Below are 68,716 nucleotides of genomic sequence, written 5' to 3' on the forward strand. Positions count from 1 at the left end.
GTATTGCATTTGCATGGATGTTGTTTTGTCGTTTTGTTCCATTTGCCCTCTTGTTTCCTATTTTCTTAAAAAGAATTATAGCCTAAGGTAAAATATTTTGAAAAACATGAGGGTTTGAGAGAGGTCACTCACTTTAGTCCCAATTGGTGTTTATTTGTATCTTATTCAAGTTGGGACTCAATTGGGAACAGGCAGCGCGAAGGAACCTTGAAGATTTGCTGGAAAAGAGTGACTGGATGCTGCACCGGACTCTGCAGTCCAGCGTCCGGTCAGTTCATAGGAGGTGAACAGAAGCTGAAGGAGTGACCGAACTCTGCGATTGAGCATCTGGTTAGGAAGGGTTCCAGTGTCCGATTGATCTACATGGCGTTAAAGGCAACTAATCGAACTATGGCTACATCCTGTCATGGACCATCGGATGCGTCCAGCTGTGATTCTAGAGGAATTGGACCTCTCTAGAATCGATCGGACGCTGGGTGGTAGCGTTCGGTCGCTACCACTGGCGCGTCCGGTCAGTAGATCTCGTGTGGCTTTAGGACTCTTTATCCATTTCCTTTCTTGTAACGTCGCGAGGACCCTATTTAACCAAGCCATACCATTTTTCTTTGATCTATTCCGCCGCCAATGCCATAGCCGCTGAGCCCCGCAGCCGCCATCTCCAGCAGCCAGCGCACCCGCCGCCACTAGCCAGCGAGCCAGTCTCACTGTGCCAATCGCCGTCTGCTCCTACGCCACCCGTGCGCACGCCACAGGCTGCCAGTGCTCATGCCACCGACTGTTAACGTGTCACCGGCTCCCTATCCAGAGCTGCCGCTGTGCCTACTGCTCTCTGATAAGGCCATGCCCTAGCATCCTCTTCGTTTGATCTAGATCGTTTTCAATGCTTTGACCTAAATTGCAACCAGGGCCATCGATTCATCATGAACCCTAACCCTAGCGGTCCCGGTGTTCCCCCCGTGTGTCACTTCTCTTTTCATCAGATCACTATTTCATCAGGTAGCAAGCCAGTCGATTCAATTTCATACCTACATTGCTTGCTCTCATAGGTTTTCGCATATATTAGATATATCGTATTTACTTGTATATCCATCTATTCCATCGTGCAGCGAGTCGGTGCTGTTGGGGTGACAGGTGTAGTTGTCAGTTAACTTGGAGCCAAGCTCGCGAGTACGGATCGAGGCCAAGCCTCAAAAGTGTCAGTGGATAGTTGATCTTGTCAGCGGTAGTTTTTCTCTCTTGTCAGATCAGATGGCTCGCACCAAGAACGTTGGTGGTGGTCTAGGAGATGACAATTAGAGGCCCCTGCCTCGCTTGCCCATAGGAACCAAAGGCAAGGCGATGAAGCAGGTTACATCAAAGAAGCGCAAGTATCCTGATGTAGAGAGAACGAGAGCAGCAGCAGTCGCTGAGATAGTAGAGCGTGCTGAGAGAGGAGGTACTCACAGTGGTGTTGTCATTGTAGATCAGCAGCTTACACCAGCACAGAGGGCAGTAGTTGAGGAGGCTGAGCGTCTTCATGGTGGTCCACCTAGGACTGTCATGATGGCAGGACGTCGTCTGGCTATTAAGGAGCCTCAGCCTCAGGGGGAGTCCTAGCAAGAGCCACAGTAGCTGCCCCCACCAGTAGGGCTTTAGCTAGCTCAGGAGACTCAGGAGGGACAACAGGCCGAGGTGGCCAAGGAGACCGAGTAGGCACCTCAGCTACAGCTATGCCGCTCTAGTCGTACCTGTGTTCTAGTCTCACCGAGGCCACCGACATAGCGGAGGGGATCGTGTCCACCACCTCATCCATAGGGTCCACCTCCAGTGGTACATCTTGACTTGAGGGCTGCCATGGCCAGCAAGTTTGGCAGCTGAGGTTTGTAGAGTTTGAGGTGTGGTTTCCTCTGAGGAGGGATGAGAGAGTAGCAGAGGGTTTCTATACACCACTCCAGGAAGACTTCTACAATGCATATCTAAATAGTGGGGTAGTCTTCCGGTCTTAGAGAGTCTGTAGTATTAAGGCTATTGTGGCAGCAGCCAGAGAGCATATCCGCCCCTACTTATCATATTTGCCGGGGCTAACAGATCTGATTGGCCGGATAGGATTGTATGTACCATCTTGGGTTCGGCAGTTCTATGCTTTGCTCTATGTTGACCCACATCATAACTTCATACACTTTGCATTCAGAGGCAGAGACTATAGGGTGATGAGTTTTAGGGCCAGGGAGATACTGAGGCTACAGGAGTAGCCTGTTAGGTTACATGAGGTATGTTATGGACAGCAAGAGCCTCCCAGGCATCCTCATGGAGGTTTGGTGCCCCCTACTAATCTTGTGCGACATTGCTTCAAGGAGCCCTTTGGTGAGGGGTCGAGGAGGAACCCCAGTGACCTTACTCCTATAGCTCGAGTGCTAGAGGCTATCATTAGGAGGACACTTCTTCCCAGGTTGGGATACAAAGAGGGTCTGACTCGCCTATAGCTTTGGTTCCTCAATGCCCTGATGCAGCAGACTATATTCGATATTTGGGACCTCCTTCTATCAGAGATGAAGGATACTATAGCTAAGGGCTTCAAGGGTCATAGGCAGCTTCCTTATGCACATTGGATCACATTCCTTATGCTCAAGGCTATGCAAGTTAGGACACCTAAGATGGTTGTAGAGTACAAAGGTGCCACCACAGAGTTTCTAGCTTATAACATGGCATAGAGGATCAGGCATAGCACACCACAGGCATCCACTCAGCCTCATTGTCATCTAGAGGTACCAGAGTCCATAGCTCAGTAGGATGAGATTATCAGAGGCATAGCCGCTACTGAGGAGGAGCAGCTTGAGGCTTAGGAGGAGAGGACCGAGTCTAGTGACAGTTCAGATGATGACTACCGGCCTATACCTCATATGCCTCCATGCAGACATGATGCAGAGGCCGGTAGTTCTAGCTCAGCTCCACCTGCACCGTAGATGGACCCCACTTTGATTGCTATTCTTGAGCGGATGCAGTAGGATCAGGTAGGACAGGCTCAGGAGACTGCTGCCAACTTTGCATAGTTTTAGGCTCGTTAGGATGAGTTCTAGCAATAGCAGTAGATCCTCCAGCAGCAACAGTAGTAGATGCATTAGCAGCAGTTACTCATGCAGCAGTAGCTTATGGGATTTATGCAGCATGTAGTAACAGCACTTGGGGCTCCACAGCCACAGCCTTCACCCCAGCTTGCACAGCCTGCCACCACTTCGATGACTCTAGTAGTATAGCCCAGTGGGCTTTAGAGTCAGGGACAGCCTCCAGCTCCATTTGCCTCTCCCACAGTACAGGTGTCCCAGTGGTTATCCTCACCAGTGGTAGCCCCACAGTACACACCATATCATACGGGCTTCTCAATGAATCAGTCATCCTCACTATTTGTGCCTGATACGTCAGTTTCCAGGAGTCTTGGAGCATCTTTCAGCGAGTTGACAGGCATGCCTACGCCACCACATATGCATACCACTGGTCCTTCTACAGCAGCTCCTATCATCATGACTACTTAGAGGCTCCCTTCTTCTGTCGCATCTTCAGATCCTACGACAGATATACCAGCAGCATCACAGGCCGCACCTACCCTAGCTTAGACCTAGACCGCTTTAGAGACACTTCTAGCCATAGAGGGTCAGTTAGTACAGAGCTCTAGATCTGATGATGATGGCGCCTAGTTTCATCTTGCTCCTTGTACCTCAGCGCCTGGCTCATCCATTGCAGCCCCGCCGACCGACCCTTAGGTTTTGGTGTTTAACGCCAAAGGGGGAGAGGGTTCGAGTATGTAGACTCAGGGGGGAGCGACATTTAGGGGGAGCTAGTTATCTATTATTAGCTTATTATATACATTTGGAGTTTTATTTGTGTGATACACTATTACTATTATGCATTCGTGTGTTTACTTTCATGCATACTATTATATCTATGTGATAGTGATATCTACGTGATTGTGATTTATGACATGTGTGCTCTCTACTTTAAAATTCCTTTATATGTCATATCACTTGTGTAGTGCTCATTTGCTTTGCTTCCACGTTTATACTCTGATGCAAATAAGCTTTATTACTTGTAATCATGCTTATTTCATATCTTTTGAGTACATTGTGTTTGCTTGGGACATATAAACTTGCCTAACTCTTTTGTTCATATTGACAAAAGCTTATATGAACCAAGCACAACAAAAACCTCACTCTTTCACATACTTGAGGTGGTATTGTTATCAATCACCAAAAAGGGGGAGATTGAAAGCATCTAGGCCCCTTGTTGGGTTTTGGTGATTAATGACAATACAAGATTACTATGACTAACGTGTGTTTTGCAGAGGCAATTAAGTTAGGTCATGGTAATGAAGATCAATTGGGCAATCAAGGTTGTCATGCCCCTATGATGGAAATCATTTTGGTTTTCAAAGGATGGATGACAAGGTTAAGGATGACTAGTTCTAAGTGTCGATTGGAGTTGGAGTGACACTTAGAGTAGTTTAGGACTTTGTTTTTCCTTTGGCCATACTATTAAGGGGGGTATGGATGGGTAGCTTGACCTAGATGAGTCTAGTGAATTAGGTGTGGTGCACACTTGTTAAAACTAGCACTAGGTAGCTCCACAATAGCCCTATGATCCAATGGAGCAAACTTCATTCACATATGTTCGAGAGTTGGAAGTGAATGGAGGGTCAAATGTGGACCGGACGCTGGCTCCGGTGCGACCGAACGCTGGCTGTAGGGTCCGGTCAGTACATTTGATCAAGGAATTGCATTTGGTGCGACCGGACGCTGGAGTGGTCAAATGATCGGACGCTGAGAGGCAGCATCCGATCAACTCCAGTAAGGTTCCAGAGAAGGAAATCTGCGATCGGACGTGTCCGGTCAATACTAACCGGACCCTGAGGATCCAGCGTCCGGTCAAGTACAGTAAGCATCTAGTGAGGGTTTAATGTGACCAGACATGTCCAGTCAGTGGTGATCAGACCCTACCAGCGTCCGGTCAACACTTAAACACTGGTGTGCGGGTTGAACTGACCGGAGCGTCCAGTCAACATGACCGGAGCGTCTGGTCACCCCGCAGAGGCACATAATGGTTCGTTTTTTAGGCTGCCTTATAAATAGAAGCTCCACTCGTGTGTGGAGTTACTTTTGCTCATTCCAACAATTGAGAAACATATTTGTGAGTGCCAAAAAGAGCAAGGTCCTAGTGAGGTGATTGAGATTTGTGAATCCAAGAGAGTAGCCTCATTAGTGAATCAAGAGTAGCAAAGTGTGCATCCACTGTTCTCATTAGGCTTCGCATGGTCAAGTGAGAGTTCGTACTTGTTACTCTTGGTGATCGCCATCACCTAGATGGCTTGGTGGTGATTGGGAGCTTGGTGATCACCCAGCGGAGCTTGTGGGTGACCCAAGTCAAGGTGTGAGCAGTTTTGGGTGATTCGCCACGACGGAGTGTCGAAGAATCAACCCGTAGAGAGCACTTAATCCTTGCGTGGATCAAGGGGGAGCTACACCCTTGCATGGGTGCTCCAACGAGGACTAGTGGGGAGTGGCGACTCTCCGATACCTCGGTAAAACATCGCCACGTTCCTCTTTCTCTATTTACTTTGAGCATTTACTTTGAGCAATTCAATACTTGTCTTTACATTCATAGAATTGCCATGCTAGAGTAAGTTTGGAACATAGGTTGCAAGTCCGTTGTGCATCAGATTAATAGAAACACTTTTCTAGGCACAAGGGGTTAATTGGGCTAACCGTAGGATTTAATTATTGCAAGAAAATTTAGAATTAGCCCAATTCACCCCTCTCTTGGGCATCTTGATCCTTTCAAAGGGGTCTAGGTCCCCATCCAAACTTGGACTCCAAACCCCCACTCCGGAGTCCCGGACTCAGTGTGGTGCTTAGACCTCCACCATCTAAGCCTCCAATCGGTTGGTCTACAAAGAGCCAGAACCCACAACAAGAGAGCAATGAGCCTTCCCACTTCCATAAGCAAGTATGTGCTCAGGATAACAAGTTTGTGACCTACCTAGAATCCACAGCAATGGACGGTCATTAACCAACACAGATAGGGAAAATAGTGTAACCAAGCTATGCCTCGTTGGCCGCCAGACACAACCTATTATAATCACCTATTGTGAGAAATGGTAGGTTACTCATGATACCGATAGCCTAAGCATAGCAGCTACTCGACCTATGCTAGTAGGACTCATAGGTAGGTTTATCTATGCATATAGTTTCAATATAAATCCTGCAACGTAAATGCACATCACACATATATATATATATCCAGTGATCATTCAAAATAAGGGTTATGCACTGGGGCTAGCCATCGGTAGGTGGATTGTCAGCTAAGTCAGTCAGTGACGGATCTAGGACCTCCTCCTCATACTCCTTGATCACCTCCTCGTACTCCTACTCTCTGATGGTCACGAAGTCCACCAACTAGTTCTCTACATGCATGCAATTATGGTGCAACACTTAGTATTTTGCCAACAACCACTCTTAAAATAAGAATACGCATGCTAAGCTACTAAGCTAGCTCTAATGACTAAGATACTAAGCTAACCATTATCTCAACCAAATAGATTCCAAGCTCACCCTACAAGTGCTTAATTTTTATAAACCAATATCATGTCATTATTCATTTAGCCTTAATGGGTATTTAGCTACCATATTAAATAGTCTATTTTAGGGCTATAAAAATTACAGTGAGAACATAATAATACAATGAAGCGTCTATAAAAATTTCAGGGTTTTTGCTATTACCAATCTACCACAAAAATTTCTACAATAATTAAATTAAAAATATTGAGCACTCTTAAATGATTTAATAGCTCCTGGTATCAACAAGCACATATATGAACTAAATACACTAATAGATAGAGCACAATTTTAGGGACCTAACAATTTTTTTTCACAATTTTTGGATATCTACATTATTTTATATTAATTATCAAAGTTCAGCTCAAAATTAAAATGAAAAGCTATTTCTATTTTTCCATGAAAAAGATAAACCCATTTCTGCCCAACGCGGCCCACGCGCGGAGGCGGCCCATGGTGGGGACCCCCCGCACGCTGGCATTCTTGCAAATATGCCCTCGCATTATCAGACAATATCACGAACACTACATGTACTATTTCTATAGATAGCGACTTTGCAACGAAGCCCTCGTATCTTTTCACCTTCGCACCGGAGAGGTCCTCAAGATGTCGCACGCTCACCGGCGTGGCGGGTGGTGGCACTAGGCGGTACACCGGCCACCCGAGACCCTTGCAGACCTAGCTAGGGGACCGATGCTCACCTATGGGCCGACGCACGATGATGGGCGGTGGTTGCACGAATGGGGGTGAAGCAGAGCGGGCTCTCCCCGACGGCGGTGACCTACAGCGATGGCAACTACATTCTAGTGAGCCATAGAATACAACAGATAATAGAGGTGATGGGTAAGCATCAGTGATGCACCACGATCCTACCCGTGGCTGAGTCCTAGCTAGAGACACCCCGAGCAAGTCTAGCCACATGCGTGCGAAGGCAGGTGGGGGCACGGCATGCGCGGCCGTAGTGCCATTAAGGTGAGGCGAAGGCATGGGGCAGCCGGGACAGCCCATGTGCATGCTAGGACAAGGCGAGTGGTACTGCAGCACAGTATTGTAGTGGTGTCAGTAGCAGCAACATGAGGCAGGGCAGCAGTGTGGACGTGACGATGAGTTGATGGCGCCGGCAGTGGCTCCATTACGACACGAGCAGGGCAGGCGGTAGCGGCAGCAGCTCCACATGGCGGGGCCAGTGGCAGCCGAACCATAGCCAGGCCAGAGGCGACCATGGCCGACCATGCGTGGTAGCATGCACATGTGCGACCAACGTGCGATGCCAAGCACCTGAGCGTGGTGATCATGGCCACATGGCCAACCAGCCCAAAACCGTGTCGTGCACGAATTTTAAAGCAACCATAAAAACATAACGGTTGCTTCTGGACCTAAACCATCTTCACCATGCTCAAGATGGCACATGATACTATCAAATTGAGCTATAACACTACACCACCCTTTAACCCGATCTCTCATAATAAATTGCTAAACATAGCAATGACTAGCTGTTGACAGACTTAGAAATTTCTAAGTTTTTGAGCTGCATTTATTTTCAAGTTCTGTTTCTAAGCTAGTGGAAATATTAGCTAGCAATATCATTTTTCAACCGCAAGTATTTCACTATCGTCTACAAATTTTGTGCTTCAAACTTTATTTAAGTATCACATACATGTTCTGTAGTATTTTTGTTCAATAAAAATTAGTTTCAAACCCTACTTGATATGCATGAACTATCAAATCAACTTTCGTTTAGCATTTTTATTGATCATTTTGAGTTACAGAAATTGATCTACACACTTTATCACATGCATTATCACAAAAACATGATGCTCATGACATGTTTTAGTAGATGATTTACTGTGTAACACCGAGGGTGTTACACTACGTGCTAGCGGATCTAAGCAAACAACCGTGCAACCCTAGCAGAAGCAGCATGAAATAGAGCCGAATCCCTAACCATGCAGTGGGACCATGTCGAAAGGGACTTGCGCCAGCAGCTTGCACATACCCAGAATGTAGTGGTTGATCTTCAACATGAGGTGCATTTTCTAAACAACCAACTGCACCCAATCCTTGATGAGGAAGAAGAAGATCCAGAAATGATGGTCGACGATGATGGTTGGCAGGAAGAAGTGGAGCTAGAGGATGAGAACGATGCTATCTCCAACCTTGATAGCGAGCACACTGAAGATTAGAGTCGCCTAGTGACTAGTTAAAGTGCTAGATGTATCCCTACTATTCATGTAATGGACTTGTAGCTTGAAGTTCGGTATTCGTGATTTAACTTCGGTGTAATATTGGCACTTTGCATGTCGTTTCACTATGGGCTAAACTTTAATTAAATTCTAGTTTTGTTTTACTGGTGAAACATGACATGCATGTTAACACGCTGCGAGCATGATAAGTGATCAAATTATTGATGTCATGATACGAGAATGAATTATTATGCCTCTATTTATTGCATGAATTTAAGATTCTCTCAAGTAATTTTAGTTTGGCATGATTATACAATTCATCTGCAATCTCTTGACATCAACCAATAATCACTTATTGTTGCAACTTTGTAGATGACTCGCACTCGCACTAGGGTAGGCACCAGCCAGGGTGGCAACAATGGTGATTTACCACCACCGCCATCACCATTTGTGAATGAATTCATCGCATAGTTCCTAGGTAATCAGAGAGCCATGGAGGATACACTATGCCTCATTACGTAGAACACCGCTCACGCTCGTCAGCAACATCAAGGGCCTAAGCCAAATCAATACAGCTCCTTCAAGGATTTCCAAGACACTCCTATCTTCAAAGAGGCCGAAGAACCGCTCTAGGAGGATGAATGGCTTAACACAATAGAGCAGAAGTTCTGTCTGTTTTGTGTTACTAAGCTTCTGAAGGCTGAATATGCGTCCCATCAACTGTAGGGACCAATAGGGATATGGTGGACCCATTTCCTATCCTCTCTACCTGCCAACTCATAGGTCATATGGGAGCAGTTCAAGTTAGCCTTTAGGGGACATCACATTCCCCCCGGGGCTAATGCGCATGAAAGCCACCGAGATCATGAGGCTTACTCAAGGCACCAAAACCCTTATCGAGTACATGCATGCCTTCAACAATTTGTCCCAATATGCCCCAGGGTTCATTGATATGGAGGAAAAGAAGATAGAAAGCTTCAAGAGAGGCCTTGGTACCAAGCTAATGAAGACCATGGCCAACTCAAGGTGTACCACATAACATGAGTTCGCTAGTGATGGCTTGACCTAGGAGAACCAGAACAATTTGCATGTAGTAGCGAAGGGCCACAAAAGAGTAGCTGAGGCAGGCACCTTAGGATCTTCCTAGTCTAGAGCACCAGTGGTGACTAGGCCACAGTTTCATCCACCAGCACCTAAGTTTAGGCCTCCTCTGCCAAAAGCTTAGGCTAATCGCCCCTAGAAGACATTCCACAAGGCGTTCACCATTGCCCTACCCAAGGGAAATAGAGGGCAAGGAAGCTTAGTAGGACTAAGGAGTAATCAACCATGCTTCAACTATAACCAGTTGGGTCATTAGGCCAATGAGTGCCCCCATCCCAAGAAGAATGGCAATCAAAACCAGGGTAATCAAAAATAGGCAAATCCAAAGACACATACTAGATACGTGCATTACACAACTATTGAAGAAATCCCTACAGGAGAAGTTGTCACCGCTGGTATGTTTCTTATTAACAAACATACCACCATTGTTTTATTTGATTCTAGAGCTTCTTATTCATTTATGAGCCAAGCATTTGCATCTAAGTATGATCAAAAAATAATTGAGGTAAACAAGGGTGGTTATAGTATAAGTTCAGCTGGGGCTACTATCTCCACAAATCAGATAGTCATAGATGTGCTCATCTCTATACAAGAGAGGGAGTACATAGTGGATCTGATAGTATTGACCGAATTAGCCACAGATGTGATCTTAGGCATCAAATGGATGAGCGATCATGGGGTTCTCATTGACACTAGCACTAGAACAATTATGTTGAGAGAACCAAAGGGAGATAATGCTTTTCTAGTACCACTTCCCTAAAGTTTTGATCTCCAAAACTTGTCTTGTGCTATCCAAGCCACTACCCTTTGTGATATTCTAGTGGTGTGTGAGTTTCCTGATGTATTTGTAGATGAGTTGTTGGGTCTACCGCCTGATAGAGATGTGGAATTTAAGATCAAGTTAGTGCCAGGTACGGCACCTATCTCAAGAAGACCCTATCGGATGCCACCAAATGAGTTAGCTAAACTTAAAATTCAGTTACAAGAACCATTGGACAAAGGTCTCATTCGACCTAGTTCATCTCCATGGGGATGTCCAGCTTTATTTGTAAAGAAGAAGGACAAGTCCTAGAGAATGTGTGTGGATTATAGGCCACTTAATGTTGTGACCATTAAGAACAAGTATCCTTTGCCTTGTATCGATATCTTGTTCGATCAACTGGTAAAGGGAGATAATGCTTTTCTAGTACCACTTCCGCAAAGTTTTAATTTCCAAAACTTATCTTGTGCTATCCAAGCCACTACCCTTTGTGATATTCCAGTGGTTTGTGAGTTTCCTTATGTATTTCTAGATGAGTTGTTGGGTTTACCGCCTGGTAGGGTTGTGGAATTTAAGATCAAGTTAGTGCCAGGTATGGCACCTATCTCAAGAAGACCCTATCAAATGCCACTAAATGAGTTAGCTAAACTTAAAATTCAGTTACAAGAACTATTGGACAAAGGTCTCATTCGACCTAGTTCATCTCCATGGGGATGTCTAGCTTTATTTGTAAAGAAGAAGAACAAGTCCTAGAGAATGTGTGTGGATTATAGGCCGCTTAATGCTGTGACCATTAAGAACAAGTATCCTTTGCCTTGTATCGATATCTTGTTCGATCAACTAGCAAAAGCAAAGGTATTCTCTAAGATTGACTTGAGGTCCGGCTATCATTAGATTAAAATCAGGCCAGAGGATGTACCTAAAACAACTTTCTCCACTAGGTATGGCTTGTATGAGTATTTGGTCATGTCCTTTGGGCTAACAAATGCTCTTGCCTACTTCATGTATTTGATGAATTCAGTATTCATGCCTGAGCTCAACAAGTTCGTGGTTGTGTTTATCGATGATATCTTGATTTATTCGAAGAATGAGGCAGACCATGCAAAGCATCTGAGAGTTGCTTTTCCAGATTGAGGGAACATAAGTTATATGCCAAGTTCAGCAAGTGTGAATTTTGGTTGAGCAAAGTACCTTTTTTGGGTCACATCTTATCTAAAGATGGAATTTCTGTAGACCCATCTAAAGTACAAGAGGTCATGGATTTAAAGGCTCCAACTTTGGTTTATGAAGTTCGGACTTTTCTAGGGCTAGCAGGTTACTATTGTCATTTCATCCCTGATTTTTCCAAGATAGCTAAGCCCATGACTAGACTAGTCCAGAAGGATAAAAAGTTTAGTTGGATGCAAGGGTGTGAAGCCGCCTTTCTCACCCTAAGGACCATGTTAACTACAGCTGCAGTTTTAGCACAACCCAACATTGAAAAGCCTTTCAATGTGTTCTGTGATGCGTCGGGTATAGGTTTAGGGTGTGTGCTCATGCAATAAGGTCAAGTTATTGCCTATGCTTCTCAGCAGCTGAGGAAACAAGTCAACTATCCTACACATGATTTAGAGCTTCACGTAGTTGTCCATGCTCTGAAGATATGGAGACATTACTTGTTGGGAAACGTGTCATATATATACTGACCACAAAAGTCTTAAATATATCTTCACTCAACCTAAGCAGAACATGAGGCAGCGAAGATGGTTAGAGCTGATCAAGGACTATAATTTGGAAGTGCACTACCATCCAAGAAAAGCCAATGTTGTAGCAGATGCACTTAGTAGGAAATCTCATTGCAACACTTTGGAAGCCTTGTTGGAATATGGATTTAGTTTGCTACATCCTATGGTGCTGCAAAATATCACCGTCAGTTGCTCACTTGAGAGCAAAATCATAGAACTACAGAAGACAGATGTAGGTGTATTTCACATTAAGAGAAAGATGAAACAATAGGTAACCAAGTATTTTAGGTTGGATGAAAGAGGTGTGCTATGGTTTGAGGACCGACTTGTGGTACCAAAAGACTGAGAACTTAGAAATCAAATTGTTGACACAGAATTTTTGCCCCATGCCGAGGACACATGCAGCAAGCAGGAAGGGTTCGCTCGATGAAGCAGATCCACCTAGCTTCAGCATAGGGGTGGTCGATCCTGCATGATCCTCTCGAGACCTACTAGTCAATTTGACCCTGCAATTGACAAGGAGAGAAAGTTCATCAATAATTAAGGGTGGAACTTGCCGGTGTTGCCAGACAGTCCCGAATGTGCGGCTATGAGAGCCGATATGAAAGGAGATCGACTAAATAGTCGATTCCAGTATATTCATTAGAATAAATCAATTAGAGCTCATGGGGTTGTGTAAGAAGAATTAGTTATCACTTAGGATAAATATCATTAATCGAACAGATATTAATCAATGGCAATAAGATGTCAACAATGATCGGTTTCTGCTGAGTCAATGATTATAATTAACCGAACCTCTTTTTATATAAAGAAACAATTCAACACCACTTAACCATTTAATAAAGATAAATCTAATGAACATGTTAGATCTCATCTATCATCATGACCAGTGTGGCATGAGGCAGAATCATGCAGGCCGTAGAAACAACAATAGACTCGATGACCCTAACTCATTACTAATATCAGTGAAGCATGAGGCAGAATCATGTAGGCCATAATACAATAATAAGATCATGGGGCTAACATATCTTTCAACCTATCTTTACTTCAATGGTCTTATGATGCGAACTATTCGTGAAAGCGCTCGATATCGGCTAAAACAGCCGATTCAGGCATAACGCATAGTTAAAGTCATGCCTTACCAGGAATAGATCTACTAAATATCAATCCCCACTCCATGGTGCTAACAGTGGGGTGTGAGGCAGAATCACATAGACCATGATAATAGGCCATGGAACGGTTCTCTCTAGCCAATAGATCTACTCAAAACACAACAAGCCTTAACCGCACGTTATGCACGATCAAGATTGATGTAAAACAACTGATAAGACATAACTCATCGTTTAAGGTGTAGATTGGATCAGTTTTAGGTTAGCAAATGATGGGTCAGATAAGATATAAGGCCAATCTAAATCAATCTCAAATTAGCGAAATAATATTGCTGTAATTAGATAAATAATGAAGGCAATAAGCAATATCGGTAACTTAATGAATCTACCAAAGACTGTCATTCTAAGGAAGAGCTGATAACTTGACCTTGATCTAATTCAAGCAGTGGGTGTGAGGCAAAATCACACAGGCCATACTTGAATTAAACAAGAGTCGATAACTAGCTTATACCAGAGCCGTAGTGGGGGTCGATCGGATCGATGCAGCCATACGAACAGAGGTATAAACCATGACGGTACTTATAGACAAGCAGTGGAGGTTGACCAGATCGATGCAGTCGTACTTGCTGAAGAACTCACTGAGATCTACTCTACTCCTACTCCTAAGGGGTGGCCAGAGCTAAAAAAAGTAATTGACTTGTATTTGGATTGATTGATTCATTTACAATAGCCAGGGTTTGGTATTTATACCTGGGCCCTGTGCATGACTCCTATCTAAACATGACTTATTACAATTTTTGACCCTAGAGAAAACATTCCTAATTTAAGATAACTTGGACTCTAATCTTTCCCTTTTTATAGAGTCTGGCATGCTTCGTCCTAGCGCCGAACGTAGCCTTTGTTGTTATCCACTAGCACTATCTATGGAAAGCCGATTCCATTTTCTGCATCTGAATCAGCTAGTCCCGATCTACACGTAATTGATTCCTTGGTGACATGATCTTGGGAGCTTTTGAGTCCCTGCAACATCTTCTAAATTTTGGTGTAAACACATGCCCCCCAATTTTGGGATAAAAGTAATTTTATTCCAAAATTAGCATGTCTATATTCCTGATTGGTCCACAGTCATGGGTAGAGAACCTTGATCTAGGGTCCACTATTTGTCATTACCTGCGTCCACCCATGAGCCTATGCTTCAAAACTTTTCACAAGAGTGTCGCTGCTTTATGAGCACTTGGATTCATCTTCCCAAGCCAGCTATAAAAAGCTCATCTAACCCTGGCAAGAGCAGCTCACAATTCATCCATGTTTTGCATCCATCTACTCCCTTGAGTGCCTCTAGTTCTGTCGGACCCTCCATGGTCCTTTCTCTTGCCATGAAGATCTTGAGCGGTTAGAAGAATTCTTGTGTATAGGGCGATTGTGTCTCCCATCTTAGCACCTAGTCGAGCAAGAGAATCAGCTACTGTGGCTAGAAGAATCCTTATGATATCACCTGGATTTTCTCTCCATGCTCGCAGAGCTGTTCTAGTGTTTGCAAAGGCTAAAATGCATGGACACTTTCCCCTTGTTTGCTCAATCAAATGCCTGCCAGGAAAGCCACAAGTTTCTTTCCAGTGGCTTCGAGAAATCAGCTGGGCATTTGCTAGACAAGCGGCCTTTTCCTTCCCTGTCGCAATTTTATTAACGGACCGATGTGACTTGGTTTATGATGACTTTTCGACCCTATGGGGATTCGAACTCCCTTCAATCCAAAGATGCCTTAGTGGGTTGATTGCTGGTCAATGTAAATCTTTTGATCTATCCCATGGCATTCTATAATTTGGGAGAGCAATAAGTTTGAATCTGTTATCTCTTCGTTATTTGTTCCCTGAATTCTCGGAGCGTCAATCCTTTTCTGTATCTGATTTCAATTTCACACTGCTGGTGAGATCTATCTCTCTACCCTCTAGGTTTATATATACATGCCACGGCTAGGGATTGAAAAACAACTCGCTTCACCTCAAACCTTCCACGTCCTTAGTATAGTTCCTGCTTCTTCATAGGCTTGAGATCATGAAGAATAGCAAGAAGTTTGCTAAGGAGGCCCTCAATGGACCTACATCATCGTGTCAGCGCTTTCATCGGTAGGAGAGTGAAATTTGTGGTGCTCCCACTACCTCAGAGAATATGACTGACTCTGTTCAGACTTTAGGGTCCTCTTCTTCAACAGCTTGTCACCAACTCCCTTGTTATCAAAGGAGGCGGATTGACAACAAAGATCTGCTTGCCTCCATTGATCGGCATGGCTAGAATCTCGTAGAATGTCTCTCCCTTGTAGAATCAGCTCTGGCCATGGTTCGATGTCAATCATCACCTGAGGCCGATGATACAATAGCCAAAGTATTTTTCGGCCCATAGTTTGTAATATGTGATATTAGCAAACAATTCCTCTATCTTGAATGATTTCTTCTTTTGTTTCGTATTCCATGCTACGTGCATCACTTTGTTCATGTTTGCTTTGCTCCTGTGGGCGACACATGTTGCACCGGCTTTTACCCTTTTGGGTTCATTTTTGCACCAGAAGCGATACCCTCCTGGTACCCGCTATTAGAGCTATCAATCGAGCAAATTGGTTGCCGAGTATTAATCCAAACATTAGGGTAATATTCATTCAAATATTCCCTATTTGATTGCTCTACCGAATCCTTCTTCAGTGTTTCTAAAATATAAATATTACCCAGCGCACCACGCTTGATCCAATAAGGTTCTTCTCAATTAGTCAACTATTTTTGCCAGATTTGCTGTCCTCTGACCTGATCAGCAATTTTACTCTCCAAACCAAACCTCCCTCAGAGAATTGCTCATTCCTGACTTCTCAATCATAACATCACAATCCTTGGTTCATAGGCTTCAATGTTTTTCAAGAGCACACAACTGAAGGCAGCACAAATCTTCTAAGTTATCCATCATAAAATTCTTGTAAACTTCAGCATAACGCTCCTCAATCTGGTTTAAACTTCCCAAGGAGAGACTGTACTATGGCTATGCGCGGGTTTATAGGGTGACTCCATCAGCCCTTTTACCCTTAGTCATTAAGGGTAATTTGTTTCCAACCTTCCCGAAAGTCATTCTTTGTTCTGACTGAAGAACTAATTTTGAAAATAGCCGATTCTAGACCCTTGGCTTTAATTTTATCTAGGTCTAAAAAATATGGCCTTTATTAAGAGAGCCTTTTGATCTTCCATCTGGCGTCGTATTCTCTTCAACATTGGTGAAGTGGCATTTCACCTTCTATTAATTGCGGTTGCCTTTTACGCGCCCCAAGGTGTCCGCCTCTTCGCTTCATGTCTTCAAATACAAGCCGAGGGCTTTGGCCTCAAACAAATCTCTATCTACAACTAATCCTTCGCTTCCTTCCATCTACCAAAACCCTACAGTGATTCCCTTCCTCTTTTTTATAGATCCAATCATTTCTCATGGCCGGCGAAGGTAATCGAGGCAAGCGCGAGGCAGAGGAGATCCTGACAGAAGACATGTCGATGAACCAGTGTCTCCAACGCATGAGGTGAGATTGGCAACCTCTATTCATGATGATGATCTGTCCTAACTCACCAATAGGTTCATTGTGAATGACAGCTTTCATCCTTCTCCCAGGACTAACAAACACGCTAATGCTGCATCTTTCGTGCTAGCTTCATCATCGGGTCCTTCCAACTCATACGACGGTGATGATGCTCGGTGCTTCTTTCGAGAATGGAGGGTAGCCGAGGACCACTATTTTGAGGTGATTTGGAACAACTGCCAACTAGAGATTCGTCTAGGAGTCCTCAAGCGGCCCTTAATGTGGCTGAGGAGGAGGCCAACGCTGTTCGATCATGGCTGGCTAAGTCTGACGCTATGGTAGTAGGTAGGATGAGCTCCATGAACGTTTCCATTCTAGTTTCCGTTGCCTTTGTCTTGATATTCTTCTGCAATTGCCAACTCAAACGGTGCAACTAGAATCTCTACAATCAGCAACAAATGTGGTTGCGAACGCCGTCAATGCGACATTGACACTCGTCTCCAACACATCCCAGCCCACGCCCAGGAGATTGCTCTTTATGGTGTTCATCACAGCGCATCGGTGGCGCTAACTGTGGCATAGGTCCAAACCGGGCATGATCTTCATGCCATGGAGGTTGGCTTCTCGATTAGCGATGGCCCTGAGGGACATGAAGATTTGATAGAAGATTTCACCGCAACAGCGGAGGCCATCGTGGACATCACATCCGCTCAGGATGTGGTGAACAAAGTCTTTGATTAGTTTGTATTTAGGGTAATCTGATGAACAAAGACTCATGTTCTTTTATGAATGTGCCTTAGTGCAATGCCCTTGTATATGATTGCTTTTGCTTTTTGTTTTTGCTCTATCGACGATACATATCGTATCGGTATTTATTGTCTTTGAAGATTTTCATTTTTTGAACTAGAGGCGATACCTTTCTGGTACCGGCTATTAGAGCCAAGAACGAATTGGCTATCAAATGTTGATCGGGTGTTAGGATAACGTACCACATAACTTTTTATATCAAAGGTCAAACAATTAACGAACCCAGGTCAAGCATCCTATTAAGTGAAACAGAACTTCTTAAGAAATCCATTAACTCTGAATCACACTCACACTTTGACTCAGCGTTCACATACATCGGCCTAAATCCATCTCCAAGACTCAATACTTATTTTTCCTTTAATCCAATGGTCGATGTGAAGTCATGATTTTTCTACTAAAACAAGCTTTCAGAGCCGATCGCTTGCATCGGCTATTGGCTTTCATTGCTGATCTTAATGAAGCCTCCTTCCCATGACTTGCTAGAAAAACATTCAAAGTCTCCTAGTTCCCAAAAGACTAGATCGGCTGTTGCGATACACATGAACTCATTAGCGTGAGCCAGTTCGATGTCATCCCCATGCCATTGAATCAAACACTGATGCATGGTTGATGGTATGCAACAATTTGTATGAATCCAAGCATGACTGAGGAGCAAACTATTAGACCCTTTCCCATCGATGATGAAGAATGTAGTGAGCAGAGTCTTGCTTCTGATTGTTAGCTCGACGTCTATTGCCCCCGGGTATTAGACGTATTACCTCCAAAATCCTTAAGCATCATGTCAGTCTCCATCAGATCTTCTAGTCCTTTGCCAAGTTTACGAAAAGTAGTGTAAGGCATAAGATTGACAGATGCATCTCCATCCACCAACATCTTGTTCATCAGCTTTCCATCGATAAGACCTTTCATATATAATGCCTTTAAGTGCTGATGTTCGACTGGCTTGTCAAATATTGCTTGTTGTACAACCATCAACTTGGCAACTATCTCCTCATATTCTGATTCATCGAAATCTGAATAAACTTCTTGATCTATCGGAACTCTGAATTCCGATGGTAATAGAAAAGCAATTTGGATATTAGCCGATGGTGGCTTTCTATCGACTATATGTTTGGTATGCCACGCTTGAGTCTTATCGGATGCCTGAGCTTGTTCCATCTCTTTATTCCTTAGGCGTTGCACCCTTCTCTTCTAGCTTCTTGTTAAACCTCCTAGGCACCACTGGCTTTCCTACCATACATATCTTCTTTCAGTGCCTTCTCCTTCATGATCAGCCCAGTCCTGATCAATGTCTCTTTTTCCAAGCCGACCATGAACACTTTTATTTTTTAAGCGCCAATCCATGTTATTATGATAATATGCATCTTGAGCATGGATAGACCGGCGGTTGGTTTGAGACTGCCTATACTTGTGATATTGATTGCTGCATTCTGGACAGTCATGTCTGGCAGGCAATTTCAAACCTTCATTCCAGCAATGTCTGAAGAAAGGACAATTCCAATGTAATTCGGCTTGTTCCCTTTCATAACTTTCTTGCTTCAATTGATGCTGGTATGCTTGATCTTTTAACCACCTCTGATAATCCTTTTCCTTCTACTTATTCAATAGAATCTGAGATGTGACTTGTGGCTTTGCCGTCTCTGCTTTTGACATCCTCCCCTGCTCATATCGGCTCTTCTGCTCGGCCCAATGTCTCCTAATTTCTCTGTACTCGTCAGCTAATATTTGCATCTTAGGATCGACTGTTCTAGCTTCTTTTGATTTGGTTGATGTTAGGACCTTAGTTTTTCCTTTGAATAGTCCAGCATCAACCATGTTTTGATCTCCTGGGAAAGGATTATCATCAACTTTCATTTTCTGAGGCGTATCAAATTTGAGCCTCCCCTGCTAAATAGCTCTCTATATATGCTGCCTGAAGATTCTGCATTCATTAATGGAATGAGAAGTAGCATTATAGAACTTGCAGAACTTCCTATTCTTCAACTGATCAGGGGGCAACATGACATGACCATCGGGCAACTTGATTTGCCCTTTCTCTAGCAAGAAATCGAAGAGTTTATCTGATTTGGTGACATCAAAGTCATAGCTCTCCTCGACACCTCTTCCCCAAGGATTTGGCACATCACTGTCTTCTTGCCCCAATTCCATTCAACTGCAGCAACCTCTTCTTCTTCATCTTCATAGCCGTCATCGACTGAGTATGGATCATAAGCTTCGGCTACTAAGGTACTCTTCTAGAATTGGGTATCTCTGCACATACTCTGAAATTGGCTATTAAGCGCTGCTACTCGTTGAGCCAATTGTCCCAAGTTGTCAAATTCTTGTCCCAGCAGCTTTTCTTTCCACATCGGTAGCATTCCTTGAATAGCCAAAGCAGCTAGTTGATCATCGGCCAAGTTTAAGGAGAAGCACAAGTTTCTGGTCTCTCAAAACCTCTAAAGAAATTCAGTGCCTGATTCATTAGTCTTTTGTCTTACGGTTGTCAGATCGGTAATCTTCTTTTCTCCAGTCCTAGTATAAAAATATGTATGAAACTTCTTCTCCAGGTCAGCCCAATTGGCAATAGAATTGACTGGCAATGATGAAAACCAAGTGAAGGCTGGCCCTGATAAGGACAGAGAGAAGAAACGAACTCGATAGGCATCTTCAACTGACGCTTTGCCCAATTGTGTAAGATACCGACTGACATGTTCTATCATGCTTGTACTGTCTTGGCTAGTGAATTTAGTGAATTCTAGGAGCCTATAATTTATTGGAAGAGTGACCAAATCATACCATTCTGGATATTGACGTTTGTACAAAAAGGTCAGCCCTTTTGGCTTCAGACCGAACTGATTCTTCATCATCTCAGTCACCCTCAGCAATAACTCATCATCTTGCAGATTTGGGTTCCTCTGTACCTGCTGACCCATCTATGAATTGAAATCCCGCGTGCCTTGATATCCTAGATTTAGCATCATATGGAGGGTGTTATAATCTGTGCTATAGTGATACACTTGTGGAATCTCAATCTGCTGAGTCCTATGCTGGCTTGCTGCTTGAAGTCTCTGATTATAGATATAAGGATCTATATCTCTAAGGATCCTTTGAACTGACGGTGCTATTTTTTGAGCCGACGACGGTATGTGGCCTGATGTGCCAAAATTGATCACCTGGTTATGACTTTGCCCTGCCGGCTATTGCACATGCTGTACTGGTGGTCCAGGATGGTACTGTGTTTGATTTGCAGTAGTTCCTTGAATTTGTTTAGATGAACTCTAAACTATCTGGACATCACCACTACCAGCCAGTGCTGCTTCTTAATGGCTGGTACCAACTTGATTGGTCCCCTAGGTCAACGGATCTAGAATGTTGTAATAAGACGGCCCGCCTTGACCAACTGAAAATCCATGAATCGCCTCTTTCAAGGCATTATGGAATATGTCCACGAAAGCTTCATTATGGCTCGACATGGCATCACGAATAGATTTGTCCACAACCTCTTTAAAGAAACGCCTATCTTTAGCTTTATTTGTGTCCGTCTGCCCGTGTAACAGAACTCTTGGTAGTGTAAATTTCTAAACAATTGTATTGTCACATGTTTTGGTGTAGGACAACAAACATTTATTCTAAAACTCTTCTATAGCTTTGCTGATGATACCCTTATCCCCATCAGGAAGATCTTCATAATGTAGCATCAGGATGTCATCGTTGTTATGAACCGTCATGATGATTGTGGGGTGCCACCGAGCGTGCTAGAAACATGTGTCGACACAGAATTTTTGCCCCATGCCGAGGACACACGCAGCAAGCCAAAAGGGTCCGCTCGATGGAGCAGATCCGCCTAGCTTCAGCGTAGGGGTGGTCAATCCTATGTGATCCTCCCGAGACGTGCCAGTCAATTTGACCCTGCAATTTATAAGGAGAGAAAGTTCATCAATAATTAGGGGCGGAACTTGCCGGTGTTTCTAGATAGTCCCGAATGTGCGGCTATGAGAGCCAATATGAAAGGAGATAGACTAAATAGTCGATTCCAGTATATTCATGAGAATAAATCAATTAGAGCTCATGGGGTTGTGTAAGAAGAATTGGTTATCACTCAGGATAAATATCATTAATCGAACAGATATTAATCAATGGCAATAAGATGTCAACAATGATCGGTTTGTGTTGAGCCAATGATTATAATTAACCGAACCCCTTTTTATATAAAGAAATAATTCAACACCACTTAACCATTTAATAAAGATAAATCTAATGAACATGTTAGATCTCATCTATCATCATGATCAGTGGGGCATGAGGCAGAATTATGCAGGCCGTAGAAATAACAATAGACTCGACGACCCTAACTCATTACTAATATCAGTGGGGCATGAGGCAGAATCATGCAGGCCGTAATACAATAATAAGATCATGGGGCTAACATATCTTTCAACCTATCTTTACTTCAACGGTCTCATGATGTGAACTATTCGTGAAAGCGCTCGATATCGGCTAAAATAGCCGATTCAGGCATAATGCACAGTTAAAGTCATGTCTTACCAGGAATAGATCTACTAAATATCGATCCCCACTCCATGGTGCTAACAGTGGGGTGTGAGGCAGAATCACATGGGCCGTGATAATGGACCGTGGAATGGTTCTCTCTAGCCAATAGATCTACTCAAAACGCAACATGCCTTAACCGCACATTATGCATGATCAAGATTGATGTAAAACAGCCGATAAGACATAACTCATCGTTTAAGGTGTAGATTGGATCAGTTTTAGGTTGGCAAACGATGGGTCAAATAAGATATAAGGCCGATCTAAATCAATCTCAATCAGGCAGAATGATATTGCTATAATTAGATAAATAATGAAGGCAATAAGCAATATCGGTAACTTAATAAATCTACCAAAGACTGCCATTCTAAGGTAGAGCCGATAACTTGACCTTGATCTAATTCAAGCAGTGGGGTGTGAGGCAGAATCACATAGGCCATACTTGAATTAAACAAGAGTCAATAACTAGCTTATACCAGAGCCACAGTGGGGGTCGACTGGATCGATACAGCCATACGAACAGAGGTATAAACCATGAAGGTACTTACAGACAAGCAGTGGAGGTCGACCGGATCGATGCAGCTGTACTCGCTAAAGAACTCACCGAGATCTACTCTACTCCTACTCCTAAGGGGTGGTCGGAGCCAAAAAAAGTAATTGACTTGTATTTGGATTGATTGATTCATTTATAATAGCTGGGGTTTGGTATTTATACCCGGGCCATATGCATGACTCCTGTCTAAACATGACTTATTACAATTTTTGACCTTAGAGAAAACATTCCTAATTTAAGATAACTTGGACTCTAATCTTTCCCTTTTTGTAGAGTCCAGCATGCTTCGTCCTGGCGCCAAACATAGCCTTTGTTGTTATCCGCTAGCGCTATCTGTGGAAAGCCAATTCCATTTTCAGCATCTGAATTAGCTGGTCCCGATCTGCACATAATTGATTCCTTGGTGACATGATCTTGGGAGCTTTCGAGTCCCTACAACATCTTCTTCCAAATTTTGGTGTAAACACAAATTTTAGATGAACCTCATTCATCCAAGTTGTCTATTCATCTATGTAGTAGCAAAATGTATCAAGATTTGAAAATCCTTTTTTGGTGGACTAAGATGAAGAAAGATATCACCGCCTATGTTGCTAGGTGTGATAATTGCAGTAGAGTCAAGGCCATTCATTTGAACTCTATTGTATTATTTCAGTCGTTGCCTATTCTAGGTTGGAAATGGAAGGAAATAAGTATGGACTTTATTATAGGCCTTCCACTAACACAACAAGGTCACGAATTCATATGGTCATTGTAGATCGCCTCACCAAGTCTTCACATTTTGTACCGGTTAACACAAGGTATCTAGTTAGGAAGTACGCTGAGTTGTATGTTGCTCAGATCGGAAGACTACATGGAGTACCAAGGACCATAATCTTAGATCGAGGACCATAGTTTATAGCTTGTTTTTTGGAACACTTGCACCAAGCCTTCGGAACCAAACTAATCAGAAGTTCAGCATACCATCCACAAACTTCTAGACAGACTGAGCGAGTGAACCAAAACTTGGAAGATATGTTGAGAACATGTGTTATCTCCTCCAAGGGTTTGTGGGAGAAATTGCTACATTTAGCCAAGTTCTCCTATAACAATAGTTATCAAGAGAGCATCAAGATGGCTCCTTTTGAGGCCTTATACGGTCAGAAATATAGAACTCCCTTGAATTGGATTAAGCCCGGTGAAAGAAGATATTTTGGCATTGATTTTGTCACCGAAGCTGAAGAGTGGGCACGCATTTTCCAACAGCATATGAGAGCAGCTCAGTCTAGACAAAAGAGTTATGCTAATAAAAGAAGAAGACCACTAACTTTTGAAGTGGGAGACTATGTGTACTTAAAAGTGTCACCCATGAAAGGAGTGTAGAGATTTGGAGTAAAAAGGAAGCTTGCGTCTACATATGTAGGGCCATACCAGATTATTAAACGGAAAGGAAATGTTGCCTACAAGTTACAACTTCCTCTAGAGATGAGTGCGATATTCGATGTCTTCCATGTTTCTCAATTGAAAAGATGCCTTCGCATACCTGAGGAAGCCATTGCACCCACCAACATTAAAATCCAATCAGATTTGACATATGAAGAGAAACCAATCCGAGTGCTAGAAGAAATAGAAAGAGTAACATGGAGCAAGGTCATTAAGTTCTACAAGGTGGTGTGGAATAATCACAATGAACAAGATGCCAGGTGGGAACGGGAGGATTATTTACGTGAGGTTTATCCCGCCTTTTATGAGGAATGGTAGGTCTTTCAAATCTTGGGACGAGATTCCTATAAGAGGGAGGAGCTGTAACACTCCAGTGTTAAGCATTACATTTGGCATTTGCATTTCATGAGCACAATCATCATCCAAGCATTCATGAGCATGAGCATATAAAATTTCAATTCATTCTTATACCTTATCACATGAAATGTTGATTTTATATATATGCTTATGCTTGTAATCATGTATGACCAATGTATGAAATGGTTGTGAGGTCAAGAAAACACCTTAGACACATCTAGGATGATAATTTGAACAATGTTTATATTCATGACATAGACCAAATTTGCTTGTAAGTGTTGGTTTCATTTGAAATGTCATTTTCATGATACTAGTTTGATCAAAGTTGAATAGTAGCTAAGAGTGTTTGTATGGCTATGTGACCTAAATAAAAGTTGTAGTTCACATCATGTGTAACAAACTTTATTTAAGGGTCATGAGCTAATTCAGTGTCTAACATGGTCAAATAGAGCTCACAAGTATCAACAAAATGATGTTTGGTGACTTAAGAATTTTTCCAAGTGTTGAAGCTATTTTCAGTTTCAAAGTACCTTACTTTGGAGCAATGTAGTTTGAAAACCAGTTCAAATTAGACCATGATCATTAAAGCAAAGTTGTAGTACTCACATAGCTCTACAATTTCTATTAAAGAAGTTTTTGCTAACTCGAACTAGATTAGGAGATATACAGGCACGAAGTAACACTGTCATTCAACTGAATCAGCACTTAGCTGATTTGAATCGGCCTGCATCATGGCTGACTGCGCCCAGGCCACGCGTGTTGCATGGCGGCAGCACGCTGGCATTGGCTCGGCTGGCCGGGCCAACAGGGGGAGAAAAGGGAGGTGAAGCCACCACGCTCACTCACTCTCGCTCTCTCACCCTCTCTCTGCCTCTCCCTCACCTCCACCGAGCTCACACGCCACCGCCACCGTGCCATTATGTGATTGCTCATGCACACCAGTTGGCCATCACCTCCTCCACCTCACTGGCCCACCATTGCCTTAGTTTGAGCCAAGGTAAAGGCCTATGGGCCGTTGCCTTCGCCGCCATGGCCACGGAGCGCCATCGAGCTTTGAGCTACCGTGGCCAGCCCTATCCACCGCTCCTCCCATCTCTCTCTCTCTCTTGATTCATCTTAGCCGTAGGTCCTAGAAGCTATAGCCATAGCTCGTTGAGCCACTACCATGTCATCGGTGTCGTTACGCAAGCCACACCGCCGTGAGCCGAGAACGCCACCGCCATGCACGTCACCGTGGCCGCGCCTGTCCGGTCGCCGTTCTCTCTCGCAGTTAGGCATTAGGGTTTAGCCTTAGGACGGTGGAGCTCATGGGGAAAATAGATGCACGCTTGCATCACCTTTCCCACCAAAACATCACCGTGCCACCGCCGTGCTCGCGCCGCCATGCCGCCATGCACGCGGCCAAGCTTCACCGCCGCTCCACCCTGACCTAATCCACGCCGTAGAGCGTCGCTAGGGTTTGTAGATGCCGTAGCAGTGCTCATCTAGGCTCACGTCATCGAAGACAATGGGCTCACCGCATGGGCTCACCGTCATCGCTAGGGTTTGCCACACAGATATGCAGTTAAGTATATATCGTTCTTTATTTAACTTGATGTCTCAAATATAGCAGGTAATTATGCATATATATCCTTCCAAACCTTGATGTATCATACATGGAATACTGCAAGAATAAGGGTTTTTTAATTGACCATGAAATTGGTCTTGCGTTTTTCATGGAAATATAAACCTTTGGTCAAAGGGTAGACATTTGGTTGCTTGGTCTTTTGTTTTATCTACAGAAAACTTGGTGATGATGTCTGTTTTGAGTGACTTCATATATAACCTACTACATATGTTTTACTTATTCTTTTGTGTCACATCTTTCTATATCTTTTTTTGGTCTTGGCGGCACTTTGAATCTGCAGCCGGTACTTACAGTCATTTGCTTTGTCTTCTCAGATACATATTTCATCTGGCTGGCACTTCAGGCAAGGCCTGTGGGCTATTGGCAAGCAATTGCCGCTTCTGGTATGTGTTCCCTATGTCAATGATAATGCAACTATTTTGGCTATCTCAGAAATTAAATCATGTTGTGCGTTTTTTAATGGGTATCTTATTGTTTTCAAGCAGACAAGCACTGCATAGAAGAAGAAACTATTTACCGCTAGCTAACAAATGTTGAGTTGTCTGCGTTGTTTGAATGGCGTAACATAGATATCTTATTGTTTTCAAGCAGACAAGCACTGCATAGAAGAAGAAACTATTTACCGCTAGCTAACTTGTTTCGATGGCGTAACATAGATATTTTTAAGTCCATGGCAAAGTTTCGGATTTGTGAGAAAAAAAACATATTATTTTCAATGCTTTAACTTTTACTGTTCTATGGAGTTTGCCGGTAACTTTGAAACCATTGGCATGTGGCAAAGTTTTCTTCAGCTTCAGCGGCCCAAGCTGTCCAAAATCAAGAATTGGGAGCAACTATGCCATATGATATATCTGCAGCAGTAGAGAAGATGGTGCTTAATGTTTGAAGCTCTAATACCAAGGGTAGAGAGGACCTCACTAACTGGTGCATCTTGAGTCCACTGGACATCCAGAAAAAAAGCATCAGCTAATTGAAGCTCTAAGGGCACCTTCTGAAGATAGTGGAGCTTGAAGACCTGAAGCCATCTTGCTGCCTAGGCATGTGCCATGCTCCTGCAGGAGATGTATTTCTCTGTGCATATTTTTTCTGGCTGCTGGTTTGCTGTCGAAGGTGCAGTATTGGAGTAGTTTTGTTTTGGCTGTCAGCTTTCTATTGCTATTGCTAGGTGCAATACTGGAGTGGTTTTGTTTTGGTTGTCGGGGCAGCAGTACTAAAGTAGTTAATTGTGTTTGGTAGTAAAACTGTCGCTAGGCCTTGCAATATATTCTTCGGGCCTTCTGTTTATAACTACACTGCAGGATTGCATAGCTGGCCTCGGTGCAAGCAAGGCTTGCTGATGTTTGTTGCTGGAAATTGTTAAATTGCTTTTTGCATGAATTATAAATATTTTCTCAATCTACGCTTGATACTAAAAGATATTTATTGATCGTTTGATTTGCATTGATAGATGATGCCATAGACAATTAATGCATATCCAAGAAGCATATTAGAATTTCAAAACCTAAACTGATTTCTTCTTTTCAAACTCTTGAATGGTTCAACGACAGAGGTAACATCAATTTCAGAGTAATTCTAAGTTCAGAATGAACAAATTTTATATATGCCTTGACCTAATCCTTTAGCTAGATCTCGTGAAAATCTACAGTAAACAAAAGCATTACTTTGATAATGCAACTTGCAAAGGTTGGACATATGTTATTGGTATTAATTCTTCTACATGGGAGGCTGCCACCTGATTTTTGAAGCTTACTGCTGCTGGCAAAGTGGCAAGTCTGCCCTAATGTTTAAGTGGATTATTTATTCAAATTCATGTTCCTAAGGCAAAAAAAAATCAGAACATAGCTGTCTTGTCAACTTGTATCTTATATTCAATTTAACTACTCTAGGGTACTAAATATACATAATGTAGAAAGGGATCCTTTCATGATTTATGTCTCCTGTTGGCTAGCATTCCTCATTTCTTGTCTAAATAATAGGTCTATAACCATGTAAGATTTGCATCTCTGTTAAGATCGTTCTCATCCTGTAAACAAAACACGTATACTAAGTCAACAAATATATATCTTTCTCTTAAAAGAATAATCGTTGTTCTATGGTCTAATTCTTACTTTTCTTTTAATTTTCTTTAATGTGCGAATTTTTTAATTCCATGGCATAGTTTCAGTTGCGGTTTTCCTTCACCTTTGTAGTGACCTTAATGAAACCGATAGAGGATTTATTATTTTCTTTTAGAAATAATAGAGGATTTAGGTGAGGGAGAGAAGGGCCAACACCAAGACAGGGATGTGTTCTGTACACACAAATGTCTCTCAAAGGCCCACAGAAGCTCCCGTTGTAACGCACGGAAAGGTCTATACAATAGAGTTGGTGAGCTTGCAACGCCGTCCTTTCCGTGACTGTTAATTTCACGAACTTTGCTTTTTGGATTAAATGTCACTTTAATGTTGGTATTTAATTTTATAGTATTGTTATCTTATCGTGCGATCCGTGTGTTTTTAGTATAAAAGTTTAGTTGTTCCGTAACAACATACGGGCACGAACCTAGCTGAACTATAAAATAGACACTAGCAAATATATTAGCCCAATTTAGTTGTGTTGATCATCAAACACCAAAATCTAAAGTAAATGGCCTTATGGTCCATTTTTCTTACGGTTTTTATAGCTGTGCTCCATTCTTCATAAGCTCGATGAGGGCATGTTGCTCTGCTCCCACATATGTGCACGATGTGAGGCAAAGTTCCTATTTGAAGTAGAAATCGGACTAAGAGAACTCAATGCAGTGCAAACTATATAACGAGAGTTGAAGAGATTAAATTGGTCTTTGGATAAATATAAGAATTGAAAAATAGTAGGTACGGGGAGATAGTGGACTATTGAAATCTGAGTGATTATATCGTTGTTATCCACAAGAATGATAGGTGTTTGGATCCCATTCTCTTTCTTTTAGCTGGTTTCTAAAATCCTTAGTTGATCAAACAGCACCGGTTTACGGAGCTATGCTCCATTACTCTTAAGCACGATGGGGGCAAGTTCCTCTGCTCCCACATATATGCACGACTGGGATGAATGGCACGCTTCGTTGCGCCGTGGAGGCTGCATGTGTGACACTATGAAAACTTTTCTTTTATTTCAATTTAAATCACATGTGATGCACTAACACTAGGGATAGTTGCCATGGCCATGCTTTGCTTGCAGAAATGAATCCTTGAAGCTACATGCAGTAAAGACGACATCAAACCTGACGCCCAATGTGTTTCTTCGTGCTGGAGGGGGGTTCTACAGAAGCTTGCATCGATCTGAATAGGCGCCCAGTCCCCCAAATTGGCAGACTGCAAACAGTGCCACAACAATGCCGTCCTCTATTGTTGCTGCCATCGCGACGACCACTATAATGGATCGCTTGCTCTACTTGTCTCCTAACTCATCCATAGAGTTCGAAGGTTGTGCTAGCACGGGTGCATGGCTTCCTTGAAGGACTTCCCAAAACCCATCGCTTCTTCTTCACTAGGGCCTTGTTTAGATGGAAAAAATTTTGCAATATGGTTACTGTAGCGTTTTCGTTGTTACTTGGCAAATAGTGTCCAATCATAGTCTAATTAGGCTTAAAAGATTCGTCTCGTGGATTTCGTCTAAACTGTGTAATTAGTTTTATTTTTTATTTATATTTAATGCTTCATGCATGCGTCCAAAGATTCGATGTGACGGGGAATGTGAAAAATTTTGCAAAATTTTTTACAACCTAAACTGGACCTAGTTTCATCTCAACAGCCCATGGATGTGAAACATGGAAGTTGTTGCCAGGTGGCTTCAAACACGGTGCCCATGGTCTGACTTCGCGCTTCGCACGTCAAGGACGAGGATGGAGGCAGGGGAGCGAAGGAGGCAGACATGTCAGTGGCATGTGAGGACAGAGCGCAGGGGCGATGACACAGAGGTGCCGTTTGAATATTGGAAAATATAAGGGGGTGTTTGAATTCAGCTACTAAAATTTAGAAGGTGTGTTGGGAGGATGTTGCATGGGGTGTTCGGATACTAATAAAAAACAAATTACATAATCCGTCAGTATTCCAAGAGACGAATTTTTTAAGCCTAATTAATCCGTCATTAGCATATGATTACTGTAGCAAACCATTGTCAAATCATGGACTAATTAGGCTCAAAAGATTCATCTTGTAAATTAGTCGCAAACTATGTAATTAGTTTCGTAATTAGTCTATATTTAATACTCCATGCATGTGTCCAAACATTCGATAGGATAGCGACTAAAATTTAGGAGGGGCAAACAAACACCCCTAAGGTGGGATAGAGAAATAAGGAGTGGGACACATCTGATCCCAGGTTTGGATAATGGGAAATGAATAAAGATAGGGAAATCAAGAGTAGCATACTCATTCAACAACCCTTCCTGCTATCCCAACCTATTTCTCATTCCCTATCCCCATCCCAAACGTGGCGTCGGCATAGCGGGTCCGACGCAAAGAGAAGGGATGGAGGGGCGAGCATGAGGTGACTTGTGTGTTGTAATAACAGGGAGGTACTATGGTGGCAGTGGGATCAGGAGGTGAACTCCTTTTGCATCAAGTGGATGTAGCCCAAGCATATGGTAGCAGGCAGGAGGTGTTGGATCCACGCGTGCGGATCTGCCAGTTACGAGCGTGAGTGATGGGTGGTCAAAGGCTCAAAGCAGTGCCATGGGCAGGAGGAAGAAGAAGCATAGGATAGATTGGCATAACTCGCAAGCCCGCGAAAGGTGAACAAAGTAAAATTCTCGTTCACACCAATGAATCGCCGGTAATTCCTGGAATCTGGGCGTCAATCCACCCGAACGTTTCCATTGGTGGGCCGCGACGCCAGCCCAAATAACCTCCTATCACACTCGTCTCCGTAGTTTCTAAAAAAATCGAGCGGAGCTCGGCCGCGCGCAGCTCACGGTCGCGCTCATCTCATGCTCGCCGTGGCTGCCTAGCTCACCGCTCCACCCGCACAACTCGCGGCGACCGGCCGGGGTGGTCTCCGACAGCGCTCATCTCGTGCTCACCGCGGCCGCCTGCGCTCATCTCAGCCAGGGCGGAGGTTGCCCAGCTCGCCACAGCCGTGGCAGAGCTCGCCCGCGTGCAGCTCGCTGCAGCCAGGGCGGAGCCCGCCCGCACATATTTCGCGCTCTGTCTGCCCAGCTTGCCGTGGCTAGGGCAGAACTCGTCCGCACGCGGCTCACGACAGCCAATCTGCCGCGGCCTTCTCCACCAGAGCAGCAAGCTCCACGCCACCGGCGAGCTCTATACCGATGAACTCCATACCCGACGAACCTCTATTCTCCCAAGCAGCAAGGAAATGTTGCGATGAAACCGTATGTTGCAAGCATGTGTTTCAAGTGTTTCATATGTTTTAGAAGTATATTGCAAGTGTTTCACACAGATGTTGTAAAAGTAGATCGGGATGTTGCATATGTTGCAGTGGTTGTATAGGTATATTGCAAGCTTCTGTTCCCACCGTTTCATCTGTTTTTGTAGACGTATATTGTAAGTGTGTTTATTTATATGTTACAGATGTTTTACACATATGTTGCAGGTGTTTTATCTCGATATTGCGTATTTTTTACAATAGTTTTTGAGTGTTTTAGGTGTTTTTACAAGTGTTTCAGATGCATATTTTAAGTGTATTATCTACCTTCAGACGTATGTTGTTGCATTTGGATATTTGAAAAGTAGATCGGGTGTTGCATCTCCCTCCTCACTTTCTGCTGCCTCGCCTCTGTGTATCCTCCTCCCGGCGCCGATTGGGCACCCGCCACCCTGGTGACGTTCGGGGCGGCACGGGCCTCGCGTGGTTTTCGCAAGTAGCATGTTTCAAGTGTTTCATCTATCTTTAGACGTATGTTGTAAATGTTGTATCTCAATGTTTCAAAAGTAGATCGACCGTTGTATCTCCCTCCTCTCGTTTTCTGCTGCCTCGCCTCGGCATCTCCTCCTCCTCCCGGCGTCGGCTAGGCATCTGCCGCCCCTCCCCTTCTTTCCGATACTGGTAGCGTTCGGAGTGATGCGGGCCCGTATGTACGTGCGAAACGGCGCGGGCAATGGTCTACGGGCGCCCCGGGCGTCCGGACGTCCGGCCCCTTGCTATCCCGATGAATCATTTGTATCGCACAACTGCTGATGAAGCAGGCTACATAGAGTCTACGCAAAGTTGGTGTTGGATACACGCGACTCGAAACGGCTGAGCGTAATTTTGACGCAGTCCGCTCACGAAGTCTCGCGGCAACCCGAGGGCTCCAGCGGGTAGAGCCGTGCCTGATCACCGACTCTCCCGCGTGTAAGGATTTGAATATATGTGAGGCAAATCTCCTTCGATGGAGCATGTTTGGCCTTCATTCTCTGAGTTATTTCTTACAAGCTTGAATATATGTGAGGCAAATCTGCTCTGGTTAAGGGCTACCAAAAATGGGAACTTGGCAAATGGCAATACCAACGAACGGACAAAGGGAATCCGGGCAAAGGAGGACAACCGCCATTTCCGTTGTCCATGCATGCTGCATGCAGCCAACCCCGCGTACTTATCTCCTCCTCCCCGTCCGAGCAGCCCCTCAGCTCATCAGCACCCCTCCTCTTCTCACCAGCCTCCTCCGACACGCAGCCCACGTAAATTGCATCGAGACACAGGTAATAAAGCCAACAGCTAGCCATGGCAGGAATCCGCGCCCTGCTCCTCCTCGTTGCGGCGCTCTTAGCCACACTGCCGGCGGCCGTGAACGCGGCCACGCTGGCGGAGATCTGCAAGGGGACCGCGTTCCCCGACATCTGCACCAGCACGGTGGGGCCGGAGGCGGCGAGCAACCCGGTGCTGGACCCGATGGCGGTGCTGCGGATGCAGGTGGACGCGTTCAACCAGCGCACCGAGGCGGCGCGGGCGCACGTCAAGGAGGCGGCCCTGACGGCGTCCCCGAAGGCGCGGACGGTGCTCGACCTGTGCAACAACCTGTACCTGGACGTGGAGGACAACCTGGGAGCCTGCCGCCGGGCCATCGGCTTCAAGGACGCCGTCACCATCCGCGCCACCATGGGCATGGCGGCGCAGGACATGCAGAACTGCGACGAGCAGTTCAGGCAGATCGGCGAGCCCAACCCCATGGAGCAGTTCGACGCGTCGCTCGTCGAGATGTCCGAGAACTGCCGCTCGCTCTCCAACATGATCTGATGATCTCCTTCCTTCTCCACGGACAACGACACGGCCGGCCGTTGGGCCCTCGCATCGCTGCCGCCGCGCGCGCGCGCTTTCGCGCGACATTGATTGATGCGTTAAGTTTGTTTTGCTTTGGCCATCTCACATTATTATTTCCTGTAGAGATGTGTTAATTTGGTCTCGGAAACGGGGAGGCGAATTGAGGTGGAATATTAATATGATTCAAATTGGAATCACAGTTTTGGTTCTAGAAGAGGATCATCTGATCTGATCGTCATGCTGCTGTACTCTCTTTTCCTCGTCCTGAATTGACCATTTAGTATCTATGAAGAGATTTAGCAATTATACTCCATATAGTTTTTTATATCGTATAAATAAAGATACATAAACCTCTACAAACATTGTCCTTTATCGATTCTGATTTCTCGGACGCAATACAATGCTCAATGCAAGTGATCAAGGACAACCGCAAACAGGTAGGATCATAGGATATTGCAAAGCCTAGTCCAATGAATACCTCATAATAACACATTTGCACGTACTATACCATAGCAAAAAAATAGTGTTAGACAACAGTAATAATGACGAATGATTGGTCGGTACAAATTTCCAAAGGATATCGGTCGCTATTTCTATTTGTACCGACTTCTCATCGGTTGGTATACATATTTAGAATTGTCGTCAGAGGATTGGTCAGTAAAAAATCATATTGGAGCATATTTTAATATAACCAATATTGATAGCTATAAATATACGTCACGTTCGTTTGGGCTTGTTTGACTGATAAGTCATGGCTGAAAGTACTGTTGGCTGATTTGGTGTAAGAGAAAAATAATATTCGTTGACTGAAAAAATACGGCTTATAAACCAAAGAAGCACAAACGAACAGGGTGATAGCAGTGGCCTTTGTCGATGGGGAACTCTACGGGCCCCCCATAGACCGTACTATAGGGAAGTGGGCCTTGGTAACCAGGCCCACAGCCCAATCGCCAAGAAGAGCATGGAGCAAAGCAACGTGCAAGACCAAAACTCCAATTCGGACTATACAAGGAAAGGCGCCCGAAGCATAGCTTAGGACTCTGACCTTGTATTCGAGTAGAACACAAACAACTCCTCTCAGCACCTGGACTATAAAGGGCTGGTGAGGATATCCCTTGTAAACGACTGAACACACCAAATACTCAAAGCAATACGACGCAAATAGGCTAACGCCAAACTGGACGTAAGGTTATTACTCGACCAAGTCGAGGGCCCGAACCAGTATAAATCGTGAGTCTCTTTGCGTAACCGCCGAGTTCCACTATTTGCCGAAGCCCGAACAACTGTCCCGGATACCCCTGTGGCAGGCTATCGGTGGTAAAACATCGACAGCTGGCGCGTCAGGTAGGGGCTTTCGACGAATTTTTTCTCGAGAGCTCGGTGGACCTCGACCTCAAGATGGCTTTTCCGGCGGGAACAACCTTTGTCTTCGGATCCTGGTTCTGTGAGGCTGACGGCGACGGCAAGCTACGTACTCATCTCCGAGAAGAAAAAGAACTCGATGACAAAGTTGAATATGAACTCGCCGAGAAGATGACGAAACTTTCAACTTCGGATCCAACTCGGAATGAAGAAGAAAGCGGATACGAAACCGACTCTAAGAAAGAGATACAACCTGATTCCAAGACAATCTTCACAGCGAAAGAGCCAAGCCTAATCGGATTCAGAGACGCAACAACAATCGTGAAGGAATACAACCCGTACGACTCCAAAAAGAACTCAGGAACGTACGGACTATACAACATGGCATCAATCTACCAACACTTTACCCAAGACAAGATGAACTCAGCAAGAAAAATACTCCTGGAGGGAGCACAAGAAGGGATGATCATGACAGTTACCCCACAAGACTGTGTGGTGCATTGGCCAGGTTCTTTCACCTCAAGCAAAGCCCAGACTAGCACGTGCATTGAAGAACTACCTTATCAAGAGGGAAAAGAACTCGGATCCAGCTCAGAAACTACCGATAGCTCAACCAAACGAAGGATGAAATACAGTACAAGAAGAGCTTGGAAGAAGTACACTGTATACATGGTGGAGCAGTTAGAACAACCTTTGGAACCACCACAGATACCAGATATAAAATCTTCAGACAAATCAGAAGGCAACATCTCGCCAGATGAGAAAAGCGACAGCAACGAAAATGATGAGCAAAGACTGGCAAGACTAAAGAAAAACAAATTGAAGGCTGGAAGGAGGAACAGGGCTAAACAAAGGAAGCAAATCTGGAATAAATACAAGGCGGAACTAATGGAATACAACATAAAGAAGGCAGAAAGAGAAGCCGCAAAAAGTACAAAAAGGGAAAGAATTGAAGAATTAACAAAGGAGTTGCACACCCTCACGAATAACGAAAAAACAAAGGAAGATCAGAAGAAAGAAGTCGGGGGATCAGAAAAACAACCCGGCGAAGAAGTTCCACAGGAGCCACAAGGGGAGCAACCACCCAAAAAATCAAGTTTTCAAAGGCTAGGACCAGTAGAGAGTGCTGATGTTAATGGAAGGCAGGAACATTACTCAAAGCAACAAGAAAGAGGCAAACCAGAATTGAGCCAACGCTACCAAGAAATATCAAGAAGATTTGACAAAGAAGATGACTACGGAGAGTCCGAGTTAAAAGAAGACAGGTCTTATTACAGAAGGGCAAGATCGCCAGACTACGGAAGAACGAAACCATATGACAGATTCCCTTGTTTTACAGGAAGACTACAAACATTGAAGCTACCACACAAATTTAAACTAGCAAATCATTCCAAGTATGATGGCAAAGTAGAACCAAGACAATGGCTAAGAGTTTATTCCCAATCTATTGAGTTAGCCGGAGGAGATGACGACATCAAGGCTCTATTTTTCCCAATGGCCCTCGAAGCAATGCCACTACAATGGTTTGACAAATTGAGGCCAAGATCAATCAGATATTGGGAAGACTTGCAAGAAGCTTTCTGCAATAACTTTGTAGGCATTATTACCCATCCAATGACCTCAGCCGAGTTGAAAGGAGTATGGCAAAAGAGAGGAGAAAGTCTAAGGGAATACTATAGAAGATTCGGAGAATTCAGGGCTCAAGTCCACGACATTACCGACAGAGAAGTGATAGAAGCCTTTGCGGAAGGAATCTTAGCAAACTGGCAATACAAAGACTATTTCAATGAGAACCCAAGAATAAATGAAGACTTCAAGAGGGTTGTTGAAAAGCTTATTTCATCAGAAGAAAGAACCTGGCATCGGTTTGCTAGGGATAACCCAGAAAATAGGAGACCTGATTACAGACAGCAAGACAAAAGGCCGAGGAAGGACAACATAGTGGCAACCACAGACAATAAGAGAAGATACAATGACAACAGCAACGGTGGCAATTACAATGGCAACTACAACAATAACAACAACAGTAACAACAGCGGGTACAACAGTAATAGCAACTATCGGAGCAACAACTACCGAGGAAGAGCACCGGAAAACATAGAGAATATGCCATGTCACATACACCTAGGAACCAGACACAAGTTAGTTGAATGCATCACTTTTCAGCGGCAATTCATGAAGAGAGAAAACAGGAATCAAAACAACACGGAGCAAAAGCAAGAAGAATCCAAGAAGGAGGAAAATAAAGCTGAAGGAGATTATCAAGAACCCAAACACCAATTAGCAGTTATATTTTCAGGTGTTCCTAACACACGAAGCAAAAGGCAAGAAAAACTAGCTCATAGAGCCATCATGGCAGCTAAACTAGCCACCCCAAGATATCTAGATCGGTCAGAGTACCCCATCCACTTCATAAGAGAAGACCAATGGACCAGTGCAGTGAACACAGGATGCTACCCGCTGGTACTAGGTTCAACTATCGTAGGAGTGGCAGTTACTAAAGTACTCATCAACGGAGGAGCCAGGCTCAACATAATTTTCGCAGATACTCTCAGAAGGATGAATTTGGATTGTGAAGGACTAATGACACCAACAAGTACACCATTCTATGGAATAGTACCCGGCAGAGCAGCTATGCCACTCGGACAGATAACCCTACCAGTCACCTTTGGCACACCAAACAAATACAGGACGGAATTCATCAAATTCAAAGTTGTAGACTTTGAATCATGCTACCACGCAATACTTGGGAGACCAGCTTTAACAAAATACATGGCAGTGCCACACTATCCATACCTACTACTCAAGATGCCAACAACAAAGGGTGTATTATCATTGAAAGGAGATCTAAAGAAAGCACATGATTGCGACGTACAAGCAGTACAAATATCCAAAAGATTACAAGACAAAGGAAGGAAAGGAGATTGCAATACTAGCCAACGAAATGAACTCGGATGAGATTCAAATACCGGCTAAGAAGCCAAGCAACTTTGCACCACCAAAAGAAGCCACTACCAAGACTATTGGCTTGTAGACTGGTGACCCAAAGAAGACGGCAATCATCAGTGCAAATCTTGATCCCAAATAGGAACTCACGCTCACCAAATTTCTTCGGGACAACAAAGATATCTTCGCTTGGAAGCCGGCCGACATGCCAGGGGTCCCAAGAAAGTTAGCTGAGCACATAATTGATGTGAACAAAGGGTCCAAACCTGTTAAGCAGAAGCTATGAAGATTCGCTCCAGACAGAAAAGCAGCAATCAAAAAAGAGATCACCAAGCTCATGGCGGCGGGATTCATCAGAGAAATACTCAACCCGGATTGGCTTGCCAACCCGGTCCTAGTTGAGAAGAAGAATTCAAAAGAATGGTGCATGTGCATTGACTACACAGACCTCAACAAGCATTGCTCAAAAGATCCATATGTTCCACCAAGGATTGATCAAATCATCGACTCAACAGCTAGATCAGCTCGATTATCCTTTCTGGATTGCTACTCGGGCTATCATCAAATATCCCTTAGAGAAGAAGACCAAAGCAAGACATTGTTTTGATGAGGACATCGCCACGCTGGACACACCGACGCCATGGTCTTCCCCAAGTTCCAATTCGTTCCTAACTCAGCTGCCACGTCGCCCTCGGATTCAGCAGATACGTCGTCACTGTTTCAGTCATAACTTCCTCATACGACATCGAAATGGGCCGTTCTTGGATGCGTTGAAAAGGGGACGACGACGCCGTCGTTTTGGATCTGGTCCCAGCTCCAGAAGGTCCGTGGATCATTCTGTGTGACCACGGCAAGGTGCTGCATCACCTATTTGGGCCAACTTGGCCATGTATCGTGTCAGGCCTTAAGCCCAAGTTGTGGGCGCCCAACCCCTGGCCGTCCCCAACCCTAGGTCGAGTCTTAGACTATAAACACAGCTGCCGCCGTTGCTACACAATTGGATTTTATTTAGAGTTTAGTTTTCCATCAAGGAACTGAATCGTTCATTGTAACTGTAGTGACAAATCCTTTTACAGTGATCCAGGGCCCCTGTTCTTGATCTCCTCCACTGTGTCGATTAGTCCTTTGGAACCGAGTTCTTGAATCCTTTATTGATATTCGCGTCATTCATATTTGCAATTTCAGATTGCGTGTTTTACCTTCTTGCTTGTGCTCTTCGATTCGCTTGCAGGAAAAGCCTTCTTGGCGAGGTCAATCAAGTTGTGCTTGGTTGATAACCAACGGAGCAGTGGTGTAACGGTTGCAGGGTTCGAATCATGTCTGATTTGAAGCCGGATCGCCAATGTCGAGATCTCTACAAATCAAACTTATCGGCTACCTCTTGGAAGATTGGGCCTGTACTCATCAATTGGTATCAGATATTTCAGGTTTACCTCGAGGTATAATCTCGTTTGCCTTAGATTCATATTTGTCCATTACCTAGAGTCCACAAAAAGCCCAAAAATATTTCAATTTCCGCTGTCCTATCGCCCTTTGTGCCTTTGCAATTTCGTTTCAGATTCGTGTTGTTGAGTTTGTGTCCGTGGTCGAGTCTTGTTGCTGGTTTAGGATTGTGTTCGTGGTCGTAGTTCAATCGCCTGTTGCTGTGATTTTGTTTTCCGCCGCTATCCCATCCACCGTTCCCAAACAATAAGTCGAAGCCACCACATTACTCAACTTGCCCCGCTAGCCGCCTTGTGTAACTTCTCACCACCGCGCAAACCCTAGATAGGTTGCCAGCCGCTCTTATTTTGCTTGCATCGCAGCCCTCCTTACATCATCAGGCGAATACCTACTGCTATGATCGGTGTTAGAGTTTAGGGACGCTTTGCCCTAACTGCCGCCGCCGTGTTGTGCCTCCCGGAAAACATACCTTGAGATACCTTCGGTAAAACAGGCATAACTTTTCGCTCGTTTATCAGAAAAATCTAAAAATTTTTCAGCAGCTTCTTGACACCATTTGGACCCGACCCAAACTCGGCTTTGCCCTGTTTGGTTTCATCAAAATTGCCAAAAAAATTTGGGAAAATATAGAAAAAAAATTGTCAAAGTTTTTGCACGCTTTTCAGAGAACGTGCTGAATTTCTGTAGACCACATCCCACCTCAGTTGTAGGTGCCAATTTTTGTGGTTGCATCTTTTGTGATCCTTGTTCAGAGAAAAGTATAAAAAAATAGTGAAAAAAAAGTTTGTTTCCTACTAGTGCCTTTTGGAAAAATCCAGGAAAAAGGAGAAATCCGGGCTATTTGTTTGTTCTGTGAGTTCTTTCGATCGTCCTTTGTTTTCACCTTGTTGCGCTACGTCTCGACACGTCTTAGCCAGCACCTGTGATTTGTACTTTGGATCCAGATTGAACAATCGCTACTCTGCACTCGTTAATTGCTAATCCTTGCTGTCATATTGTGTGTCTACCCATAGCTCCACATATTCTTCTGTCAGCACATGTTCATCTTGCAACTGTTACCCATGCTCAACAACAGATTGCTTCGCCACTTTGGTTTTGCTCTTGTTTGGCGTTGGTAAGAATACAGGCAAGACGGTGGTAAGCCGCTTGTGATTTTGCATTCCACTTTCACCACCACCACCACTTGTTTCTTTTTAGTTGATAGGGATAATACTTTGGTGTTGTCTTTTTCTATCTTCTAACCATGGCAGGAACTCCGACGGACTTCAATGAATGCGTGTCCAAGGGCGAGCTTACAATGTTCATGACTGAACAACGCAATCTTATGACCGAGCTGACGCGCAACATAAACAATCTGGTCACCCGCATTGAACAGCTTGAGCAACGCCCTCCGCCTTATCGTGCTGATGATGAAGATGCGGATGCTTTTGGTGATGAAGATGCGTATGCTGACGGTGGTGCCCGTCGCCGCCTCAACTTCAATCGTCGCGGTATGGCAGATAATAATCATGGTAATAATGATCCTTTTGCTAAAATTAAATTTATTCTACCACCTTTTGCTGGTAATGTTGATCCAGAGGCATATTTAGATTGGGAGCTTGCTGTTCAACAAAAATTTGATTCTCATAATGTTCCTGCTGAGCATAGAGTTAGACTTGCTACTAGTGAGTTTACTAATTTTGCTTTGTTCTGGTGGAGTGGTCTTTGTAATGCCAATAATGCTGCTGCTGTGCCACAAACTTGGAATGTTTTAAAGCAACGTATGACATCTCGTTTTGTTCCTCTTTATTACCAACGTGATTTACGTTTGAAACTACAAACTTTAAAACAAGGTGATAAAGGAGTAGAAGCATACTATCAAGAATTGCTTATTGGTTTAGCACGTTGTGGTATAAATGAAGATGATCATGATGCTAGTGCTAGATTTTTTGGTGATTTAAACCATGATATACAGAACATACTTGATTACAAAGAATGGCGCAATTTTTCCCAATTGTATCATCTTGCTATTAAGGCAGAACGAGAAGTGCAGGGACACAAACAACACCAGCTTTTTAGGTCTAACAATGGGAGGAATTTTTAGCAGCGTTCCGAGCTAGAGACGCCCAAGCTTTCTGTTGCACCACAGCCATCTACACCTCCATTTTCTTCCGGGGTAAGTAAATTGTCTAATGTGCAGTTTCCACAGCTGAAGAAAGGTGGCACTCCGGGTGCTTCTACTAGCTCCTCCTCGTCTAGCTCTAAAATCATTTGCCACCGATGCAAAGGCATGGGACATGTCATGAAGGAATGCCCCAGTCATCGCGCTTTCATTGCTACCGAGGATGGATATGTAAGTGCTAGTGATGTTGAAGATAATTTAGCCCTTGCTGCTAACATTGATGCAGATCCCACCGAGGGCGATCAAGACAAGGAGGCCATCACCATTGACTCCGTGGTTGCTGCCGCGGACTACCCTAGCCTTCTTATGCAGCGTGTGTTGAGTACACATGTGGGTCATGAAGAAGAGATGAAGATCCAACGCCACAATTTATTCCACATGTATCTCATTGTGCAGGGTTGTCGTGTTCTCACTTTCATTGATAGCGGGAGTTGCAACAACTTGGTGAGTTCAGATTTGGTTGACAAGCTTGGCTTGACCACACGACAACATTCGTATCCATATAAACTTCAATGGTTCAATAATAGTGGTAAGACTAAGGTAACTAAATCAGCACGCATTAGCTTTTTCACAGGCTCTTATCATGATACTGCTGATTTTGATGTTGTCCCTATGCAAGCTTGTTCCATTTTGTTAGGTCGCCCATGGGAATTTGATAATGATGCTTTACACCATGGTAGAACTAATACATACACTATCATACATAAGGACAAGAAAATTACATTGCTGCCTTTATCTCCTATGGATATTATTAAACATGCTAATGAGATCAAAAATAAACCTCCAACAGATATTGCTAAAAATAATGGGATTAAGTTAAAAGGAGGTGCTTTTCTTGCTACAACTCCTGCTACTATTGAGTTATGTGATAATCCTGATGCACCATGTTATACTATGTTTTGTCAACCTTTTATATCTGGTGCATTGCCTGCTGTCACTAACCTTTTGCAGGAGTTCGCTGATGATGGGATGGAGTCAAGGATGACTCTAATTCTACAAGGAGGGGATGATGAGGACATCGCCAAGATGGAGTCGAGGATGACTCCAATTCGAGAAGGGGAGGATGATGAGGACATCGCCACACTGGACACACCGACGCCATGGTCTTCCCCAAGTTCCAATTCGTTCCCAACTCAGCTGCCACGTCGCCCTCGGATTCAGCAGACACGTTGTTACTGTTTTAGTCATAACTTCCTCATACGACATCGAAACGGGCCGTTCTTGGATGCGTTGGAAAGGGGACGACGACGCCATCGTTTTGGATCTAGTCCCAGCTCCAGAAGGTCCGTGGATCATTCTATGTGACCACGGCAAGGTGCTGCGTCACCTATTTGGGCCAACTTGGCCATGTATCGTGTCGGGCCTTAAGCCCAAGTTGTGGGCGCCCAACCCCTAGCCGTTCCCAACCCTAGGTCGAGTCTTAGACTATAAACACAGCCGCCACTGTTGCTACACAATTGGGTTTTGTTTAGAGTTTAGTTTTCCATCGAGGAACTGAATCGTTCATTGTAACTGTGGTGACAAATCCTTTTACAGTGATCCAGGGCCCCCATTCTTGATCTCCTCCACTGTGTCGATTAGTCCTTTGGAACCGAGTTCTTGAATCCTTTATTGATATTCGCGTCATTCATATTTGCAATTTCAGATTGCGTGTTTTACCTTCTTGCTTGTGCTCTTCGATTCGCTTGCAGGAAAAGCCTTCTTAGCGAGGTCAATCAAGTTGTGCTTGGTTGATAACCAACAGAGCAGTGGTGTAATGGTTGCAGGGTTTGAATCGTGTCTGATTTGAAGCCGGATCGCCAATGTTGAGATCTCCACAAATCGAACTTACCGGCTACCTCTCAGAACATCGGGCCTGTACTCATCATGTTCATTACACCTTTTGGGGCATATTGCTACAAATCAATGCCTTTTGAGCTAAAAATGCAGGGGCAACATATCAAAGAGCAATTCAAACTTGTTTAGGGAATCAAGTCAGAAGGAACGCAGAAGCATACATTGACGATGTAGTAATCAAGACAAAAGAACCCGGATCATTGATAGAAGACCTCGAGGAGACTTTCAAGAATCTAAAAGCATAGCAGTGGAAGCTAAACCCCACAAAGTGTGTTTTTGGGGTCCCATCAGGACAACTACTCGGATTTCTAGTCAGCAATCGAGGGATTGAAGCAAGTACAAAGCAGGTTAAAGCCATCATGGATATAAAACCTCCAAAGAAAGTTAAAGACATACAGAAGCTTACAGGATGCATGGCAGCACTCAACAGATTCATCTTCTGACTAGGAGAAAAAGGGCTACCTTTTTCAAATTATTGAAAAAGGCAGGAAATTTTGAATAGACGGAAGAGGCAGAAGAAGCATTCCAAAAGTTAAAAGAATACCTGGCATCATCACTAGTAATGACACCACTAAAAGGCAAAGAGGACATGATGCTATATATTACAGCAACCAAGAATGTTGTCAGCACAGCAATTGTGGTTGAGAGAGAAGAACCCGGACATGCTTACAAAGTGCAGAGACCAGTCTATTACATAAGTGAAGTACTAACATAATCAAAAGTGAGATACCCACATGTGCAAAAACTACTTTATGCAGTGTTGATATCATCAAGAAAGCTGAGACATTATTTCCATGAACACAAGATTACAGTGGTAACCAATTTTCCACTTCAAGACATTCTACGCAACAAAGATGCAATAGGTCGGATATCAAAATGGGCAGTAGAACTCGGTGCTCTCAACCTAAACTTCAAACCAAGAACAGCAATAAAATCTCAAGCATTATCCGACTTCATTGCTGAATGGACAGAAATCAGTCAAAAAGAGCCCGAACCAATACTTGATCATTAGAAATGTATTTTGATGGCTCCTTAAAGTTAGGAGGAGCCGGAGCAGGAGTGCTATTCATATCACCAGAAGGGAGACAGTTAAAGTATGTGTTACAAATACTTTGGCAGGCAACTAATAATGAAGCAGAGTATGAAGCATTAATGCATGGTCTAAGAGTTGCAAGCTCACTTGGGATCAAAAGGCTACTTGTCTATGGTGATTCAGCTGTAGTAATCAATCAAGTCAATAAGGATTGGGATTGTATAAAAGACAATATGGATGCATACTATGCAGAAGTCAGAAAATTGGAGAAAATTTTCCAAGGGCTAGAAATCCATCATGTACTAAGGGATTCCAACATTGCAGTAGATGTGCTAGCCAAACTAGGATCAGATAGAGCAAAATTATCACCTAGTATATTTGTAGAAGAACTCATAGCCCCATCTATCAAACAACCCGGGAACACAGAAAAGGAGAATGAGACAACAGATCCAATGGAAATAGATCAAGCAAAAGAACTAGACCAATCAAGACAGATCATGGTCATACAAAATGATTGGAGACAAACATACATTGATTTTATCAAAGAGAAGAAACTACCCGAAGACAAAGCAGAAGCAACCCGGGTTATACGAAGAGGCAAAAACTACGTTCTAGTGGGAGACAAACTATACAAAAGAGCAGCATCATCTAGAGTACTGCTTAAATGTGTTCCAACAGATAAAGGAAAGGAAATCTTGGATGAAATCCACTCAGGATGTTGTGGAAATCATGTAGCCTCTAGGACACTGGTCGGCAAAGCATTCAGAACCGGGTTCTATTGGCCAACAACACTCAAAGATGCAGAAGAACTCATCAAAACATGCAAGAATTGCCAAATGTTTGCCAGACAATCACATGTGCCCGCTCATAATTTGATATGCATACCACCAGCTTGGCCATTCTCATGCTGGGGGCTGGATCAAGTCGGACCACTCAAAAAAGCAAAAGGAGGCTTCGAATACATATTTGTGGCAATCAACAAATTTACAAAGTGGATTGAATATAAACCTTTGGTCAAATACAGTGCAGAAAAGGCAGTGGAATTCATACAAGACATCATGCATAGGTTCGGCATGCCCAACAGAATAATCATGGATCTTGGTTCACCATTTACAGCAAGAGAATTTCAATACTGGGCAAAAGATTATGGGATAGAAATCGACTTTGCATCAGTAGCACACCCACAGGCCAATAGACAAGTCGAAAGAGCAAATAGACTCATATTACAAGGCTTAAAACCAAGATTATATGAAGATTTGAAAGATTATGGTGGAAAATGGATCGACGAACTACCAAAAGTAGTATGGGGTTTAAGAACCTAGATCAGCAGAGCCACTAGCTACTCACCTTTCTTTCTGGTCTACGGATCAGAAGCAGTACTACCAGCTGACTTGATATGGCTATCTCCAAGAATAGAACAATACGAAGAAGGCGAAGCCGAAGAAACAAGGCTGTTAGAAATTGATTCAATAGAAGAAATAAGAGACAGTGCAATAATCCAAAATGCAAGATATCAGCAAGGACTACGAAGACATTATGACAAAAGTACTCAGCCCCGATCACTAAAGCCAGGGGACTCAGTATTATGACTAATCTAGAAGAAAGATGGATGACACAAACTACTCAGTCCATGGGAAGGACCCTTCATCGTGAAAACGCAACAGGACCTGGCACATACGAGTTGATGACTCTAGATGAAATACCAGTGAAGAATACTTGGCATATTAGTCAACTCAAAAGATTCTACAATTAGTACAACATATTGTACTCAAGCTTCAAGAGAAATAAAGCAGAAATTCTTCAAGAAGAATGACTTTAGATATAAGCCCTGTTGAACCGACAAACCAACCCGTAATCAGGTTGGGGATAAAAGGGGCATCCTTATTAACAGCCAACCCAGAAACGGTTGTGTTACATGGGCAATTTTGTCACTCAACCATATGGAGATGGTTTGACTGACAGCCAACGGCCAAATAGCTTCTTCGGTAAGGAGACCCAAGCTAGCATTTGTCACTCTACCATAAAAAGAGATGGTACGACTGACAGCCCTGTCCAACGAACAGAACCAACCCGTAATCAGGTTGGAGAAAAAGGGGCAGCCCTGCAGATAGCTCAACCCAAAAACGATTGTTGCTAAATGGGCGCAATTGCTTACCCCAAGAGCTAGTACGATTGCTTACTTACCCTGCAAACAGCCAACCCAGAAATAGTTGTGCTATATGGGTCCGATCGCTTACCCCAAGAGCTGGTACGATCGTTTACTACGCCCAACAAGCGGCGCTATCTACAAAAACAACTTGGTCGCCTACCCCAAGAGCGGTACAATCGACTACCTCGCCCAACAAGTAGGCATCTACAAATATACAACTTGGTCGCCTACCCCAAGAGCGGTATAATCGACAACTTCACCCAACAAGTGGCACAATCAACAAAGAAAACTCGGTCGCCTGCCCCAAGAACGGTACAATCAACTACTTCACCCCAAGAGCGGTACAATCACTCCAACAACTCGGTTGCCTACCCCAAGAGCGGTACAATCGACTACTTCACCCAAAGAGTGGCACAATCACTCCAACAACTCGGTCGCCTACCTCAAGAGCGATATAATCGACTACTTCACCCAGCAAGCGGCATCTACAAATTTACAACTCGGTCGCCTACCCCAAGAGCGGTACAATCGACAAACTTCACCCAACAAGCAGCATGATCAAAGTCAACTTGGCTACATATTCCAAGAACAGCATGACCAACTGCCTTGGCCCAAGAGCAGCCGAAACAATTATACAATCTGGCAAGAATGGCCGACCAACTCGCCCCAAAAGCGACAGGAAACAACTCTACAAGGATGGTGTCTACTCAAGAAAGCAGTATGATCAAATCCCATGCCCAAAAGGGTGGCAAAAAACAACTCTACAAACTAGATATCAACATGCAGTCGATTATTGTTATCCGAAGAGCGACAAAACCAGTCACACAAAGTGGAAGGACTACTCAGAAATTACATAAAAGCAGTAAAAGAAAGACAGGTCAAAGCCTGCTCATAGCAGTCAAAGACAGATTCAAAAGCAGGGCAAAGCCTAATCATATTCACAGAAACAAGTATATATTACAAGAAACCACAAGTTCATTACACAAAATATCTAAGGAGCTAGAGGCATAGCAGGAAGCACATTCATCTGTTCCAAGATTTGGTCTGATAGACCACTAAGCTCTACTTTGGCCTCATCCCACTGTCTTGAAAACTCAGCCGTTACAAAAGCTTTAGTAATCCGCTCAAGAGGGGCATCAGGAGCAACAACCCAGACATATGAAACCACATTGTTGATGCATCGGTGAAAGCCACTCTTTACAAAATCATAAAATCGGGAAGAAAGCACCGGTATTATACCTCCAAGGCCTAGATCCCTGTCTTCTAGCTGATAGACTAAAGCAATGATTGGACTAATTGCAGCATAAAGAGCCCAGAATTGATCATGGGCAGCCTTCAACCTCCCCTACAAGTCTTGCACTGACTTCATTGCCTGAACAATATCATGATCAGCACCAGCTTTCATCAAATTCGCCTAGGCAAATAAATCCTGAGCCTCTTGCAGTTTTGAATCAGCAAGGGTACTTATAGATTCAGCATTATTTTCAAAGGTACGGAGGGTATTGACCATCTCCTCCCTCTCCTTCATCCAGACCTCTTTCTCTTTAACAAGAGCTGAAAGAGAAAGGAAACAACTCAGAAAATAAGAGAAAGAGCCCAAGATATATTAAAGCAATGAAAGGGGAACTCACCAGCTTTCTCCTTCTTCAAATTAGAGCTCTTAGTTTGAGCCTCTGCTATAGCTTTCAGAGAAGAATCTCGGACAGCATCAGCATTAGCAACCCTAGCATTGAGGGCAACCTCCATAATTCTGTGCTGCTCCTTCTCCTGAGCCAGCTCGGCATGAACCCAAGTTAACTCAAACTCAGCATTCTTCAAGTCGGCCTCAATCAGGGCAGCAGATCGCACCTCTTGAGGACCAAACAAGAGATCTTGATCTTCAACTAAAGACTACAGCAAGGAAAAATCTTATGAGAAATAAAAGACAGGGAAGAATGAAAGTAAAGAGGCAAAGAAATTTAGTACATTACATTGAGCTTGGCGCCATAAGCCTCCCATGAAGAAACCAACTCGGCCAACCGTTCAATATGGCCAAACTGAGTCATTTCCTCTCCTGACCGATATAGCAGAAGAGTACTCGGCCCAGATGTCGATGGCCGACCAGCATCAGCAACAGAAATAGGGGGAGGGTAATTATCAGAACCCTCACCCACTGCCGCATCAACTCAAGGAGCAGCCTCGAGGGAGTACAATAGAGATGACCCAAGTGGCAGACAAGCAGCAGCAAAAATGCTTGAGGGACTATCCACAACCTGGTGCTCCTCCTGAGAGGACACTAGGGCCCCAACATTCTGTTCCTCAACATGTGGCTCAAAAGGAGCAACACGAGGAGGAGAAGCTACAAAAAGCAGAATTATAAGTCTACAAGGATATAGAATACATAAATTATACAAGAGATAGAAAGGCAAGGCAGAACAAGAGCTCACAAACAATAGATTCTTGTAAAGTTTTTTAGCCCCAAGGGCTAGAGAAGACAAGGCATCCTTAGAAGGCCTGCATTTGAAAAAAGAACCCGGATTAATCAAAGACAGAAGCAAAATTTATCAAGACAAAGAGAAAAGAAGCCGAAACTTACTTAATAGCCTTCTTGAAGCTACCTGCCACCCCCGAGAAGCCAAGACTCGGGAGTGGCACATCAAACAAATCATCCTCAACCACCTCAAAGGAGGGGATTGGGATGGCCCCCAGGACAGAAGCAGATATAACTATCACAGAAGGGGCGCAGAGTGCCGGTTCATGACTATATTGAAAAAAGCAATTCAGTTATTGTGGAAATGAGCAAAAAGACAAGCACAAGGAAATTTACAGCAGAAGACTTATGGCCGAGTGGTCAATGGGACCTCATCCTCAGTCTCCACCTCGTTCAAGGCAACAGACTGACCTTCTATCAAAACAACAAACAGAGCTCGGATTAGCAAGACAAGTCAAAACAAAGCAAGGAAATCAACTCGGGAAAGGCTAAGCACAAGCTCACCTACAAGAATATTACATGTTGAAGAAATTTGACGAGTTGAGCGTCGCCTCTTGGGCAACGACTGCTTAGAAACAACCTCAGTTTGCCGCTTCCTAGATGATAAGATATATTGAGCAATTCTGGGATCAGGGACATACTCAACATAGGAGTGTTGACCTTCAAACAAGCCAGTAATAAACTTGGCAGAAGAAGAACCCGACCCGGTGGCAGCAACTACCGCAGGACCAGCAATAGCATCATCATCTTCATCTTTTTCTTCGGTGGGCTCTTCAATGGTAGTCTCACCACCACCAGCAACAGCTATCTCGAGCTTAAAAGCTCGGCCAAAACCCTACAATAAGAGGTCAGGCAAAGTCAACAACAGATGCAAATCATAAACAACAAAAAAGAACTCGGGAAGGCATACACATACCTCAGGAGGAGGGTGAGCAGCATCATACTCGTCCACACAAGCGGGCATCATTGAGACACCACTAAGAATCCGCCCCAACCGTTCAAGGATGACTTCTTCAGACAACTCGGCATCTAGAATAAGCCGAGAAGGATATGAAGAACCAGTGTACTCAAAACCAAAATACACCCTCTGCATAAGAGGCTGCACCCAGCGACGCAAAAAAACTAGCAATTATGTAGTTACCAGTTAAGCTCAACTGCTGCAAAACCTTAACTCAGGCGAGTACAGGCTTGAGAGTAGCAGTTTCAGCAGCAGAAAGCTTATCCTTCCAAATAAGTAAAGCACTCGAAGTCACAGAAAGATCAGAAGAAAAAGAAGGAGCCGGTTTTGGGACATAAAACTATTTTTCAGCCCAATCTTTAACAGAATTAGAAAGAGTAAGAGAAGGAAAAGTCACCCCTTAACGGGTTTGAATAAGGCAGCAACCAAAGAGGGGAGGATTCTTAGAATCAAAGAGCCGCATACGAAAGAAGTAGCGTAAAAGAAGAAGACAAGGTGGAATTCCAAGAAAAACTTCACAAAAATGTGTGAAGGTAGATAGAAAAAGAACCCCGTTTGGGGTAAGATGATGAACTTGAATCTGATAAGATCCAAGAAACTCTAACAAGAAGTCAGACGGGGGATAACAGAGCCCCACCCACACAAAAGGAACAAAAAGAACAGACTAATCAGGAGAAGGAGACGGAATCAAATGCTCACTAGGGGAAGAGAAATTAGAAAGAAATTTCTCCTGGATGAGCCCGTGGGCAACCAGCAAATCTAGCTCCGCCTCCTACGTCGTCGGCTTTGGGAACTGCTTCTGCATCCGCCTCATAACCATGAATTTGGGATTGTCAATTTGCTTAAGAGTTTTCTCCTCGTCAACAAACTCACCCTTGCCCTTGTTCTTCTTCACCATCAATCAAAAGCAAGGGCCAAATGCAGTAGCAGAAGCAACAAGAGATTTGAGGCAGCGGATGCAATGCTAGGGTTTCCTCAGCAACGAGGATTGAGGAATTTTTCACCGCAAAGGCAAGTGGAGCAACAGTAACAGGGCAGTCATTTTTATAAAGGGAAAAATACATGGCCCACGCGACCCAAGTGAAAACGGTCATAAAAAATTACCGTTCCGCAATCAATGACATGCACAACGGAAAAAGAAAGCAACGGTCCGTTCAGATCTCAATGGTTAGATGCCAAAACCGTTCACAAGGAAGTAGCGCAGAAAAAGGATACAACAAGTCGGCAACAATACTACACTACAACCAAAGCATGCAGATACAGAGAAGAACTCGGATACAGTAATAGACAACTCAGCCTCCAACAGAAACCATCTTATTCATTATTTCTTTCACTCAGAGAACATTGAAATTACAATGGAGTACAAGATTTGATAAATTCAAAGAAAACAAAGGAGATCATTCTAGAGTGGCAGCAAAGAACCTAGTGGAATTAGAGGTTGCAACCCTCCGCTCCAAGATTCGATATAACTAGCAGAACAAATACAACCTAGATACATCACAACTACAGAGGATGAAGCAAATCCTGGGTTATGAACAGGGAGATAACCACGTTCTGGACAAGCACACTGATATAGTTACCTCCAAACCAAGACCAACAAACGACAAAGACCAAAGGAGTACAAATCAAGAACCTTCTACCGGCTTCTTCTCAATAGAAAAGAACCCGGAGAAGGCTCGGGGGCTGCAAGTACCCACCATAGAAAAGCACATTTTTTATTTTTTGACCCTCCAGCTTTTTTGTACCAAAAAACAAGAGGCTCGGGGGCTACACTCAATGAGTGCAAAATTGCACTCGCTGCACTTAAAGGAAAAGAACTCGAAGGACATCAAGATAGAAAGACCCTCTAGCTTTTTGTGCCAAATAGCCAGAGGCTCGGGGGCTGCACTCATTGAGTGCACTTTTTTTCAGCAAAAGTGCACATCAATTAGAAGAAGAATTAAAGAAGTCCATCTCAAGATTTCACTTCAAGAAGAACTCGGATCAAGTCTACAACAACTCAGCCCTTGAAGCTTAATCATGAAATGCTCGGGGGCTTGTCGATGGGGAACTCTACGGGCCCCCCATAGACCGTACTATAGCGAAGTGGGCCTTGGTAACAAGGTCCACAGCTCAATCGCCAAGAAGAGCATGGAGCAAAGCAACGTGCAAGACCAAAACTCCAATTCGGACTATACAAGGAAAGGCGCCCGAAGCATAGCTTAGGACTCTGACCTTGTATCCGAGTAGAACACGAACAACTCCTCTCAGCACCTGGACTATAAAGGGCTGGTGAGAATATCCCTTGTAAACGACTGAACACACCCAATACTCAAAGCAATATGACGCAAACAGGCTAACGCCGAACTGGACGTAAGGTTATTACTCGACCAAGTCAAGGGCCCGAAGCAGTATAAATCGTGAGTCTCTTTGCGTAACCGTTGAGTTCCACTATTCGCCGAAGCCCGAACAACTGTCCTGGGTACCCCCGTGGCAGGCTATCGGTGGTAAAACATCGACAGCCTTAGAGTACCCTCGATAATAGAGTCAATTTGCTAGCTCAAATGATTTTTTTTAAAAGATAAAAATAGAGTAACATTATAGAAAAATATGTAATCATAGGGTGTGAGTTTAGCTCTTCATGAAGAGCCAGATTATCATTCTCTCTTCTTACTATTAAATAAAATATGTCATGAGCTAACTCTTTTAACACTGTTGGAGCTGCCCTTGTAAGGGTCAATTTCGCAGGGCACTGCCTCCTTCTAAAAGGGCTCCAATTTTGGCTGCTCTTATGGAGCAACTATTTTGGTGGACTGGAGCCGTTAAAAAACATTAGGCAAAAACGGCTCGAGTGATAGGACCACAATAATTTGTATCAAGTTTGTGAGGAGTCAAGAGAAGCCAATTTTCTGGCTCTAGCTCCTTAATGAAAAACGGCTTTGGCTCCCCTGGGCACTTTGCAAGGAGCCATTTTTAGATGGTCCGTTTAGCAGCGCTCCGTGTGAGGAGCCATGAGAAATTAGGGCTAAAGTTGTGCCGAAAGGGGCCTAAGAAGGAAGGACTAGAGACAGTCTTTCGGAAGTGCTCAGAAGGGTAGTAGAGTTTTGCGTATGTGTGTTCATAGGGGTGAGTGTGCGTGTGTGTTGAGCATCTACGTCTGTACCGGTGTAATTCACAAAAAATATAAATATATAATTATGGCCATGATTTTTTACTTCTCATCGATGAACATTTTATGTTACAAGAAAACTTTCTTTCATTTGAATTTTTTATGATAACCTAGGATTGGTCATGGTTTTTATCGGAGGAACTGTATTATTCTGTTCTCTTTTCTAGTTATAGTGATTTTTAAACTGGTAGTGGTGATTTTTTTTTTAAGCAACAACTGGTAGTGGTGATGAATTTTGGGGCGTAGATACAGGACGCAATTTTCTTTATCCCGAGAGACAAATCGAGGCTAATGGCCCAGTCCGCAGTAGTTTTCAGGGGGGAAAGGCTGAGAAAGCATAGATGGGCCATACAACTTGTGGGCCTACAGCCCTACATATATTTCCAAATCTCGGAATGCATTTTAGCGGCCTAAAAAAAACAAGGAAAAAGAAAAAGAAAAGAAGAATATTTCGATAATTCGATCGTGGTGTGAGCTTTAACTCCGCTTTCCCACTCGCCGCTAGGGTTTCTCCCCTCTCCTTTTTTCCCCTCCTCCCGCTCCCCTCGGCTCCCCCGACGCCCGGCTAGGGTTTTGCCTCCTTCCCGCCGCCGCCGTTCAGCGAGCGAGACCGAGGGCTGGAGAACGAGCGGTGCTTCGCCAGCCATGTCGCTGCGCCCGAGCGAGCGGGTCGAGGTGCGGCGGAACCGCTACAAGGTGGCGGTTGACGCGGAGGAGGGGCGGCGGCGGCGCGAGGACAATATGGTGGAGATCCGCAAGAACCGCCGCGAGGAGAGCCTCCTCAAGAGGCGCCGCGAGGGGCTCCAGGCCCAGGTCCCTGCCCCTCCGTCCGGGGTCGAGAAGAAGGTGAGGATACGCCGCCCGCTCCGCTCTCTGTTCCGGTTTCTGAGTGTGTGTTTTTTCATTCGCTGCTGCGATGGTATTCTAGTGTTCGTATTATGTCGCGATTGGACGAGTGTTCAGTACAAGTGTGGTAGATCGCTTCGACTGTTAAGCAATGCCAAGATGTTATACTCGCCTACTCGCCCTTTCATGCTTATAATACAAGTTGCAGCTCCTAGCCCGTATGTGACTACTATGAGTATTTGCTGCAGAAGGCTGCATGCATATTTGATTACCTGTCATTCAGAGTGTTTGGTACTTGCCGCTGTACTCTCAGCTACCTTTAGCCTTTTAGTGTTCTGATTCTGATTAATATTGGGTTGAGGACCAGATTAACTCTCTAGAAATTAGATTTTATCATTTTAGACGCAGGCTAGTAGTGTTTTGACAAGCGTTTGGTATTGATTTAGATGTACCAGAAGTTTTATTACTTTATGCTTGTGATTTCTTAGGTATACCTATCATCCATAGCATTCAGAAAATATATTGTAGGCATATGGTTCTTAGGTTCAAGATATGCTGATTTTAAAATTTCAGGGTGGTATTTTTCTAGAACATGTTATAGGTGATTTGCCAAGTTGTTAGTGTGTCAAACATATTTTTTATTATTGATTTAAGCAATATTTCTTATTTCCTTTAGTCTCTATATGTCAATGAATGTACACTATCACCTTATGACACGTTCTTGCTGCATTTTATTTTGTATCACCATGTCTTGATCACTAGACCAAGGAATAGCTCTTGATTTTTAGGGATACTCTTCTGTTGCGGTCCTAATCATGTGCAAGATATGATGGTATTGGTCTTGTTATTGATTGTTTTATTATCTTGTTCAGCTTAGAACACTGCATGACTGATGTTGTTTAATATTTGGAATGAGTTTGCATAGTCATGCTCATCAATTCTTCAGATTCAGTGCTTACCATGTTATAGCTGTGCTGATTTGTTATGTTGATGTACACTTTTTGTCTTGTTTCAAAATATGTATCCTCCTGATCCGACATATCTTTGCTGTTATGAGATAACATCATAGTTCTGATGTATCCTTGCCTAATTTCATACCTAAATTATTCAAAATTAAACTGAAGTCACTTGGCTGCCTTTTAGAAGTGAGCTTCACTGTGCCTAAAGATTTGTCACACTAAATCTTGTTGTCCACCAATGTGGTCAAAAGTGTCGAAGAAATTAACCTTGTTTAACAACAGAAGCATTGGAGCTATGTTTTTATAGCTACATATGTTTGAATTAATATTATTTTATCTGAATTACTTTTTTTACATTGTTAGCCTCATGTGGCTGCTGAAATTATTTTAGTTTTTTTAGTGCTTTCTTAGCTTTCCTGGTTTTGACGTTTTGTTTTAGTGTTGTGCTTATTATCATGTCTGTAGAGTTTTATCACACCAATACCATTGATACAGGTGTCTGTGTTGAATTCTCTTGAGCTGATGTTTTTAGTCCTTATTATGTTTTAAGCACTAATTAAATATATTTATTGGATGGTTATCCAAAGCCTTTTATCTTAGGACAAAAAAGAAAAAAAAAGTAGCATGCTGCTTGTGTCCTTGACTCCTTGTCAAGCTTATTTTCTTGAGCTTAATGTGGCTGTTGTACAAATGGCTTGCTTCATATCTTGCACCCAATACTATTTAGGGTTCTTTTGATACTGACAATACTTAGCCTACCCCAACTTGCTTGGGACTGAAAGGCTATGTTGTTGTTGTTGTTGTTGATACTGACAATACTTGGTCTGATATTTTTTATGTGTTAAATTGGTAGCTTGAAAGCCTCCCAGCTATGGTTAGTGGGGTTTATTCTGATGACAATAACCTTCAGCTTGAGGCCACCACACAGTTCCGCAAGTTGCTCTCTATAGGTACTAACTTGCTCTCTTTCCAGTTGTTTTTGCTTCTTAGTTTGTTTTTCAAAGGTGGCCCATTATACACCGTTTGTAAACATTGGTTGAACTTGCAATATTTCTGAACTAGAGAGGAGCCCCCCCATTGAAGAAGTTATCAAATCAGGTGTAGTTCCAAGATTTGTGCAGTTTCTCACCAGAGAGGATTTCCCCCAGCTGCAGGTATGTTGATACAATCTAAATCTTATATCCTGTTGTTGCTGGATGAAAATGGATTTCTGACCAGCTTTGTTTTTGTTTTTTTTTTTTTTTTTTTTTTGTAGTTCGAAGCAGCATGGGCTCTCACAAATATTGCTTCTGGCACTTCAGAAAATACAAAGGTTGTTATTGATCATGGGGCTGTTCCTATATTTGTGAAGCTTCTTGGGTCTGCTAGTGATGATGTTCGTGAGCAGGTATTTATTTAGTCTTTTGGCTTATGTGCTTTTTATTTGCTGTTTAGGAGTGTATGATGTGACAGTAATGCCCTTCCTCTGTTTTAAAACAATACAAAAGGCTGTGTGGGCTCTGGGTAATGTTGCTGGTGATTCTCCGAAGTGCCGCGACCTTGTTCTTGCCAATGGTGCATTGATGCCTCTGCTAGCACAGTTGAATGAGCATGCTAAGCTCTCCATGTTGAGGAATGCCACCTGGACTTTGTCTAACTTCTGCAGGGGAAAGCCACAGCCATCATTTGATCAGGTTTAGACAAGACCTTTTTTTTATTGCTTTTCTGTAACAATTGTTACCAACTAAACATGTTATTCTTTGGCTGTTATAGACTAAGCCTGCTCTGCCTGCACTTGCACGACTTATCCATTCCAATGATGAGGAAGTTCTCACTGATGCATGCTGGGCTCTGTCATACTTATCTGATGGCACTAATGATAAGATCCAAGCTGTGATTGAAGCTGGTGTTTGCCCCCGGCTTGTGGAGCTCCTCCTGTATGTGAAGATTCTGTGTAACAACCTCATGTTGATTGCTCTCATAGTTTTCTTATTTGCACCAGTTTTTTTTATCTTTATATGATGCGTGCTGATACCACATGCAGCCATCCATCACCGTCAGTGCTTATACCTGCTCTACGAACTGTCGGGAACATTGTCACTGGAGATGATATGCAAACTCAGGTGGTACATTAAGTTTGGCAGCTTTCTATATATCTGGCACACTTTATGCCATCAGTTATCAGAGCTAGTTTTGTGTGTGTGTGTTTTATATGATCACATGTTCCAAAAATAAGTGGTTCTGACAGTTTTTCTTTAATATTGCCGGGTGAACTAATGCAATGTCACAAGCATCGAATGAAGCACCAAGAAAGTTACTTGTGACTATGTGTCATTTTATTGAACTTTTCTTCTATTTTTTGCAGTGTATCATTAGATCATCAAGCTCTTCCTCGCCTCCTGAATCTATTGACACAGAACCACAAGAAAAGCATTAAGAAAGAAGCATGCTGGACGATTTCAAATATTACTGCTGGAAACAAAGATCAGATACAGGTAACATACAGAAGATCCTATGCCACTAGTTTGTTTTTACATATACTAAGTGGATGACATCAAAATTCTCTAGTGCAATGGTTATGTTGCAAATGAGTGTTCCAAGTGGTGTATTTAGCTCATATTTGTTGGCTGGAAATTAGCACCTCTTAACCTCTTGTTAGCATAGTGTTCTTTTATATCTGTCACTATTAATAATAATTTAATAATGAGATTTTCCACAGATGAGCCATGTCATGTTTCTTTGCTTTCATATGTTCTAAAATATTAGTCATTGATTACTCACTTTGCTATATTGAATTTTTAGGCTGTCATAAGTGCTGGCATTATCGCTCCTTTGTTGCAACTGCTTCAAACAGCAGAGTTTGATATCAAGAAGGAGGCTGCTTGGGCCATCTCAAATGCTACCTCTGGTGGTTCCCATGAGCAAATCAAGTATACTCCCTTGACTTACTGCACTGCCTTTTGGCTTGTGGAGTTGTGTGCAATGCAACTTATGTATGTCTGCTTTGAGCATAATTTAGAACTCGTGTTGTCTTGCCTAGGTACTTGGTGGCAGAGGGCTGCATCAAGCCATTGTGCGACCTTCTTGTTTGCCCTGATCCAAGAATTGTAACAGTTTGTCTGGAGGGTCTTGAGAATATTCTTAAAATAGGGGAGCATGACAAGAACATGGGTGCAACAGGTGATGGCAATCTCTTTGCTCAGATGATTGATGAAGCGGAAGGCCTGGAAAAGATCGAGAACCTACAGAGCCACGATAATAATGAAATCTATGAAAAGGCTGTGAAGCTTCTTGAGGCATACTGGATGGAAGAGGAAGATGACGCAATGGCTACTGCTGGGGAAGCTGCTCCCGCTGTTTTTGACTTTAGCCAAGGTGGCAACCCTCCTGCTGGTGGTGGTTTGAACTTCAACTGAATACAGGTTCTCCCAGCCTTACCATGCTCATCATAGAATATTTTAATTATGTCCAATCTGTTGGACTTGTGGTTCATTGTTTCTGCAAAGGTTTAATGGTCCTGATATTCCTTTTTGCAGTCTTTAACCAAAAGGGTGTTAATTCCCTTGGCGATGAGCTTGGCATTGGCTTGTCTTGACAATGTAATGTGGTCGATTCCATGTGTGGGATAATGGTTTGTGCTGGGTTCAATAAGCTCGAGATTCCGAGGGAGATAGGTAGCATTGTTCCCAAGCGAGTCATGGATATCAATATCGCAGGGTCTGTAACAGGATTATAATCATTGAACATCAGGTCTCGGTTTTTTTTAGAAGGTTACTTTCTAGGGTTTGTGTCATTTAGTTGTGTGTTATATCTGGCTACTGTATAGCCTGAGTCCAATCGTCTGCAAGGCCGAAAGACATTCCTGAGTGGTTTGGTTTTGAGGTTCCACAGGAATGGTCTGCGTTGTAGTTTGTCCGGATCTGTAAACGTTTAATGGTTTGAGTATATTGCTCGGCCTTGCTTTACTACGGTTAATCCAACCTGTTGAGGCTATATTAATGGCTTCCAAAAGGCTGTTTGCATTGTTGGCGCTTGGTGCAAAAATTTGTGGGTGTGAAATAAGGCTGAAGTTTTAATGCCAAATTCAATTTTGAGTTATCCGACTATTTTTTTTAACAGAAAGGTTGGTACAAGAAGGGCGGGCCTGGTGCAAGCGGTAGAGTCTTACCGCCTGTGATCGGAAGGTCCCGGGTTCGAGTCGCGGTCTCCTCGCATTGCACAGGCGAGGGTAAGACTTGCCACTGACACCCTTCCTCAGACCCCGCACAGAGCGGGAGCTCTTTGCACTGGGTACGTCCTTTTTTTTAAAGGTTGGTACAAGGCCCTTTACAACTCAAATCCAACCTATTTCCACTCCACGATATTATGGGTTTTTTGTTGACATTTACAAAGAAGTATCTTGGGGCTTAGCTGCTTGTATTCCAATCCAATGAACAAAGAAACTTAAAAAGAAGGCAAAGAAATATCTCGGTGCTTCGTTCCCTTTGGCTTATAAGCCTACTTTTTTTAAAGTAATAAATGGTATTTTTCTCTCACACCAAATTAGCAATGGGCTTATCAGCCAGACGGACGTAGCCATAGTGGCGGCGGGGTGCTCTTGTCTCTGCGTTGTCTGATGAGTGATGACGTCGGTGTTTCGGTCGTTTCACACGTCGGCGGCCTCCTTGGTGATGAGAGACGCACGGCTGGGTTGCACCTGGCACGGCGCCGCCGTTATCTCCGGCGCGGACGGCACCGGATGAGGGTGTGGCCCGTGTGGGTGCGGCACCGGCGGGCGCAGGTGCTGGTGCTGCGCGCCCGGATGGGGAGGGCCGTAGCCCACGAAGTGGCCGCCGCCGCCGTGGTGGTACTGCTGTCCCCGCAGGCGCTGCGCCTGCACGGCCGTGATGTAGCCCACGAAGCCGACGACGACGGTGATGAGCCCCAGGATGCCCGCTGCCGCGAACATCCCCGGGCGCACCCGGTGGCACACGGGCCGCGGCTTCCGCCAGTCGCTCATGTGGCCGGACTCCACGGCGATGCCGATCATGAGCATCACCTCGGCGAGCCCGAAGCAAATCCTGCGCGCGGGGGACACAGAAAACATTGTTGCGTTTCGGTGGCCAGGGCGTCAAATAATTATAATTTTGATGGGAGTTGAGAGTGACTGTCGTCATTAATTAAGGAAGAAGAGGCAGCCGGTCTGCCAGGTGAGCGCGGCGGCGGTGGACGCGACGCGCGGGTGGTCCTGGGCGACGGCGAGGCCGGGGGAGGTGGACTCCGGGGCGGCGACGGCGACCAGCATGTAGGCGTGCTCCGCGAACATGGCGACGGCGAGGAGGATGAAGGCGCCGACGGCGTACGCTAGCGCGAGGCGGCCGCTGCTGTTGTAGACGCACACGTCCAGCTGCTCCTGGCTGCCGCCCACGGTCATGAGGTAGTGCGACACCTGCAGGCAGGCAGGCAGCGCCACACATGCGCCAGCAACGGGTGGAGGGATGAATGAACTTGCAGCGCCAGCCGCCAGCTAACGTGGCTTTAGACGACGTGCATGATGGACATGTGCCTCTGAGCGCGACCCCTCGGCGGCGAGGCAGAGGATGAAGGCGACGAGGCCGCAGAGCACGGAGAGCGCGACGAGGGAGACGGCGACCTGGCCGCCGGACCGCGCGGGGCGCCGCTCCTGCGCCTTGCGCAGCGACAGGTCGTCGTGCGTCACGGCCGGCGGCATCGTCGCTGTCGTCGGCGCCGCGTACATGGATGAAACAATAATGAGACGGGCACTGAACCCGCGTACGATGGCTCGTTGGCGGTGCACGGGCAGTCGTCGGGCACGGGTAGCTACTATGCTTGCAGGCGACGGCTGCGGGGTGGATGCGGCTGGAGGAGGAGATGCGCACGCCGCGAGCGTTGCACCGGCGGAGAGCAGCGAGGGTAGCTTGGGCGCGGCAGCACGGGAGGAATATATGTTAGGTTTGATCTTCCACCAGTTAGGCCCAACGACCTTTTGGGCCTTGTTCTCGCGTCCTGATCGGGGACGCCCAATCCTACATGGTTGGTGGGCCCCCGTCGCACAGCGCCATAAAGAAAAGGTGGGGGCCGGGGCTCGCAGTACGAGGTTCACCGTGCCAGTCACCCCACCGACATCCTAACCCTAAACCCAATCTTGAGAAGGGGCGCTGCCAGCGACGGGAAGCACCACCGACGCCGGCAGCGCCACCCCGACGCACACGCCACCGCCGAGGAAGCCACAGCGCCGACTCCTCCCTCTCCACCGAACGTCGCTGCCGACGCGCAGATGGCATCCGTCAACGAAACCCCGGCCGAAGCTTCGACCACTACGGCTTTCGATGGTTTGCTACATCTCACTCCCCTTCTCTCTGCCTCTCATGAAAATCCCGAACACCTATTCTATTCCTATGCAATACATCCCGATCTGATGAATATGACTAAAACGAAATCCAACAATGGTACCGGAGCCACGGTTCGACAAGAAATCAGATCGGGGTAAGAAAGGAAATGAAACCGACCGATCTGATGCGGACCGGGAAAAGAAAATAGAAAGAAAACCCTAAGACCTAACCCTAATTCCCCAAATCAAATCAGAGAAGGGAAAAGGGGAGGGTCGGATTCCGAGAACCCTAGACTCAAATCCGAAAGAGGGAAGAAGGGGAAGAAGAAAGAAAGAAGGGTCGAAACCCTAACCCTAACCCTAGTTTCCTATTCGGATGAACGAAAAAGAAAAGAAATCCAAAAAAATACAGAAAACCGAATCGGCAAAAATTGAACCCTAACCCTAATTTTTTCCCCATCCCCACCATGGGTTAATCCCAGTAGAGAGAAAGGACGGGGAAGAAGGTAAAAAGGGGGCGGACTCACCGTCACCGGCGCGGGAGAAGAAGAGCCGAACCGGCCTTTCGCCGGCGCGGGAGAAGAAGCCGAGCCGGGGGCGCTGGCTCGCCGGGCTCGGCCAAGAAGCGCCGCGGCCAGGCCGCTCGACGGTGGCGTGCTCACCCGTTGGGGAGCACGCGCGCCGGCGAGGGGGCCGGCGACGGCGCCAAGGCTCGCCATGGCTGCCCGCTCTGCCTTCCTCGCTCGCGGCTGCTCGGTGGCTGCGGTCATCGCTGCGGCTGAGAAGAGAGAAAGAGCGAAGAGAGAGAAAGGGCAGGAGCCGAATGAGCTAGGCTTTCAGGCCCCCCGCGCGGCGTCGGGTTTTAATCCGAGCGAAACGAACGCGCGATCGTCCGATCAGAACCAACGGCGCAGATCTGCTCGGGCCGTCGCCGGCCCAGGCGGGAGAGCGCGCAAGGGCCGAATTTCCGACCCAGGCCCAGGTTGCGGCCTGGGCGCGGGGGAGCGCGCGGGACAGCGCGAGTGGGCGGACGCTGGGCCGTCTTGGGCCGCTGCAGCGCGCGCTGCTGGGCGAGCTGGGCCGAGCCGGGCTGAAATGAAAGAAGAAGAAATTTTCTTATTATTTTCCAGGAGTAATTTTAATGCATATTTTGATGAATTTGAATGATTTTGATACAATTTTTCTGTGCAAATTTTATCCAACGATATTTTGCTCAGAAAAAACAGTAAATTTTTTAGTGCTTCTGGAAAATAATAATATGAAAAGATTATTAATGTTTCCGCTGTGCATGATAATTATTGTTCTCTTTGATTAAATTTGAACCAACGGGATAATTTAATTTTAAGAGAAATGAATTTCTGATAATTTTGATGAGATTATGATGTTGTTATTTTCTGACCAACGTTGTTAATAACAATATTATAATTTTGATCCATGAGAAATTGTGCATTAATTTTACTTCTGCCCAACGGTGATGTAAAATGTTTGCATGGATGAATTATAAGTTTTAATTTGACCAACGTTGAGTTAAAGCATGAAATTTTATGTATAAATGTTTCTTACTTACTCTGGTGTGATTTCAGGAGGCAAATGCATTGTGAACATTGCCAACATCCCGACACTCAACGGAACCAATCACCGTGTGTGGCGGGAGAAGTATGAATTGGAACTTGCGTTGGGAGAGGTCAATTTTGCCATCACCTCACCGTGTCCTACTGAGCCAGAGGACCCGGTGAGAGGTGACAATGAATCTGACGCTGATTTTGCTGCTCGAAAGCGTGATGATGCTGAAATAAGAACGAAATATAACCTTGAACATAGGCAATGGACTCTCTCCAACCGCAAGTGCCTGTTGGTAGCCAAAGCCACCATAGAAGAACAGATAAGGGGCTCAATCCCTGAATGTGCTACTGCCAAAGAATATCTTGAGAAAATCAAGAGTCAGTTTACTGGGTCTACCAAGACCACAGCAAGTTCACTGATTAAGAAGCTTGTGAATGAGAAATTCACTGGTGGTAGCATAAGATAGCACATTTTGAAGATGAACACTACGACATCCAAGCTAAAAGAAATGAATTTGAAGGAGGAGGATTTCCTGATTCATTTGATTTTTGCTTCTTTGCCAAAAGAATATGACACCTTCATTGTGAACTACAATATGCAGCCTGAAAGATGGGGCATAGAAAGACTCATCTCAATGTGTGCTCAAGAAGAGGAGAGGATAAAATCCTCACAAGGTGAATCTACTCATTTTGTGAAGGATAACAAAAGAAAGAACTTTAATGGCAAGAATTCTAAACCACAAGGGAAACCTAAGTGGGATAAGACCTCTTCCTCCAGTTCACAGGGAAAGAAACCTCAGGATTCTGAGAATCAGCAGTATGGTGGAGCTGAAAAAGATCAGTGCAAGCACTGCTTCAAGAAGGGACACTACAAGAGGGATTGTCTAGACTTCCTGAAATCTCTGCTAAAGAAAGGTGATGAATTTATTATATTTGTAGATGAATCCCTGTATTTATGTTATGACAAATCCACTTGGTGGGTTGATTCAGGAGCAACTACTCATGTTGCAAATTCCTTACAGGGGTTAAGTGGGACGAGAACCTTGCAAAGAGGAGAAAGAACGATTAAAGTTGCAAATGGAGTGCAAGCCAATGTTGAAGCCACTGGAGTTTTTACTTTAGAATTGAATAATGGTTTTGTACTTAGACTTAAAGAAGTACTTTATGTTCCCTCTTTGCGTAGAAATTTGATAAGTGTTTCGAAACTTGATGATGATGGAATTGATTGCCATTTTGGTGATGGCAAGTGTAAGATACTGGTTAATAATAAATGTGTTGGTCTTGCCTTCCGACAAGACAAGCTTTATTTATTATCTCTTGCTGAGAATGCGAACAATGTATGCGATGAGAATGTGAATGATTTCCCATCTGCGGATGTAACTAAGAAGCGGAAGAGAAGAGAATTGATACTGTCTCTTCGAAATTATGGTATTGTCGCTTGGGCCATATTTCGAGGGAAAGAATGGAACGATTGGTTAAGGAATCAATTCTCCCGCACTTAGAATTTTCAGATTTAGAACAATGTATTGATTGCATCAAAGGAAAGTATGTCAAGAAAATTAAGAAAGATACCAAACGAAGCACAGGAATTTTAGAAATAATCCACACAGATATATGTGGTCCTTTTCCTGTGAAAGTGTGGATGGTTATGACTCGTTTATAATATTCACAGACGACTACTCTCGTTATGGCAATATTTATCCAATTAAAGAAAGATCGGAAGCATTGGATAAATTCAAAATATTTAAAGCTGAAGTTGAAAATCAGCACAATAAGAAAATCAAGATAGTACGATCAGACCGAGGTGGAGAGTACTATGGGCGACATACTCCATATGGCCAAATTCCTAGACCATTCGCAAGGTCCCTACAGGAAAATAGCATAGTTGCTCAGTACTCCACACCGGGGGAGTCTCAGCAGAATGGAGTGGCTGAAAGACGTAACCGTACCTTAATGGATATGGTAAGAAGCATGATGAGTTACTCCACATTACCGATTAGTTTATGGATGGAGACACTGAAAATCGCCATTCACATACTTAATCGAGTACCAAGTAAATCGGTGCCTAAAACACCGTATGAATTATGGACAGGAAGGGAACCCTCACTTAACCATTTGCGTGTGTAGGGCTGTCCAGCTGAGGCAAAAGTGTTTAACCCAAACATAGGAAAGTTAGACTCCAAGACAGTCAGCTGCCATTTTATTGGCTATCCAGAAAGATCGAAAGGATATCGCTTCTATTGTCCTAACAGACATACGAAGATTGTAGAAACAAGACACGCTGTGTTCTTGGAGGATAACATGATCAGGGGGAGCATGGTAGCACGAGAAATCAGCCTACAGGAGAAGCGGGTACATGTACCCACTCTGATGGTTGAAGAACCATTCTTCACGCTACCTGCTACTGTTGCACCGACAGTGCAGGACACTGTAGTGCCAACACCTGTTACAAGTTCTCCCGTGGCGACAATGAATGAACATAAGGAACCTGTCCTTGAGGAACCTATCCTTGAGGAACCTATAGAACCAAATGTTGCACATGAGGAAGAACAACAACAGCCAAATGTGGAACAAGTGCCGGAGGCACCTAGAAGGTCTCAAAGAATAAGAAGATCAGCTATTACTGATGACTATGAAGTTTATAAAACAGAAGAATGTCAGATGGGGGAAGATCCCACCTCATTTGAAGAAGCCATGAGAAGCGACCACTCATCAAAGTGGCTTAAGGCTATGGAAGATGAATTAAAATCAATGAGTACCAATAAAGTTTGGGACTTAGAAAATATTCCTAAAGGAGCCAAAACAGTAGGCTGTAAATGGGTCTACAAAACGAAATATGACTCCCAAGGGAATATAGAAAGATTTCAAGCGCGACTTGTGGCGAAAGGCTTCACGCAAAGAGAAGGGATTGATTACAATGAGACGTTTTCTCCAGTCTCATGTAAAGATTCCTTCAGAATTATAATGGCACTTGTAGCCCACTATGATTTGGAGTTACATCAAATAGATGTAAAGACGGCTTTCCTAAATGGGAATTTGGAAGAAAAGGTTTATATGGCACAACCGAAAGGTTTTGTTGTAAAAGGAAAGGAAAATATGGGATGCCGCCTAAAGAAATCAATCTACGGATTGAAGCAAGCTTCAAGACAGTGGTATTTGAAGTTTGATAGAACGATAAAAGGTTTTGGGTTTAAAGAAAATATTGAGGACAATTACGTTTATGCAAAGTTCAAGAATGAAAAATACATATTCCTAATTTTGTATGTGGATGATATCTTGCTTGCTAGTAGTGATATCAATCTACTAATGGAAACGAAGAAATTCTTGTCCTCAAACTTTGATATGAAAGATCTCGGTGAGGCCTCGTTCGTTTTGGGAATAGAGATTCACCGAGACAGAAGAAAAGGGGTTCTAGGATTATCGCAAAAGGCATACATAGAAAAGGTCCTGAAGAAATTTAGTATGCATGCGTGCAGTCCTTCACCTGCTCCTATAGTCAAGGGCGATAGATTTGGGGAACATCAGTGTCCCAAGAACCAATATGAAATTGACCGAATGAAAGCGGTACCGTATGCTTCAGCTGTTGGAAGTTTACAATATGCTCAAGTGTGTACACGCCCTGACTTAGCTTTTGTTACCGGGTTACTTGGCAGATATCAAAAGAATCCAGGAATTAAACATAGGAAATTAGTGAAGAAAGTCATGCGTTATTTGCAGGGTACGAAAGGCCTCATGCTTACGTATAGAAGATTTGACTCCCTGCAGATAGAGGGGTATTCAGATTCTGATTATGCGGGAGATGAAAGAAAATCCACGTCAGGATATGTATTTACTCTCGCAGGAGGGGCTATATCATGGAAAAGCTCCAAACAAACCGTAACTACATCCTCGACAATGTATGCCAAGTTTGTAGCATGCTATGAGGCAACGGGGCAGGTGAATTGGCTGAAGAAATTCATACCCGGATTGAAAGTGATTGATGATATAAATGAACCTCTGAGATTGTATTGTGATAACAATCCAGCGGTACAGTACGCTCACAATAATAGGTCAAGTGGTGCTGCCAAACACATTGACATAACGTACTATGTTGTGAAAGATAAAGTTCGGGATCATATAATAAATCTTAAGCATATAAGTACAGAGAAAATGCTCGCGGATCCGCTCACAAAGGGCTTACCACCCAACGTGTTCAGAGAACACGTAGCCGGCATGGGTTTAAGGGAAAGCCTATGATTCCCGAACATACGAAGGGCCCAAAGAAAGTTTATATTTCAAAACGGAGAAGTATATTGTGGCTGTTAGTCCAAAGGCACTAATTGTTGTGACGATGGGACAGTTCTATGCATTAATCTGTGATGAAATAGGATGGAAGCAAGAAAAATATGAATTGAAAGTTTTGAGTACGAAATTAAAGAACGAAGAATAGATGAGAGATCAAGGGGAAGAATGTTAGGTTTGATCTCCCACCAGTTAGGCCCAACGGCCTTTTGGACCTTGTTCTCGCGCCCTGATCAGAGGCGCCCAACCCTACATGGTTGGTGGGCCCCCGTCGCACAGCGCCATAAAGGAAAGGTGGGGGCCGGGGCTCACAGTACGAGGTTCACCGCGCCGCCAGTCACCCCACCGACATCCTAACCCTAAACCCGATCTTGAGAAGGGGCGCTGCCAGCGACGGGAAGCACCACCGACGCCGGCAACACCACCCCGACGCACACGCCGCCGCCGAGGACGCCACAGCGCCGACTCCTCCCTCTCCACCGAACGTCGCTGCCGGCGCGCAGATGGCGTCCGTCAACGAAACCCCAGCCGGAGCTTCGACCACTACGGCTTTTGATGGTTTGCTACATCTCACTCCCCTTCTCTCTGCCTCTCATGAAAATCCCGAACACCTATTCTATTCCTACGCAATACATCCCGATCTGATGAATATGACTAAAATGAAATCCAACAATATAATCCACAGTGGGGGAGCGTGGAATTCCCCGTGCCTTGCTGGAGGAGACATTCCGATTCCTCGCTTTCACCTTTCGTTCACCCACCCGGAGCTTCTTTAGTCTTCTCCTTTAGCCGCGGCACGGCACGGCCCGAGCTCGGAGGGAGGGTGCCGTCGTCGCCGTTGCCGCCTAGCTGCGGGACGTGCTTTTTTTTCCGGGAAAGGGACGAAGGCGCTACGACGCGATCGGACAGTGCGCGCCTTTTGCGCTTTTGCGGGGACTTGCGGGGGTGCCTTTCTGCTCCTGAGCGTACAGACAGCCCCTTTCGTGTGCCTTTAAATCTGGTTTGAGCTGCTTCTTTTTTTTATTCAGAATAGTATTTTTTCTCACAAATTCTTCTAACATTCTTTCAACCTATCCAAATTTCTCTAGAATTCCTCCAAGCGAACAGGCCCGTGGTGACAGAATAAACACAGAGCAATTTGTTAGCCGTGTAGGTGTAGCACCGTGCTCAATTGGCCCGCCTGCGGCACGAGTACAGCTGTAGTCCCGATCCCGTGCAGTTATCCTCGGAGAGGGTACACGTACAAACTAAAGTACCCCATCCGTGCTCATCGTGGCACCTTTCCTAGTGCATATATTCCGTTCTTCAAGAAAGCCGCCCTTTTAATCCGATTGTCTTGTTAAAGATCATGCGCCGAATGTTTCGTTGCCTGGGCTCCCGAAGCCTACCTAAGGGCCTTTCATTTGCACTAGTTAGCCCTGGCTTAGGAGCCCGTTCAGACACCCAAACATGCGAAATTTGCCTATTTACTCCGGAGCTTGGTCTAAGATTACGGGCGGGCCGGCCCAAAAAGAAACAAGATCGTCAACTGCTCCTGCTCCGGATGCTGTTTCAGCCTTTCAGGTAGTCTTGCATAGTTCCATGGGCCCAGCTCTAACTTCACTCGAACAGCGGTGCTTCTGGCCAGGACAAAACTTCAAGCTCCACGCGTCACATTACTACTATTCACAGGCTCACAGTCACATCAGAAAACCTCTGATTTATCGAAACACTATTTAGTTCGCGAAATTTGGATTTGGGGCTAC

General features: G+C 44.3%; 4 protein-coding genes across 4 annotated transcripts; 3 read left to right on the forward strand and 1 right to left on the reverse strand.

Moving 5' to 3' along the window:
• The first annotated feature begins 32,877 nt into the window (after positions 1 to 32,877).
• Positions 32,878 to 33,792, forward strand: LOC136451860 (uncharacterized). Its single transcript, XM_066452546.1, has one exon. The coding sequence runs from the start codon at positions 32,971 to 32,973 to the stop codon at positions 33,481 to 33,483; it is 513 nt and encodes a 170-aa protein (XP_066308643.1). The 5' UTR covers positions 32,878 to 32,970; the 3' UTR covers positions 33,484 to 33,792.
• Positions 33,793 to 35,538: 1,746 nt separating this feature from the next.
• Positions 35,539 to 36,245, forward strand: LOC136454460 (uncharacterized). Its single transcript, XM_066454880.1, has 2 exons — positions 35,539 to 36,134; positions 36,209 to 36,245. Exons 1-2 carry the CDS (start codon positions 35,539 to 35,541, stop codon positions 36,243 to 36,245), a joined length of 633 nt encoding a protein of 210 aa, XP_066310977.1.
• A 17,252-nt stretch (positions 36,246 to 53,497) lies between these two features.
• On the forward strand, positions 53,498 to 58,859 carry LOC136449743 (importin subunit alpha-1a-like). The gene is made up of 12 exons (XM_066449906.1): positions 53,498 to 53,859; positions 55,672 to 55,768; positions 55,881 to 55,972; positions 56,074 to 56,205; positions 56,306 to 56,491; positions 56,571 to 56,734; positions 56,842 to 56,920; positions 57,034 to 57,035; positions 57,163 to 57,292; positions 57,600 to 57,727; positions 57,838 to 58,219; positions 58,334 to 58,859. Exons 1-11 carry the CDS (start codon positions 53,659 to 53,661, stop codon positions 58,211 to 58,213), a joined length of 1,587 nt encoding a protein of 528 aa, XP_066306003.1. The 5' UTR covers positions 53,498 to 53,658; the 3' UTR covers positions 58,214 to 58,219; positions 58,334 to 58,859.
• Positions 58,860 to 59,362: 503 nt separating this feature from the next.
• LOC136451861 (uncharacterized) lies at positions 59,363 to 60,718 on the reverse strand. The gene is made up of 3 exons (XM_066452548.1): positions 60,337 to 60,718; positions 59,955 to 60,225; positions 59,363 to 59,858 (listed from the first exon to the last, which is right to left on the reverse strand). The coding sequence occupies exons 1-3, from the start codon at positions 60,532 to 60,534 to the stop codon at positions 59,443 to 59,445; spliced, it is 885 nt and encodes a 294-aa protein (XP_066308645.1). The 5' UTR covers positions 60,535 to 60,718; the 3' UTR covers positions 59,363 to 59,442.
• Between the last annotated feature and the right edge of the window lie 7,998 nt (positions 60,719 to 68,716).

The sequence above is a fragment of the Miscanthus floridulus genome, chromosome 5 (assembly GCF_019320115.1).
Source record: "Miscanthus floridulus cultivar M001 chromosome 5, ASM1932011v1, whole genome shotgun sequence".
Lineage (NCBI taxonomy): Eukaryota > Viridiplantae > Streptophyta > Magnoliopsida > Poales > Poaceae > Miscanthus > Miscanthus floridulus.

Bases quoted from the DNA above. Each gene is read 5' to 3' on its own strand.
- LOC136451860 (XM_066452546.1), top strand. From the start codon at position 32,971: ATGGCAGGAATCCGCGCCCTGCTCCTCCTCGTTGCGGCGCTCTTAGCC.
- LOC136451861 (XM_066452548.1), bottom strand. From the start codon at position 60,534: ATGTACGCGGCGCCGACGACAGCGACGATGCCGCCGGCCGTGACGCAC. The intron at 60,226-60,336 runs GTCCATCATGCA...GCCTGCCTGCAG, and splicing joins GGTCGCGCTCAGAGGCACAT to GTGTCGCACTACCTCATGAC. The intron at 59,859-59,954 runs AATGACGACAGT...CCCCCGCGCGCA, and splicing joins CTGCCTCTTCTTCCTTAATT to GGATTTGCTTCGGGCTCGCC.
- LOC136449743 (XM_066449906.1), top strand. From the start codon at position 53,659: ATGTCGCTGCGCCCGAGCGAGCGGGTCGAGGTGCGGCGGAACCGCTAC. The intron at 55,769-55,880 runs GTACTAACTTGC...TTTCTGAACTAG, and splicing joins CCGCAAGTTGCTCTCTATAG to AGAGGAGCCCCCCCATTGAA. The intron at 57,293-57,599 runs GTAACATACAGA...TTGAATTTTTAG, and splicing joins GAAACAAAGATCAGATACAG to GCTGTCATAAGTGCTGGCAT.
- LOC136454460 (XM_066454880.1), top strand. From the start codon at position 35,539: ATGGTGGAGCAGTTAGAACAACCTTTGGAACCACCACAGATACCAGAT. The intron at 36,135-36,208 runs GTCTTATTACAG...CTTGTTTTACAG, and splicing joins TCCGAGTTAAAAGAAGACAG to GAAGACTACAAACATTGAAG.